The sequence below is a fragment of the Solanum dulcamara genome, chromosome 7, assembly GCF_947179165.1.
Source record: "Solanum dulcamara chromosome 7, daSolDulc1.2, whole genome shotgun sequence".
NCBI classification, from domain to species: domain Eukaryota; kingdom Viridiplantae; phylum Streptophyta; class Magnoliopsida; order Solanales; family Solanaceae; genus Solanum; species Solanum dulcamara.
In genome coordinates, this window is record NC_077243.1 from 76812037 (window position 1) to 76884125 (window position 72089).

Genomic DNA, 72089 nt, shown 5'->3' on the forward strand with positions numbered 1-72089 from the left:
ACAAATGATGAAAAATATTGAAATGGGAAGAAAGGGGCATTTTCTGCCCAAAAAGTTACTGTTCACGCGTGTTACTGTTCGCGCGTTTTTGTACAAATTTTTTGAAAATCACCCTCAAGGTCATTACAGGAAGCATCCGACTTTAATAGTTTCATCCCTACCTACGTTGGCGGCGTAGTTCCTGGAGTTCGAGTACTGACTATACTCTCGCCTGCCTCGGTGCTCAATACTCCTCCCATGACTCTATGCTCATAAGACTCCCTCCAATCATCTCAAACAAGGCCTCACGGCTAGCTTCATGTGGGACATTGCCAACTCATCAACTCTATCCTCATTTCAACTCAATTAAGTCATAATGGCAAGTTCCATTTAGGACCTCGTCCACTCGTCAATTCTATCCTCCAATCAACTCAATCAAGCCTCATTTAGATAAGCATTTATGACATCTCCTCAAGACTCATCACAACTCTATGACTTTAGCTTAACAATTCAAGTAGAATAACACATTTAAGGAAATTGACTTATGCAACATAATTACATGGTTAAAGAGATCAACAAAACATATATTAAGTCCTCTCCATCAACTCACACTAATATGAAGGTTTTAGGAACTTCTTAGCTCAAAAACATCAACACACATAGCATCAAATAAATAGGGGACAAAACTCATTCAAACATAAACCATACCAAGAAACTCCATTTTTCATGGACATCTAACCTCAACGCAAGAGTAGGGCACATGGGTGAACTCAACCCATGTTTTGGATAGCCTTACATACCTTAGTGAAGACTTGAAGAAAACCTTGTTGTTGGGCCTTCAATGGGAACTTGGAGTCTTGAAGATCTTGGAACTCTTCTTGTTGGAAATGGAGAAGAAGAAGAAGAAGAGAGAGAGAGAGAGAGACTCCTAGGGCTTTTCTAGAGAAAGAGTGGGGCTGCAAATTGTGATCCCAAAATGCCCAAGGATGATAAATATATAACTTGGGTAAGTTCCCAAATTTCCCCTTCTTAAAAGTTCTGAAAATAGGCTAAAATGCTCCTGGCGCGATAGTGGCGCATCGCGCCAGTGCAGCGCCAGGACAATTACGCCTAAAAACCTGCACAATTTTTAGTGGCGCACCGCGCTAGAGACAAAACTACTGAGGCATGTTTCTGGCGCGATAGTGGCGCGTCGCACCCTTACAGCGCCAAGGCCAGTTTTTCTGGGATCTGGAAATTTAGCCTGAAAAACCCTGCACAACTTTTAGTGGTGCGTCGCGCCAAGGACCAAAATACTGAGGCATGTTTCTGGCGCGATAGTGGCATGTCGTGCCCTTACAGCGCCAAGGCCATTTCCCCAGCAGTTGCAACCCAGGCCAAAAATGAAATTCCTGCCGTGCTAGTTCGTCTTAGGATCGTCATATCTTTTGATTCCAAACTCCAAAATGTACATTCTTGGTGGCGTTGGAAAGAAGACTCGGCGACCTTTAATTCAATAGGTCGTGGGCCACCCAGATCATCATATTTCAAAAGATAGGGTCGTTAGAAGTCAACCCCTTATGCGAACTCCTCCTCAAACTTAGCCACGACGAATCTTTTGAATTTAATTTGGTCCTAGGGGTCCTTCATGACCCCACATCACCTCTAAAGCTGCTCAATTTCTCAAAACTCATCTTAACTCACGCAAATGCTCCACAATACTCGAGTTCGACCCTATCCGAATACAAAAAGGGTCTGAATCTTAGGGAAAGTTTTTGAAGGGTGTTACATAAACTGAAGGCACCAATATCTAAATGGAATTTTTCTATATACAGGCGGGCGTTTCATAGTTTACTTTCATAAGTTCGGATTATATGTCTTATACTCAATCGATTAAATCTACTAAGTACATTTGGATTGTACTCACTTCTACTTTTGTGTCTCTTTGATGCAGATTCTAATCGAGATGTTCCCCATAGCGGCTGATTAGTTCTAACAAACCGTGTCTATTCAAAAACGTGGTGAGATCCTGCTTTTCGGATCGTCATTGAACTATCTCTCTCTCTATTTCAGTTTCAAAGACTTGTGATGTACTTCAACTTCTAAGTTGTAATAGATAATCTTCATGCTTATGATACCAGATTTTGGGAACTTCTTTATTTTATCTCGTGTTTCTTTCGTTTTTGGCCTAACTACATTCTAGGAGTGCTATAGTTGAGATATTTTTTTGGTTAAAAAGTTAGACTTACACATGAGGTTAAGTTTGGAGTGTGTATTATCATGACATCAATTTTTAGATTGTCACAAAGTGATTGTCACGAAAGCCATAGCCCTTTAGCTGCTTAGAATCATATATATTAGTTACGCACTGTGATGCATATACTTGTATATTAATTGATGAATAAAGGAATTACGTGAATAATGAGACTGATGAAGGATACAATTTACGTACGATCATCGACTTTAATCACGCCACTAATAATTTGATGAATGCATTTCACAATGATACTAGAATGTTGCATTTCTTCCATATGAATACAGTAACAGTATATAGGTCTAGATGTCATAAAAGGTGATTGGCTCTTTTATATTTACACAAACCACATCCACTTCTTTTTCTATGTAAGTAAATAGAACTTTATGATTCAAATGGTTCGATTTTTATTTTTACCCTCGATGAATTATAATTATTTTATTTATATTATATAAATAAATATGATAATATTACTGGTCCCCTCCCGTACTAGTACATTCATATTTTCTTTCTTTGATATTTCAATAAGTATATTTAACTTCAAATTAATATAAATATGCAATTGGTCTTTATAATTACATTGGAAATATGTTGTAGTCTGATTATTTTTAGAATTATGTTGCTCTCAAATATGAATTATAAGAACACATATTTACATAAATCATACGGAATTAAACAAGTAATAATTCATTTAATTTATGGCATTCACAAGCACACATTTTAATTGAAGATTAAATACGTATAATTCGATATTAAACACAACAAAATCAGAAAGTACAGGGCAAGCACGTGCACCACTGTTCAGATTGTAGAAAACTTATTAAATTCATAACTAATTATAATAATGAATATTAATAAAGGGGTCCCCTCAAATTTAATTAACAACTTTTTGCCTACTTAATTAATTCAATATAACGTATTTTCTGTATAGTCTCATATATATATTTGGTACCAAGGAAAATAATTTCGAAAAAAGAAGTTATTTTTCTGTTTTGGGATCAGAATATATTTTCCAAAAAAGTAATTTCTCCACAGGGGGAAGAAATTTTGATGGCGGTGGTAGCCGTGGCGGAGCCGGTCCTTTTGACTAGGGAGTTCAAAATCTGAAGAAGCAGACACATAAACTAATTGAAGAGGTTTTAATATCTACTATATATACATAAAAAATTATTTTAACGATGTATAAATAATATAATTTTTTGCAGAAGGGGGTTCGGATGAACCCACTAACCGCAAGGTGATTCCGCCACTACGTAGTAGAGGGCGGATCAAAGAGAAGGATTGACAGACTTTTAATCTTATAAGTTTCTAAAAAAAGGAATGCGCATGACATCTTAATTAAGCAATATTTATCAAGTTTATAAAATCAATGAATAATTTATCATGATGTGTTATTTTACCTCTGATATTAAATACTCTTCATTTTTCAATATTTAAGTGACTTGTGTTTAATAAAGGTGATCATGGTAAAATTATCCCTATCATTTACTACTTTTTAATCCCCATGCCAAGTAAATAGTGGACAACTATTGATGGACAGAAAGAGAATTTTCTTATCATAATATTTTATAAGTTATGTTTAAACATCATTTCAGTTTCTAAGAATTAACTAGACATAAGTTCTATTGCTAAAGTGTAAAAATTAAAAACCGATTTTTTTTTTAAAAAAGAAGATTATATTATCAACCAAGTAAAATGGTTGTCCACTTAAAATGGTGGATAGTCCATTTACTTTTTAAGTGGGTAAAATGCCCACTAATATTTTCCTCCACTTGTAAATATGGCTATAAATATAGCCTTAAACTTCAATGTAAAAACACACAAACACATAAAAGAAAGAATTACTATTACTCTCTCTATATTACTACTCTCTCTATTAATACTTTCTATATACATATTCTCTTGTTCTTCTTCCTTTATAAAATTGTCAAGTTAGTTAATTCATAACACGTTATCAGCACGAAGCTCTAATTTTTCAAAAAATTAACTTCTATATCAGGTATATCTACTAAAGAAATTTAATTTTTAAGTTATCTTTGTTACTTTCAAATTAATTTTCATCATGTCAAACTTGTCAAAATTGGAATTTGTGGCACTTGATATTTCTGGTAAAAATTATTTGTCATGGGTACTTGATGCTGAAATTCACCTTACCGCTAAGGGTCTTGGTGATGCTATAATTGAAGGAAATACAGCATCAAGTCAGGATAAAGCAAAGGCTATGATTTTCCTTCGTCATCATCTAGATGAAAGCCTAAAAATGGAATACTTGACAGTGAAAGATCCACTTGAATTGTGGAAAGACTTAAAAGGGAGGTATGACCACCTCAGGGCAACGGTATTGCCAAGGGCTCGTTATGAGTGGATGCACTTACGGTTTCAAGATTTTAAAACCGTAATTGAGTATAATTCTGCTGTATTTAGAATAACTTCCCAATTAAAATTATGTGGGGAAAATATAAATGATGAGGACATGTTAGAAAAGACACTAACTACTTTTCATGCCTCTAATGTAATATTACAGCAGCAATACCGTGAAAAGGGTTTTAAAAAATACTCTGAATTGATATCATGCCTTCTGGTGGCTGAACAACATAATGCCCTTTTAATGAAAAATCATGAAGCCCGTCCCACTGGAACTGCTCCGTTACCGGAGGCAAATATGGTAAAAGCACATGGCCAGTCTGAAAGAAGACATAATAAATATCAAGGTCATAATAATGTGCGTGGGCGTGGCAATGGCAGAGGACGATATAATAATCGTCGTGGTGGTGGTCAACATAAAAGGGAGAACAATATCAGTTCTCAAAATGGCCCTTCAAAAAGTAACTGTCATCGTTGTGGCATGAAAGACTACTGGAAAAATGAATGTCGGACGCCTGAGCATTTTGTAAGACTTTATCAAAATTCTTTTAAAAGAAAGGCAAATAGAGGTGGTGCCTCTTCTTCTAATGCTCGGATAGAGTCACACTTGGCGTTCGAAAATAATATTGAGGCAGGGCCTTTGAATAATGATAATATTAAAGCAAATATAGCCTTAAGGGATGATGATTTTAATGACCTCAATGATATTACTCATTTGGAGGTTGAAGATTTTTTTAAGGATCTTAATTGATGTTTAATTTCATGTTTTTCAATATGTTATCATGTACTTCGAATTATTGTGTTTTTACGTTTATGTATTTGAAGAAAAAAAATAATAATCAAGGTTACATTTTTATGATAATTGTATATTATTTATTACATTGTGCTATTTTACAATGTTGTAATTAATTACTATTAGTGTGCTATTATTTAATCTTAATATCATATTGTTACTAAAAATAATATTCGCCTTATTTAATGTCATTATAATAACTATTTATTCTTGTTAATGTTTTAGACATTAATAATATATAATGATTGTATTATTTTTGTCAATAAACAAATTATCTATATATGATGAATAATATTATATTAATGTTTTATAATATTTTATATTTGTTTTTAATACTTGTGTATAATATTTATTTAAGGTTAATAAGTATATAATTCCATAAACTAAATTATTGTAACATTCATCATAATTGAATCATATAATTTTTAAAATTCTAAATTACCATAATTTAACTTTTAAAAAAAAGGACTTATGTTTTTCTAGCAAAATTGTTACTTATTTTATTTCTTACAATGCATTTTTATTTTATGAAGATAAATAAATTTATCAGTCTTCAATTGGATTCAAGATGAATAATGGAGATATGTGCATTTTGGATAGTGCCACAACTCATACGATATTAAAAGAAAAGAAATATTTTTGTTATTTGATTATGAAAAAGGACTATGTCAGTACAATATCTGGTAGTACAAAATTAATTGAAGGCTCTGAAAAAGCAACCTTATTACTACCTGGAGGAACGATATTGGTAATTGATAATGCATTATATTGTAGTAAGTCTCAAAGAAACTTGTTAAGTTTCAAGGTTATTCGCCAAAATGGCTATCATATTGAGACTGCAAATGAAGGAAAGGTTGAATACCTTTATATTACTACAATAAATATGGAGAAGAAAATTGTGCACGAAAAATTACTTGCACTTTCTTCTGGGTTGTACCATACAAATATTGGTACTGTTGAATCACATGCCATTGTAAACAAAAGGTTTATTGATTCTGATGATTTTATCATTTGGCATGACCGGTTGGGCCATCCCGGTTATAATATGATGCGCAGAATTATTGAGAATTCACATGGGCACACTTTGAAGAATCAGAAAATTCTTCAATCTAAGGAATTCTATTGTGTTGCTTGTTCCCAAGGAAAACTGATTATCAAACCATCAGCAACTAAGGCTGGGATTGAATCCCCTGCATTTCTGGAACGTATACAGGGTGATATATGTGGGCCAATTCACCCTTCATGTGGACCATTTAAATATTATATGGTCTTGATAGATGCATCTACAAGATGGTCACATGTATGCTTATTATCAACTCGCAACATGGCTTTTGCGAGATTGTTAGCTCAAATTATAAGGTTAAGAGCACAATTTCCAGATTATGCAATAAAGACAATTCGTCTTGATAATGCTGGTGAGTTCACATCTCAATCATTTAATGATTATTGTATGTCGATTGGAATAAAAGTTGAGCATCCGGTCGCTCATGTACATACACAAAATGGTCTAGCGGAATCATTGATTAAACGTCTCCAATGGATAGCTAGACCATTGCTAATGAGGAAAAAACTTCCTATTTCAGTATGGGGGCATGCTATTTTGCATGCAGCAGCACTTGTGCGCGTAAGGCCAACAAATTATCATGAATTTTCCCCATTACAGTTGGCGTTTGGAAGGGAGCCAAATATATCCCATCTTAGAATATTTGGGTGTGCGGTATATGTCCCAATTGCTCCACCGCATCGCACAAAGATGGGTCCCCAAAGAAGGTTGGGAATATATGTTGGGTATGAATCTCCTTCTATTATAAAATATCTGGAACCTATGACTGGAGATTTATTTACGGCAAGATTTGCTGATTGTCATTTTGATGAATCAGTATACCCAACATTAGGGGGAGAACATAAGCAGATGAAAAATGAGATAGATTGGAATTCATTGTCACTATCTCATTTAGATCCTCGAACAAATCAATGTGAGCAAGAAGTTCAAAAGATGATTTATTTGCAGAATATTGCAAATCAACTGCCGGATGCATTTACTAACCTTCCACGGGTTACTAAATCGCATATCCCAGCTGCTAATGCTCAAGTTCGAGTTGATGTCCCGGTAGGATAACTTATTCAGGCAAATGAATCTAGACCACGCTTAAAACGTGGAAGACCATTTGGTTCCAAAGATAAAAATCCTCGAAAAAGGAAAGGAATGAATGATCAAGATGATCATAATTTGGAGGCGAGTGCTCAAGAAGAGCCCAGAGACACAACAAATGGTGATACCACCGAGGAGGTCCAAGTACCTGAAAATAATGAGAATGAAGAAATCTCAATAAGTTATGTCTCGACAGGAAAACGGTGGAACCGAAATAATATTGTGGTCGATAATATTTTTGCTTATAATGTTGCCATTGAAATAATGCAACAAGATAAGGATCTTGAACCAAAATCTGTCGATGAATGCAGACAGAGAAATGATTGGCCAAGATGGAAGGATGCAATTCAAGCAGAGTTAACTTCACTTGAAAAACGTGAAGTTTTCGGATCAATAGTTCGAACACCTGAAGGTGTCAAGCCAGTAGGGCACAAATGGGTTTTTGTGCGTAAACGAAATGAAAAGGGTGAAGTCGTAAGATATAAAGCACGACTTGTAGCCCAAGGTTTTTCGCAAAGACCTGGCATTGACTATATGGAAACATATTCCCCTGTGGTGGATGCAATTACTTTCAGGTATCTAATGAATTTGGCAGTTCATGAAAAGCTTGAAATGCAGTTAATGGACGTGGTCACTGCCTATTTATATGGCTCATTGGACCACGACATTTTTATGAAAATTCCCGAAGGGTTCAAAGTGCCTGAAGCATACAAGGATTCTCGAGAAAATTGCTCAATAAAACTTCAAAAATCCTTGTACGGGTTGAAACAATCAGGGCGAATGTGGTATAATCGTCTTAGCGAATATTTGCTAAAAGAAGGATATAAAAATGATCCAATTTGCCCTTGTGTCTTTATGAGAAGGTCTGGATCTGAATTTGTCATAATAGCAGTATATGTTGATGATTTAAATATTATTGGAACTCCAGAAGAACTTTCAAAGGCAGTAAAATGCCTGAAAAAGGAGTTTGAAATGAAAGATCTTGGAAAGACAATTTTGTCTTGATCTACAAATTGAACATTTTACAAATGGGATATTTGTCCATCAGTCAACATATACTGAAAATATTTTAAAGAGATTTTATATGGATAAAGCACACCCATTGAGTACTCCAATGGTTGTGAGATCTCTTGATATTAATACAGATCCGTTTCGGCCTTATGAAAATGATGAAGAACTTATTGGTGCTGAAATACCATACCTTAGTGCAATTGGTGCATTAATGTATCTTGCCAACAATTCTAGACCAGATATAGCTTTCTCAGTAAACTTGTTAGCAAGATTTAGTTCTTCACCAACACGCAGACACTGGAATGGAATTAAGCATATATTCAGATACCTTCGAGGTACCATTGATATGGGATTGTTTTACTCAAATGATTCCACGTCACAATTAATTGGTTATGCAGATGCGGGATATTTATCTGATCCCCATAAAGGTCGATCGCAAACAGGCTATTTATTTACATGTGGTGGTACAGCTATATCATGGCGTTCAACAAAGCAAACTATGGTTGCCACTTCCTCAAATCATGCAGAGATAATAGCCATTCATGAAGCAAGTCGAGAATGTGTTTGGTTAAGATCAATAACTGAACACATTCAAGAAACATGTGGTCTTTCTTTGACAAAAGACGCTCCAACAATATTGTATGAAGACAATGTTGCATGTATAGCTCAACTGAAGGGAGGATACATCAAAGGAGACAGAACAAAACATATTTCACCAAAATTCTTTTTCACTCATGATCTTCAAAAGAAGGGTGAAATAGATGTCCAACAAATTCGTTCAAGTGACAATTTGGCGGATATGTTCACCAAAGCATTGCCAACATCAACCTTTGAGAAAATGAGATACAAAATTGGAATGCGTCGTCTTTGAGATATTAAGTGATATTTTCATCAGGGGGAGCAAAATACGCGCTGTACTCTTTTTTCCTTAGTCAAGGTTTTGTCCCACTGGGTTTTCCTGATAAGGTTTTTAATGAGGCAGCACTCAAGGTGTATTATCAGATATGTGTACTCTTTTTCCTTCATTAGGCTTTTTCCCACTGGGTTTTTCCTAATAAGGTTTTAACGAGGCACATTTCTCGTGGACATCCAAGGGGGAGTATTATCAACCAAGTAAAATGGTTGTCCACTTAAAATGGTGGATAGTCCATTTACTTTTTAAGTGGGTAAAATGCCCACTAATATTTTCCTCCACTTGTAAATATGGCTATAAATATAGCCTTAAACTTCAATGTAAAAACACACAAACACATAAAAGAAAGAATTACTATTACTCTCTCTATATTACTACTCTCTCTATTAATACTTTCTATATACATATTCTCTTGTTCTTCTTCCTTTATAAAATTGTCAAGTTAGTTAATTCATAACAGATTAACCTATTTAAAGGATAAAACATGCAATTTTACGTTCTATTAGATTAAACCAAAAAATATGTGTCATGATTGCGAACTGTGACTGGAAACTTTTCTTACCTATGACAAAATATCTTTTCCTCCCCATTTCATAACATTGTTCTAACCACCACTTAGCTTAGGCTTATGAATATTTAATACTAAAATATTCATGAAAATATTATTTAATTTGGTAACATTACTATCAATCTTTACTTGTTAATATATCACTTCAAAAAAAATATTACTCCTCAACTTGACACTAGAAAGCATTTTTCCTCTTTTTAGACCAGAAGGATTGATTGGGATGATAAGTATTTTTCTTTTTTTAAATCAGAAGAATTGGTTGGGATGATAAGCACACTTCATCTTTAATTTTTAAACTGTGGATTCGAATTATGAAGAAAATAAAAAAAAGGTGAGAGCTTTTTAGGGAGGGATGTTTTAAAAAATATATTTTTGTAATACTCAATGAAAGCTTATATTGTTATATGATTATTAACTTCCTAAAAATTGAATTAATTAAAGAAAGCTGTGTAGGTCCAGCAGTAACAGCTAGAATAAATTGACCAACTGAATTTTTTATATAAAATAAAAAATAATAATAAAAACAATCTGAAATACTAAATTTTCGCTATATGCGGGTGGGGTTCTGAGAAAAGGTTAGACTATAAAAATTTATTGTACATACGCAACCTTATTTTATATTTTTCCACACCTCAAACTTATTGCGTAGACCCCTTCAACTGAACATAATTTTATTAGTTACGTCAAGACCCCTTGAACTGAACTTTCTATACATAGGAAATATGTAAATTATGTGATCCAATATTGTAGTCCTTTTCATTCTTTTATATTTTAAACGCGTTAATTAATGGTGGTCATTTCTATTTTAAGGTTGGGGACTTTCTAACTTGGCTAGAGAAATTAAGTATATAAATAAATAAATTTTCGAATTGAAGGACAGTTAGTTTTAGGTATTAAATGTACCATATGATATCAATATTTAGGACCAAATTAAATGCTTGAGAAGGTTAGGTAGCTTTAATTTTCACCGTCAAGATCGATTTGATTGGATGAATACGATTCATCCATCTTTAATTATTAAGGGTCTCGAAAATAATTTTGAGAATGGGGAAATTTTGAGTAACAAATATTTTCTTCTTATATCAGTCTTACATGATGTAAAACTAATCAAATCAAGCCAGATTCATCCATCTTTAACTAGGTGCCTCGTGTATGAATCTTGAGAATAATTTTTATTTTTTTGCTAGGGAGTATTTTTTTTAAAAATCAGTCTTACATGATGTAAAACTAAATTAGTCAAGAAAGTGAATATCGAATGCCAATAATTATACTGAAAGATTAAAAAAAAAAACTTTAAGTTTCTAGTTCTAATTGTCATTTAAATTGTGAAAACTTTAGTTGCATACATTCCAACATATTAATATCTTAGCTAAGACAGAGAAGTAGAACCACCTAATGTTATAAAATTATTGGAATTATTTAAAAGAGGTACCCCCCTCAACTTATTAAAAGAGCCATTTTTTTCAAACAAAAATAAAAGCAATCACCTTGAAATGGGGCCATAAAAATAAATAATATTAATATGTATATCTACTTAATTTTTAAATTTTTTATTATTATTATTATCATCATCATTATTATTATTATATAGGAGGATCAATCATTTCGCTTATGCAAGCTTGCTTACAAATTCAAAGTTTTGAGTAAAGGAGGTATGCTGGAGATATCGAAACTTTACTGGATTTAAGATGAGACTCTACAAGACGAATATAATTCATGTTCTTTAAATTCTAGATACATTTGAGTTAAAGAAAGCTACTTCACGCTAAATCCTAATTCACACACATAAAACTAGATCCAAATATATCCTGTGTTCGAGTAATACACTAGCTACTAAAGATCCTCAAATTATAAAGAAAATTTAATAGAAAAAAAATCTAGGCAATACATAAAATTGTACTCACAATAAGTAAAATTCCTACTTCTTTGGCAATTTACTGAATTAAGTTTAAACTATATACTCAAATTACATGTAAATCAGACCACTAAACTCAAAATAAAGCTACATACTTTGAACATTTTGATCTCATATGTTTTCTGCCAATTTGCTTAAAGTTATTGCATAGTTATATCAGTGATACCATTCTTAAAAAATTAAAACATGAGGCTCAATAATGGTATGATAAATTTGAGTATTTTGTAGTTGTTTAAATCTGAATTCAACCTAAGGTTCAGAACCAAAAAAAAAATGTTTTTTATTTTTAATCTTAACATATAAAATATTTTTTTTATATATATAAATTATTCGACTCGGCTCGACTGATCTCAGTATTCTTTTTATATTCTTATTGAGTAAGAAAAGCATATCCTAATTTTTGGTACAATTATACATTGATATCTATGATTTTCCTTTTAAACAAATACCTAATAATCAGTTTGCTAGGTTTCATATGGTCGGTATTCAAAATTATTTTGATACCTTTATTTTAGATCATAATTTTTTTTTTAAAATAATCTTTTTAAATTTTGTATTCAAATCAAATAGTATTTTACATAAATTTAATACAAAAAAGTATTAGAGTATATATATATAAAGAGGGGTAGGTCTGGTATCCCAATTTGCACAATCAATTTAATAGGTTTCATAGTTGAAATAAATTACCTTTCTAGCTAGACATATATTTCATTAATACATTGAATATCTACTTAGACACTATGCATGCTTATTATCAAAAGTTTTATTTAATAGAGTATAATTCTATCAGATATTGTTTCAGTCGTGTTCGTACATATTTGGACACTAATTAATTACTATTGGATTTATTGGAAAAGCTTACCAAAATTTGTTTTTTTTTCTTTTCATAATAACTTTAAGCTGTAAAATTAAATAAGAGTTGTTTATTAAATCTTTTCTGGACTACTGGCTAAGGTAATAAAATTAGAATAAGTGGAAATGAATTTATTGAAATACTAATTATTAACACTATGCTTTTCAAGCATATAAACTAATTGAACTAAGATTATTCCAACCTTCATAATTTCTCAACAAGATGAAACTTTAATAGACATTATCCCCGAAAACTTATATATATTCATATTTGCGCGTTAATTATTTAAAATCTTCAAATTTCCTAATTGCCTACACAAGATATATAGGAATAGTAACAAATATATTCATCGAACATTACTTGTTTTTTATTTTTCATTATGTGATATTCGTATTAAAACTTAATTAAGTTTGACTTCGTGCATTGCATAATTTATTTATAAAGGCGAGATCTTCAACAAAATTTATTTTCATTTTCAAAGGGTCAAATTCAAAATCTCAGATTAAATATGAAGGAATCCAACGTATAATTAGACATAATGTATCAAGAGAAACCTATAGTGTAAATATATACAAATTATGTTGGGTTTTAAAATGTGTGAATGGAAAATGAAGAGTTCTGACTCTTCTGAAAAAGTTGTGGCTTATTCTGAAGAGCTGTGACTTTTTTGAAAGGTTGTGATTTTCGCGAAGGGTTGTGACTTTTTCAAAGAGTTTTGACCTTTTCGAAAAGGCACAATAAGCACATGTTCACACTACCTTTTGTTGTGTATAAATAAAGGATTTTGCTCTCATTTTTCAACAATGAATTTTCTGAACTTCTTCTTATTCTGCACAAAAAAATTCTAGTGTACTTTACTGTTGTTGAGTGGTCCGCTGACACCGTGATTTTAGGTACCGATACACCAATGAGTAAGATTGTTCTATCATGGGAGGATATATTTCATTGACGTCGGGTACTTGAGAGAAATAATTTCCTCAAAACGCATTGTGCATTAATTAGGCTCGATTTTCTTCTTTTCAATATTATTTTTGTTTTTTCTTACAAATTTTGTTTTCATTACTAATTTTAATTTCTGATTTTGGAAATTTGGTAGAAACTTTGTTATTTATTATTTCTGCAAAAGCTTTTGTTCTATAATTTTTTTTATATATTCTAGAAAAGTATTTTATTCTACAAAAGTTTTTATAATACAATTTATTTTTTTATTATAAGTGATTTTCTAATACTGATTGGACAATAAGTCATACATAAACTAGCTCCCCACCGACCCCACTAGCGTACAAGTGATAGAAAAAAGAATAGAGAAATATAAAGGCTTGGATCCAGCATGATTTGAGCTGTATAATATACATATTTTCTCCTGATATAGGACTACAGGAATTACAGAAGCCATAAGTTGTTTCAGTCGAGATTTGAGAATAGAAATTTAAATAAGATTACCTTAAAGTAAGATTTTTCGATACAAATTTTAATTAACTAAATTTATAATAAATATCAAATATTGAATGGAAAATACAAAATATAAATTGTTTAACTATTTTGAATTCGAGTTTTGAGAATGTACGTAGAAGCATTTTACCCAAGTGCCAAAGTGGGATTTTTTTATTGCGAATCCGAATTAGATCGACTCTAAAATGGATATCAGAAATCAGAAAAATAAGTAAGTTGTTTCATCATATCGGGCTCAAGCTCTGAGAATAGAGTTATCATATTCGAATCCTTGCAAACAGGGGCGCCAGAGCCACATACACTTGAGGGGAGTGGACCGACATCGCTTCGTTTGAATATTATTCTATGTAGCTAGATAAAAATAATTTTTATGTATATAATATATAACATATTGACACTCATTGACTTCTTCGCGATTGAAACTTCTTTATATTTTGATACACTTTAGTCGAAATTTTGGCTCCGCCATGATTTGCGAATATCTAACACCGGGATGGAGAAAACAAAAAATAAATAAATTGTTTCATTATTTCCGTACACAAGAAATTTTAAATATACACCAACATGAATTGTGGTGAGATCACTATATAAATACTAAAGAATTTTGTGCAAATTATTTAGCAGCAATAATAAATATGAGTATTTATAATTCGTACCCTATATAAATGCCGTTAAATGCTTTAGCGATTCTGAATACAATGATATTAGCTCAATTGCCAATAAATATTTTTGCGGCAATACTAAAAGGAAAATCTATTTCCACTAATTAAATATCTCTTGTGTTATAGTGGATGATTGAAATCTCTCTACCCTTAACCAGACATATCGGATTTGAGTCATTTTACAAACATCACCCTGCAATGTACGAATCTAAATTTAGTCAGACCCCAGTACGAATATCGGACAAGAAATTTAAACATACACTTTTCCCCTTTCTCTTTCTCTCTTCAACAATATCATTAACACCATCACCTCTTTTATCTCCCGCCATTAAATGCTATTTGCATCCTCTCTATGCACTCTACATTAACTCCTCTTTATTTCACACACATTTCTTCTTATCTCTCTATTTTCTTCCCATTTTTTTTCTTCCATATTCTCATCTCCCTTTTCATTCTTCTTCCCTTTTCCCTCAAGATAAATTCTTCTTAAAATTCTATTCACACATAAAAAAGAAAACCAAAAAGTTGTTTTGTTTTCTAGTTTTCTACCTACTTTTTTTTTGTTCTTTTAGTTGAAAAGTTAGATCTAAACCCTAAAAGCTTCAAGAGGGTTTTGTGTTCTTATACTTTCATTTCAAGGCTTCAAAGATTGTGAGTTACTATATTATTTTATTTGAGAATTTTTTAAAGTTTTACTTAGTTCAAAAAAATTGCTTTAGCTATGCTTTATAGTTTGTCCATATAATTTTTTCCCTAAATACAAAAATTCATATATTGTCATAAATTAGACTTTTTTTTTGAAAGATGAATTTCTAGTTTGAAAAAAAGATGGTAAGTGATTTTTTTTAAAAAAAAATTAAATGCATATCAATATCCAACTTGATTTTCAACTTTCAAATACACTTGTCAATTTTTATGAGTATATTTTTAAAAAAATCACATTTTTTATTTCCAAACGCCTATTTATTTTTACTAATATATTTTGTTTTTGTAGAATGAGAAATATGTCTGAAGTTGGAGTACTATATAGAAATATTCATAGACGTTATCTGAAGATAATAACATAAGTAAGGGGTGTAGGAAAGACAGTTTTTGGACTTTGGGTTCTCACAGTGTCAACTTTCTTTATTATTATTTTTCCTAAAAAATTCTCATTTTCAGTCCTTTTTTTGGCATATCAAAACAGACATGACACAGGAAAAAGAAATCTTTTTTGTTTGACATCTCAAAAACCAAAAGTCAAATTTTCCCTTTTTTTTTTGGCAAACTATAGCCCCCCCTTCCCACTCCCCATACACAGAAAAAAAAAACTCATAACAAAAAAAGAAGTCTTTCTAGGGTTTTCATGGGGAATTTGGATTTTTTTTTTTAGAAAAGTAAGTCATTTGAACCACCATCACTTGACTAACTCTCCATATTATTCTACGTTTATCATATCTAATATTCAGAGTTTGTTTTGATTTGATACAATTTTTACTAGCATTATTCCTTTCTTCTTTTTTCCATATCTTTTTTGGAATTAAATTCAGAATTTAAATGTTATAAGTTTTGATACGCTAATAAAGAAGAACTTCAACTTCATTTCCTAAGTTTTTGTTTAATTTGTCCTCCTTTATAGTAACTAAAATTTTACAATTTTTTTGTTTTATTTTTGCAGGTTATAACAAATCTATAGTTTAGCCAGAAGGATATTATTATAAATATTTATAAGTGAAAATGTTTCAGCCAAACATGTTTGATCATAGCTACCCTCATCTATTCGACGACATATCCAGAATTTAGACATTGTGAGTTTTGATATGCTACTTTAAGTTACACGTATCATAAAACTCAAAAAAAATAAATCAAGTAGCGTTTGTCAATCTTCATTTCCCAACGTTTTGTTTAATTTATCCACCTTTATATATAGTAATTAACTAATGTACTTAATTACAATTTTTTTTTATGGCAGGTTACAAACTCATAGCTTATCAAGAAAGGATATTTTTTAATATTTATAAGTGAAAAATGTTTCAGCCAAATATGTTTGAGAGCCACCATCATTTACTTGATATGTCACATAAATCACCAGAAAATGATTTGGATTTAATTAGAGATAATGATGAATTTGAGAGCAAATCAATGGCAGATATTATGGAAAATAATCCTTCTGGTGATGATCAAGAAGCTGATCCTAATCAACGTCCAAATAAAAAGAAACGTTATCATCGACATACACAGCTACAAATTCAAGAAATGGAGTCGTAAGTACTCTTTTATATATATCTTAACTTATATACATCGAAAAAAAATTATAGAAAGTTTTTTTTAAAATATTGTTTGGTTATAAATTGAAATGATTTTGTGGTTAGTATTTAAAGATGATTTTTCAAGTTTGAAAATTGATTTTTAGTAAAATTCCCGATTTTCTTTTAGTGAAATACATATTTAAACTTAATTTCTATTTTCAAATACAATTATTATTTTTTGAACTTCAACTTCAAAATCTTTTTTTTTCAAATTTAAACCAAATGTATGTCCAAACGCTACTTGTCTTTTCTATAGATTGTTTGTGGTATTTTTCATATAATCATTCAACTTATCATTAATAAACTGATAGTCTAAAAGTTCTTTATATACTGTTAGAATATTGTCAAAAAAATATGAGAGACTATCCCTTAATTACTTTGGTTGAATATTTACACAAATTCACAAGTTATATTTTTGAATATTTTCAGATTTTTTAAAGAGTGTCCTCATCCAGATGATAAACAAAGAAAAGAGTTGGGAAAAAGATTAGGGTTAGAGCCTTTGCAAGTGAAATTTTGGTTCCAGAACAAGCGTACTCAAATGAAGGTGAGACTATTTTTCCTTTCTAGTCAATTTTTCGAGTTAATTCTCTGAATGATTACCTAAGTTTTGAAATGCCTGGTTTTTACCTTAATGTATTACTAATGTCCTATTTTTCAGATTTATTAGCAGGTTGATTTTTGAACTTGTTGCTTTTTTAAAGAATATTTTGATTTTATTATAGATTTATATTATTGTTTTTATATATTTAACTTATTTTTTATTTTATTTTTTGGTACGAAAATTACACGTATCGAGCTTAAATGGAGAAAATAGGCAATAAGAATTCATATATATATATATATAGTTCACCTCGTTTATCATTGAGGTGCACATTATTGTTGTTGTTGTTTTGTTTACTTTTATGAATGGGTTATTTGTAATTATCGTTTTAGTGAGCTGATAATGTAAAAGATTATCTTACAATATTATTGGTATATTGAACGGAAACTCTTTCAAACCAATTTATATAAAGCATTAAATGCCGTCATAATTGACTTTGGAACATTTCAAGGAACCATTTAAAATTTCTGTTATGATTAATTATGTGGTTTAGAAGGGGACTTGCAATATCATTAATATTTATATTAGGATAGATTATTTGATCACATTTCTTAGAATGCAATTTTTTCTGAGATTCCATGTAATTATTTATATTAGGGTAGACTGTATACAATACATTCTTTAAAATGTAATTATTTATATTAGGGTACATTGTACTATCTTTTTTTTAAAAAACAAACTAATTAAGTGGTTTAAGTAATTTGTATAATATTTGAATTATCATTTGTAGGCTCAACATGAACGCCATGAGAACTCAGAATTGAGAGCTGAAAATGAGAAGCTTCGTGTTGATAATATAAGGTATAAAGAAGCACTTGGGAATGCTACTTGCCCTAATTGTGGTGGGCCTGCTTCCATTGGGGAAATGTCATTTGATGAGCAGCATTTGAGGATTGAGAACGCTCGTCTTAGAGAAGAGGTACCACAATATCACTACTAAAAAAATAACAATAGATAAATTCTCTAGCTAAATAGTAATATTTGTCATTTAATAAGTTAAAACACCCAAAAGAAATATGTACAAACAGAGCTTAGCCCAAATTCTAATAATGTGAGTACGACATATGAATTAGTATGCCGCGAGTTCAGCATTTTAAATTGATAGGTTTAAGCCGTATAATCTTTACCTCAATATTGGAATTTTTGAGAATTTCTTACGTATAATATAATCTTTACCGCAAATATAATCTTAACAAAGTTATCTTCATGTAACCCATAAATAATTAGTTTGAGCTGTAGAATTATTGTTGATGCTTGCGTCAGGTAGGCTGCTAAGAGCCGGAGACAGAATTTAAACTTTATGTATTCTAAATTCTAGGATAATGACATTAAATTTAATTTTTCTATAAATCTAGGGATTTTTTCTTAAAGAAAAATAATAATGTGAGAATTTGAACCAAAAGTTATTGAATTAGATCGACTGAACTACCACGCCAGTTTTTGGCTCCACCCCTAATGTTTTTTTTATACATTAAACCAACAACAACAACAACAACCAGTGAAATTCCACAACATGGGGTCTGGGTTTTTATACATTAAACCATTTTATGTTTTTTTTCAGATTGACAGAATATCAGGAATTGCTGCAAAATATGTTGGGAAGCCCATGCTAACATATCCTAATCTGTCTACTATTGGCCCGACCCGTTCACTCGATCTTGGTGTGGGTAGTTTTGGGCCTCAAACGGGCGTTGTTGGAGAAATGTATAGTGCCGGTGACCTTTTAAGGTCAGTTTCAGGCCCAATAGATGCTGATAAGCCCATGATCATTGAACTTGCCGTTGCGGCTATGGAAGAGCTTATAAGAATGGCCCAAACTGGAGAGCCCTTATGGATTACAGGCCCAGGCCCAGGCCCAGATAATTCGATCGAGACGCTATGTGAAGAGGAATATGTTCGGACTTTTCCTCGAGGAATTGGGCCTAAGCCTATGGGCCTAACAACTGAAGCCTCAAGAGAATCTGCTGTTGTTATTATGAATCACATCAATTTAGTTGAAATCTTGATGGACGTGGTACGACTCTTTTTTTTCCTTTGGAATAAATGCAAGAATAGCCATTTTTAGAGCCTATAATTGAAAAAATAGTCGCATATTCAAAAATCATTGAAAAATATCCCATGCTTAAAAAGGCGGAGAATATTTTTTTTTCCAGCTTTTCTTAATCTTTCACTTGTTAGAAGTTCGAACTTCAGCAATTAATTTTGTCTAGATTTTGTTTCTGCCTTGAAAATGGCTTTTTGAAACTTATATTTTAATTAGAGGTTTAACATCTACTATTTTGGTCTTCAATTATGTTTTTTTAATACTAATTATTGTGTTTTATTATAATATAATATTAAATTCAGAACCAATGGACAAGTGTTTTTGCTGGCCTAGTATCAAGAGCATTAACCTTGGAAGTCCTATCAACTGGGGTAGCTGGAAATTACAATGGAGCTTTACAAGTGGTATGGTTTAACTTCTATATATAAAACAAATTTTACACTATCAGATCATCTAAGAAATGCACTTACCACACATAACTGTTCATAAAAAGTGAAATTGATAACTTGAAAAATAAGGCACATTACCTGCTACAACAGATGTAAAATTTGTAGATGTGTTCTAGACAATATATATTCTAATTAATTGGCGTGTTGTTTTGTTACATTTTATTTTTAGATGACAGCCGAATTCCAGGTTCCTTCCCCTCTCGTTCCAACGCGCGAAAATTATTTTGTGAGATATTGTAAACACCATGCTGATGGAACATGGGCTGTTGTTGATGTCTCCCTGGACAATTTACGTCCTACTTCAGTGTCACGCGGTAGAAGAAGGCCTTCGGGTTGTTTAATTCAAGAATTGCCTAATGGTTACTCCAAGGTACGTAAAGCCACTCTCAATATTAGAAGTTATGAATTTTATGTATATATGTGAAAATTAAAGTATAGATAGAGTTACATATATATTCAACTCAGAACTAAATTTAAAAATTCTGGATCCATTTGTAATCATAGTAAGTGTTGGAATTTAGTTGATTTATTAATTATTACTCGTTTTATCCCTCCAGGTTACGTGGATCGAGCACGTTGAAGTGGATGATAGAGCTGTCCATAACATTTATAGACCTCTTGTCAATTCAGGCCTCGCGTTTGGGGCTAAACGTTGGGTAGCAACATTGGACAGACAATGTGAACGACTAGCAAGTGCAATGGCTAATAACATCCCAACAGGGGATATTGGAGGTAATATAGTATAGTAGTACATAAATTGAGATATAATTAATTTCTTTTTGGTAATAATCGAACTTTTTTTTGTAGTCATAACGAGTCCTGAAGGCCGAAAAAGCATGTTAAAACTTGCTGAGAGGATGGTGATGAGTTTTTGTGCTGGTGTTGGCGCCTCGACGGCTCATACATGGACTACATTATCTGGAAGTGGTGCTGATGATGTTAGAGTTATGACTAGAAAGAGTATTGATGATCCAGGGAGACCTCCTGGTATTGTCCTGAGTGCAGCCACTTCATTTTGGCTTCCAGTTTCTCCAAAAAGAGTTTTCGATTTTCTCAGGGATGAGAACTCTAGAAGTGAGGTATGTAAATCATAATCCATTGCGCTAAAATGTACATCCGTTTGACTTTCAAACCTTTGATCAATAGTTTGGTTCGATCAGTTATTTCTGATACTAACTTTAATAACGATGAAATTGTTATTTTTGTGTTGTTGATTGATCTACCATCCATAAAATGTACGTATGCAGTGGGATATACTTTCAAATGGGGGCCTAGTTCAAGAAATGGCACATATTGCAAATGGTCGTGATCCAGGAAACTGTGTATCTCTTCTTCGTGTTAATGTAACGTCTTCTTCTTGCTTATCTAGATCATTAAACATTAATTCGACACTAATACTAAAAAATGCACGAATTTCTAGCTAGCCAATTTCTGGCTCATTAGAATCTTTTGACAATGGAAATCCCATAATATCTATTTGGAATTCGTGTATTTTTTAGTATTAATGCCATATTTTTGTTGGAAATTCGCCTGTTTTTAGTGGTGTGACATTAGGGGGACCACCTAAAAGATTGTAAATTTTGATGCAGAGTGGAAATTCGAGCCAGAGCAACATGCTAATACTTCAAGAGAGTTTAACTGATTCCACGGGATCTTATGTTATTTACGCTCCAGTTGATATTGTTGCAATGAATGTTGTGTTGAGTGGTGGTGATCCCGACTATGTTGCTCTATTACCATCTGGATTTGCTATACTTCCAGATGGTGGCGGAGGAATTAATGTTGGTTCTGGTGGATCGCTTCTCACTGTTGCATTTCAGATTTTGGTCGATTCTGTCCCTACTGCAAAACTCTCTCTTGGATCTGTTGCAACTGTGAATAGTCTTATCAAATGCACTGTTGAAAGGATCAAAACTGCTGTAGCTTGTGACAATGCTTGATGAAAGATCTAAGGTAAGCTATTAATTCCATATATAGATTTTAATTTATATTCACTAATAGTATAGAAGGGGAGTCTCGGAGCAACAACAATGTTGTCTCCATGTGACCTATAGGTCACAGGTTCTAGCTGTGAAAGCAATTATTAATGTTTGCATTATTAACCTTGAAAATTTGGGATGTTTTGTGCACCGGACTGTCTTTTTTTCAAGTATAATTTAAAAAAAAAATCCATTATTAGTATATTTTATCGTGTTACATTAGGTTGCTTGTTTTATTTTTTGGTATATTATACACACTATGCAACTAGTACTAGTTAACCTTTTGCGTGATATGATAGTGTAAAGTTATACGCCATCATTTAATGTATAAACATCGATAGTATAATAGTTTTTTACGAAGAAAAACTTAGGAGTAATGGTAAAGTTGTATGCGTGTGACATATAGTTCACGAGTTTGAGTCATAAGTCAATGATGATAATGTAAATACTTTATATTGCAGATTGATGTGGAATGGAGGAGTCAAGAACGAACCTCAAAAAAGCAAAAAAATGGAATTTTTGCTAGCATGCAAGTGTAATAGGTTCGGGTATTGACTTCACAAGTTGATGAAACTTTTGAATATGTTAACCAAACAAGTCCTTATTTTACTTGATCATGCTCATGCTCAAAAGTTGGTCAAATTGAAGCTAACTATGTTATTAACAAAATTTTTATCACTTTTACTATGTGTTTTCAATGAGTTATGTATGGAGTTTTGCTTCTGACGGCAACATGCTTGATTTTGCTTAATTGTGGGGTATTTAGTTGAATTTGTAAGCTTAGTTCTTTTCTCTAACAAAATTCACGAGTTCTTTCGTTTCAATTGGATGTTGTGAGTACATTTTCATGTAACTTTCTAGTGTATAAAATTGTTCTAGTTTCTTGTTAAAGATAATTTTAAATGAACTATTATTTTGCCGATAATAATAATTACTATGCTGCAATCCCAAGCTGAAAGAACATCTGAGTAAATAAGAAATTTGGAGAAAATAAAAAAGAATAAGATGAAAATTATTAGGAATAAAAGAATATGCGCGCTTGTTTTTCATTTTGTTTTTTTAAATGAGAAATTAGAGTCGAGCTTATTAAAAGTTATACATAGAAAATTAGCTAAAAGATCAATTATAATGTTTTATTTTGATATGGAAACTTTGCTAACTTTATCATCAACTTTGATTTTTCTACGCTCAATAAGAACCCAGAATGGACGAACTTTTGAGGGTTTCCTCTCCCGTTGGTCGAGCAACTTCGTACATTAAATTGGAAGTGAAATGAAGATAATGCGCTTTACTCTTTCATTTGTAGCTGGATTAGTCCCATAACGAATAGGCTAGCTCTATCTCTCAATTACCTATCCTGTGCTCGGACAAGACTACTTACTCCAGTAGGTTAGTAAGCTGCCTCTTCTGCTTTCAGGCAAGGTGCAAGTTAGGTTGTGGTTGTATTGGTTGCAAGTGGAACGCAGGCGCTTTAGGTGTGTGTTGCAAGTAGGGGGCGGCAAATAAAGAGGTAGCGAGACTGACCGCAATTTTAGGAATAGGGAATGAAGCTGGTCCATCGAATCAGCCCCACAAGCTGTCCCCTCCTGATTCAAATAAACTAGGAACTAAGACTCACGTCTTTGACACATGAAGATGCCCCCTCCTTTTCGGTCCGGTTGCAGTACGGCACCTGAACTCGAAGCTACAATCAAATCAGATCCAATCTGAGCTATCAGCTTTTTGACTCAACTGAATTTTTTTTTCTTTTTTAAGCTAAAAGTTGAAGACTAAGGACGAAATGTTTCATGCATCAAGCTTCTCATTAATTCAATAAGAAAACTTAACTTAGCATTTGCAAAGCGTATGTATGTCCTACCTCTTTTACTAACAAAAAGGAGAAATTATCCAAAAAAAATATATTGATTTGAGTAATTCTCTTTTCATGAATTAGTTTTTGAAGCTGAGCTAAGTCGAAAATTTATTTCCTTACACGATTCAAATTCTGATCAATCACAATTTATGATTTATTGATGTTGGGCTATCATATTAAATTGTCAATGTACCAGATGTCTAAACCTATGTGTGAGGCGGGGTATTAAGTCCCACATCAGTGCGATGAGAAAATTATGGCGTCCTTATATGGAATTTGGATAATTCTCTCTCAAAAATTAATTTTTAGGGTTAAGTTAGATCCAACATCATAACGTACGTCTCCGCTAATACATTCCAATGAGGCACAATTCTTTACGTCCGCAACACAAGAACTACACTATAATTAATGTTATGAATTAATTACCATCAGCAAGAAACTATGACTGACACACCATTATATAGTTATTTAAAAATCTATTTTTGACATAAGACTCGAGTAAAATAAAATAAAAAAATATTTTATACATAGATAATGAAATTAAAAAGTTTGTTACACTCTATAGTGTGTGTGTCATTTAAAAGGTGACTGCAAGTAATCAAGGATGGAATCATATATCCTTGTCCGAACAGAGTAAACTATAGCAACCTTTCATCAAAAAATTATATGATATTAGTAGGTCAATATCTTTTTTGTATGTATGTGTTAAAATTATATACACTATTGATGTAAACAATTTATACCCTTGAAGGGCAGCCTTGGAGTAATTGGTAAAGTTGTTGCCATGTAATTAGGAGGTCACGGGTTCAAGGTTTGGAAACAGTCTCTGGTAGAAATGCAAGGTAAGGTTGCGTACAATAGACCCTTGTGGTCGATCCTTCCCCGGAACCTGTGCAGGGCTGTCCAAGTAAACCTGTTATGTTAGGTAGTCTTTTTTCAAAGTACATATCTCATATTTTAAAATAGTCTAAATATCTATAAATATTCTTTAAATAATCTGATAGTGTAAAAAATTACATTTACATAAGTGGATATATAGTTACTTAAATCCAATACATGTAGGTATTATTGAGCTTAATTGCAAAATTTGCCAATTGTAAAGGTAAGATATTACTTGAATATTTGATACTCCCTTTGGCCTTTTTTAAATCAGTTAAAAAAGATTGTCATATTTTTTTATTTAATAAATACTTATGACATCATCAATATTTAGCTATGTTAGATTTCATTTATTTGACAAAAAAATCAAAAAGGTATATTTTTTTTAAGGATAGTTTTGAAGCATGGTAAAGTTTTTCTATATTTTTTAAAATTTCATATCCAATCATATCACATAAACTGAGACCGAGAAAATAGTAGTTGATAAAACACTAAAACATTCCTTCTAGGGATGTTTTAAACTAAGATCGAAAAAATAGTAGTTGATAAAGTGAGACCGAGGAAATAGTAGTTGATAAAACACTAAAACATCCCTTCTAGGCTTCTAAAATAACTACTTAATTTGTCATTGGTATATTTTGACTTTTGATAATGAAAACCTAATTAAATTGCTAATTTGTTACAGACAAACCCTAAACAACACGTAAAAGAAGTGTGCATTAGTCAACTAAAGTTGGTTAGGGCTTGAAATCCTTAAACTTGATCACAACTAATTTATATTATTTGATTAAGTATAAAAGTGAGATTAAAGAAAAGTCAATTACCATAATTAATTGAGTGATAATATAAACATTATACTTAAAGGTGTTAAAATATATTCACACCAAACCGATGAAGGTAAGGCATGTGTCTTTCATAGACACATTTTTTTCTATTTTCGTCGGTCGAAAATGATATATTTAAGCTATTTGTGTAACGATAGCAATATGTGAATCATCTTTTTAATGAGAAGTATATCAGCTCTAATATCACAAAGTTGATGGGCATATTAAGCACTCATCCCATGTAATAATAATAACAATTATGTAAAGGGTAAAACTTACTTGTGCCTTATATTTAAAAAAATCAATAAATGCAAAATATGTCTTTGATACATACATTTATCACTTAATCATAATTCATTATTATATGAATTTTTAACCATAATTTATTTACGGAAAATTACAGTAGATGGTCATTCGGTCATTTTAATTACCAAAAAATGATCATTCGGTGTATATTCATATATATTCAGTGTATATTCATGTATACTTAGTGTATATTTCAATGTAAAGAAGGTATCATAATGTATATTCAGTGTATAACTCATGTATATAAGTAATCTATATTGTATAGTTATGTATACTTTTTATGACTTTTGGCAAGCTATATTGTATAATCATTGTATATTTCCTCTGATTTTTGGCTATTTATGTAAATAAAATATGGGTATATTTATTGTAAACTAATTAGTTTATTGTATATATTTGAAATTGATGGATTTTCACTTTGATTTCTAATTACTAAAGTTAAATTGTTTTTTTGTGTGTAAAAATTCAACTAGCGGGTACGTATTTAAACACATCATAAATTCGTGGAAAATTGATATTATAACTCTGAGTGAGAGTAAGTTTTTCTGATTTGTTTGTCTTGTGATGACCAAGCATTACATTAACTCCAAACCTAACAAGAATTTAATTTAAAGAGGATACTTACAAACAAAGACAATGTCAGGATTTCAATTTAATGGATTTATAATTATTGAATGATGATTTCAGGTGTTAAAATTGAGTTTTAGATTTAATATTTGTTCATACTTGAATAAAATTTTATTACATTTTTTGTGAGTATTCAAGAAGATTTTACTCGATTTAATAAAAACTTAACATCTCAATAAAGTCAATGATAGTTCAAATTTAGCGCAACGCAATAATTTGTCAATCCGTCATGATATGATAGAACCTTTTTTGTACTAATATCGTACATGAAAGTCTAGCTTCAAATTCGACTTCTAACTTCCTCGTATTAGAGTTTTCGTTAGAAGGTCTCGATTGTCTTGTGAGTGTTTCATATACTGTAATTGTAATTTTCTTACATTATTTAAACAAAAATTATTGAATTTAATTGAATTTGTATTCAGATGTCTAATTCCGCCCCACCAATATAAGTAGGTACTCGTCATAAGTTTTCTAAATGACGTGAACAACCATGATGGGTCAATAAATATTTGTGCTAAAATCATAATTTATAGCACTTCTTGATGATACTATATAGACTATATTTTAAACCAATAACTGGGGACAGTCGAATTTATTATTAGTGACATATAATAAATAATAAACATGTACTTTTATGAAGCAGCTAACTGTTATACACTATTGAAGAATGAATATGGACATACAAAGTTAATATTGTATTTAAAATATATGGTTGTGTTAACCAGCTGCAATTTAATTTGAGGAAAATATGACCTGACAAGAATTTTAGAGTTGTTCCGAGGCGAATTCAAAATATGAAGTGAAGAGAATCAAATAATTCAAATATGAAAGTCTAGAAATGCTTGAAGTCTTAATGATAAATTTTACTGATCCCTCAGACATACTAGAAAATGTTTTCTTTGAGTGTAATGAATTTCTTGAAATAATACTCTGTTGATTCCTCAAATGGCAATTTACAAGGGAATTATGAATATCAATTAGTGGTGTTCGAAGATGGGATTTATTTATCTATTGATGCAGGATTACTAGATGAATTGAAGAGGGCAAGATGGATAAGAAGGGTGCTTAGTTTCATCTCTATGGTTCCCCGATTCAGTTCGTTGAGAAGTCTATAGTTTCTAAAGTGTTTACAATTTAAAAAATTGTGGAGAAAGCGATACAAAATGAATGGAAAAACTTTATATCTTCTGTTATGCGATATATTAAAAAAATATGTAATGGCTAATTGGGTCGTGGATATAAACTTGTGAAGACATTTGAAGTATATTTTTATGTCTAGATTATGTTGTGTTTTTACATATTCCTAGAAGCTTTAATTTTATTGTTTATAACTTAGCTAAATTTTCAATTTTTCTGTTGCAAGAAGGGTTTTCTTAGAAAAGAACATTTCCAAATTGAATTGTAAGTGATGATGTACGCTTTTTTTAACTGCATATAATTAAGACTGAAAATAACAGAAATTTTGTGAAAGACCCCCAACAAATGAGTAGAAGGAATAGATGAAATTGTTTGTAACAGTTATTTTAAGGGAGAATTTCATAAATATATAATAAAGTAGTTTTATTTGAATTAAATATAGCCAAGTTTTTATTAATAGAAAAAAATAGCCCAAAATTAATGATAAAGCAACAAAAAATATTTTCAATAAAATGATCATATGTATATGTAATGTATCGATGTGTATATAATGAATCAATATTGTATAAATAATGTATACTCGTGTATAGATGATGTATAACCATATATCGAGATGTATATATGTTTATATACATTGTTAATACAATAAAGTATCAACAAAGTATACATTTATATACATTGTTGATTCAATAAAGTATACATTGCAAATCAATTTTTTAAAACAAAATGATCACATATATATATATAATGTATAGATATGTATATATAATGAATCAATACTGTATAAATAGTGTATACTCATGTATAGATGATGTATAACTATATATCTAGATGTATATATGCTTATATACACTGTTGATACAATAAAGTATCAACAAAGTATACATCTATATACATTGTTGATTCAATAAAGTATACATTGCAAAACGATTTTTAAAACAAATTCTTAATCAACTCAAATCTCCTCTAAACAATCCCAAAATTTAGATATGAACTTCTCTCAATGTTCGAGTCTTTTGATATATTATTCACTTGAAACAATTCACATTTGCAGCACGTCAATTTATAAAGTAGAACTTTGAACGTGGAAGAACGACGACGACGAAAACAACTAAGAAATAAGGAAGAAGAAAAAGAAAAAAGAGGAGGAAGTCATTAATGGCCGGAAGACCAAAGAAGGAAAAAGAAAGCACAAATTGCACTTCACTTACAATTGAAAAGTGTCGAATGACTATTTTTGATAATAAATAATAATTAGGCTTCTTTGAAAAAGAATTTTTGAACAAAAGGTCAATTTACTTAATTATCCCAATTCTAATTCAACTACGGCTAATGTTAGGTAATGCTTGAAAAGCGTTGGAAAAAGAATATGTGGTAATGATATCTCAAGCGTATGGCCTTTGTCCAACACTTTTTGGTTACAGTAATTAGGTCTTAGGCAACTGATCTTGAGCGTATTTATACGGTTAAAAGTCAAGTGAAACTCATGTTTTAGCTATATTCGAGAACAAATTCTATCATATTGATAGTCGTTTGTCTCATGTTTATGCATTTTGACTAACCAATGTAATTAGATATTTGTAGATTGAAAATCGCATGAAATGTGCACAAAATGATAAGAATTGAGATGGAGGTGAAGCGGAAATGCGGAACAACTGATGCAAGCCTCGAATGAGTAAGAGAAGGAGTTAGTGAGAAAAGAACTTAGTATTGACTTCTTATCGCGGAGCTGGGAATTAAATTTTTAATATGGGGAAGTCATGAGAAAATAGGCAGGTCTGTATTGACTCTGTGTCGCAAACTTGTGTGTCAGAATTTTATCGCATTTTTCCAAGCTTATAAATAGACTCATTTTTATTATTCTGAATGACTTTTTTTATATTTTCGAAAGCACAAGTCTTGGATGAGGTTCTTCTTCAAATATTAGGGTTTCTTTCTACTCTTTTCATCTTTTGAATTTTTATATGATTATTAAACATTCAAACGTTGCGAATCGGATTTTGAGTAGCTAAACCCCTTTGTTCTGGGACTGTAGCTATGAATGATTGTTGAACATCGATTTTATAGATGAAGTTGGTTATCGTATAAATTATTCTTGTTTTCTTAAATTAATATTTTGATACATGGCCGACATTGAAATAAATATATTGTTTACTTTTGAATTCGAGAGAGGAATAGAAAAGGGTATAACAAGGAGCGTGATCTTTTCTTGCATATCGCTTGAATTGATTTGTATTTAGGATAGAGATATACCTAAGTGTCGTTCTTGGTTACGAAACATGATGAAAATTAAATGCTCAACAGTTGATTCTATCTATCCCAGCTCAACGATGTAATTAGATGATCAATTGGGGTAGGTGATTAGAGGTCGAGAGATCATGATCATAATATCAATCCTGTAAATCAGTAATTTGATAACCTTCTGAAATCTATGAAAGAGATATGAGACATGAATTCTTAATACGCTAGCTCTAGTATTGTCCTAATTATTATGAACCAACCAATTCGAAGTAGAACGTTCTGAATTAGTTTAGTTCTTAAATTTTTGCATTCGTAGTTTATAATAAAAAAAATCAAATTCTTGAATTACACTTGCATTAACTTTTGGATTTAGTGAAAGTGAATACACATTAATCATAAGTCCTTGGGTTCAATAATCCGACTCTTTTAGAGCTATTATATTACTTGCGCGACCACATACACTTGCAAGTGCAATTGAGAGCAACAAGTTTTTGGCGTCGTTGATAGGGACTTTAAAATTAGTATATATTCAATTTTGCCAGTTTCTATTGATTGTGCAAGTGTTGACAACTTGATCTTAGCAGTTATTCTTTGCAAGTAACTTTGAACTCTACACTGAAGAGAGACGAAAATTTGTAAAGCAGTTAGCTGAACCTGAACGATTCTTGCATTACCGAAGGAGGCAAGCGACTCTGTAACATCTTGTCCAACAGATAGAACTGAAGCAAGAGGCACCTATAGCCCCGTTTCAATAGGTAGATCGAGAGCAACAAAAACCTGTAGCAATGGCAGCTAGGACAGTATGTGATGTGGCAGTCTCATTCGCAATCAATGTTACTTTCAACATTTGAAAGCCACCACCTAGAGGTAGATTCGAACTCAAATAGAATATGGTGCAATTGATTCACACCACGTACAAGTTTGAAGCGATTCACGTTTGAGGCACGTCAATTTTTAAAGTCGAGCTTTGAACATGAAAGGAGGAGGACGAGGAGGGCGAAAACAATGAAGAAATAAGGAAAAGAAGAAAAAGCCATTAATGGCTGAAAGAAGACCAAAAAAGGCAAAAGAAAGCGCGAATTACACTTCACTTACAATTGAAAAGTGCCGAATGATCATTTTTAATAATTAATAATAATTAAGCTATTTTGAGAGAGAATTTATGAACAAAAGGTCATTTTACTTAATAATCCCAATTCTAGTTCAGCTACGGCTAATGTTAGGTAATGCTTGAAAAGCATTGGGAAAAAGAATATGAGGTAATGATATCTCAAGCATAGGCAACTCTTGAAAATAGTTTAATATCACTCAATCAGCTCATATATGCCCCTAACATCATTATGGATCATGCAGGATAGTAGTTATATAGGAATTAGTAGGTTTATAGAAACAAGTAGGCAAACGGAAGGGCAAATTTGAGCTACCTTTTTTTAGCGATAAGGACATATTTGAACCAATAGCATATTTGAACCGATAGTATTCGTATGATTAAAGATAGTATCATCATACCTTTTTCCAAGATTGACGTAGTAGGGTCATTATTGACCTACACGGATTTTCAAACTGCCAAGAATCCACCAATTATTTTACTTGGTAAAATTTGAATAATGACCTAATGCAAAGATAATAATATGTTTTAAGGTAATAAACAAACTTACTTGATGCAATAATGCATCTTCTGTTAAAAAATAGGAGTAACTCAAATGTCAAAGAAAGCAGTTGCAAACATGACTATATATTGAAGGTTTCAAGAACTCATCTCATGAAAGTGACTCAGAACCTAAACCATGACAACAACAAAAAAGGAGTTGAAGAAAAGAAAAATCATACTTGACATATAGTAACAATAATAAATCAAGAAGTGGGGTCTGGAAAGGGTAGGATGTACAAACGGTACCTTTACCTTCGGGTAGAGAGACTGTTTTCGATAAACCCTCGGCGGAAAAAGGAAAATGGTGCTACTACCAGTCTTACAATCTAACATGTAAGAAGTCCAAAAACATACATGGTTCATCTACACTGATATAATCACTAGCACTCCAATTAAAGATAGAATAATATGTTATGAACTTGCAAAACAAAACAACAATCGTATTTACAAACATACCACATATTGATATAGTTAGCTAACTTCCAGCAGCGGGCAGTGCTGCCATGAAAGAATTGTATGAGGATTCCAGATCAAAGTGGAGTTGGCGAGCCTGCTGTTCTGTCAACTCATCTGCAGCCCCCATCTTTGACAGCCTTGAAAGCCATTCTCTCATCTTTGTCTTCCCTTCAAAATCCACAGGCAGAATCGATAGTTTATTGAGGGAAGATGACAGATCTGATAACAGGGGATGGACCTGGTCAACGGCAATCATGTTCAACTTCAACGAGTCCATTGCAGTGATGAAATGCTGCACACACTCGGCCACAACAGCTGCTGAACTCACAGTTGACATTGCAGCAGAAGCTCGGTGTTCTACAGTAGCTGGAACTCCAGAAGTCACAAGCCGATTTAGGGCAGCAGAGCAATCCATTTTGTACGTGTCATGAAATCGCTCAATGTTAGGTACAGTATCCCTCAATGTAGAAGATAGGGTCTTGAACTGAGCAATGAGTTTCTGGCACTCACTCTCATATTCAGCAGCTGAAATGATGTCACGAACATAAGCCTTCTCTAGCTTCTCTGTTGCTTTGATAATAGCAAAGAGTTCAGCTAAGTTGTCATACATTTCCCTTTCACGCTTGTCATTCCATAGTTTAACCTCCATTTGAGTTTTCAAGTATAATTGCAACAGGAAACCTTTTACAACAGGGTTGGAGAAGAGAATGGGACACGCGCAAAGATGCTAATCTTTGTCACTGCAAAACATCACCCTAAGATTACACTGCTGCTATGACTAACAAATCCTAGAACCATAAAGACCAGATACGTAGAAGAGTTTAATTTTATGCTTATGGGACTGCATGCATACAACCGGTGAAGACACATCTTTAATATTCATTTAACATTCCACTATGATTGAGAAAAAGTAACAGTTATATTCAATCAGAACGTATTGTAGACAATAAGACCTTGCACCCATGCCCCACAAGTACTCTATATACTCTCCAATTTTTTCTAGTTGTGAGAACTTTCTCAGCTTTGATGAAAAATGCAAAGAGCATCTGTTCAGAAACTAATATTTGAATATATTAATCAGTACATATTTTTTCAATCAAAAATTCCTTCTCAATTTTAATTATAACAACAATTAGGACCATGACCCTGCAAATCAGAAAATAAACAACTTTAAATGCTGCAGTCGTATCTTTTATAAACTAATGCAAAATAGGAGGAGAAGTGCAACAATGAAGCAATGGGAGACAGGGGAGGGAGGGAGACGGAAAAACCCAACTGCCAAGGCCAAGGACCTACTTTTATGAAGTCTATCAAATTTCAAGAAAGCATAATGTGAGTAAACGAGATGAAAGAGCGTAGACACACAGATACATAGAACTATCATGATCAGATGAACAAAATCAACCCACTTAAACCTTAATCCATTTACTTGGTTTTGCCAATGTAAGTCTGTTCTCCATTTAGCTCAAACTGTCCTCCTTTCTCCATTTTCTCCAAGAGTATAGTAAAGCACTGGAACAATCTCAATCAATTTTCACATGAATGAGCAAATAAGAGACACTACATTAGCCAATTTTTGGTGTTTCCTCATTTCTTATTTCACTATATTCTCCTGTACCCATATCCATCTTAGATATTTCAATTTTAGAGTAAGTTTATTTCTCAAGCTTGTTGCATCGGGTCTTCTTAATCTTCTTTCTCAAGAGAAGGTCTAAATACATGAAATACGAGACTTCACGCAAGTGTACACAATAGAACTCCAAGCTTTTAGTAGCAAAGTAGAAGGAAATAAGAGAAAGGCAATGGCCACTAGTATATCATCCCTAGACACACTGTGATTGAAACTAAAAACAAATACAACACACTAACTTCAGCAAAGTGGAGGAAACTCAACGAACTCCTATTAACATATATACATACACTTAGTCAACAGCTATTGCTATCTTCATCCACTAATTTAAAATCTTGGATCCGACTCTAAATATGAATATACAATATAGATGCAAACATCAGTGCATTGATGAACTTGATAAAAAGACAGAAACCAAAATCCCGAAACACTCATTAGTGAGAAATGTATGAAACCAGATCCCAAATCCGACTAGAATTAGGAATATATAATATAGATGAGTACATCAGTGCATTGATGAACTCGACAAAAAAACAGAGATCAAAATTCCAAAACACCCATTAGTGAGAAATGTATGAAACCAGATCCCAAATCCGGCTAGAATTAGGAATATATAATATAGATGAGAACATCAGTGCATTGATGAACTCAACAAAAAAACAGAGATCAAATTCCAAAATACCCATTAGTGAGAAATGTATGAAATCAAATCTTGAATCCCACTCTAAATATGAATATACACAATGTATATGCAAATATCAATGCATTGATGAACTTGATAGAAACACAAATCAATATCTAAAAACACTCATTAGAAAGAAATGTATAAAATCAAATCTTGAATCTAACTCTAAATATGAATATATATACATAATAGATGCAAACATCAGTGCATTATTGAACTTGATAAAAACACAAAGATCAAAATCCCGAAACACCCATGACCAAGAAATGTATATCAATGCATTGATGAACTTGATAGAAACACAAATCAATATCTAAAAAAACCCATTAGAAAGAAATGTATAAAATCAAATCTTGAATCTGACTCTAAATATGAATATATACATAATAGATGCAAACATCAGTGCATTGTTGAACTTGATAAAAACACAAAGATCAAAATCCCAAAACACCCATGAGCACGAAATGTATGAAATCAACCACACACACAAAAAAAAGAACATAAATCTATTGATAAGGAAATATACCATCTGCCTAAGTCAACCCGGAATGGACTTTCAGTCTAACTCAACCACAGAAATTAGCTCAAAAGGTGATGATTGCTAAGACCATATAAGGAGACCAGGAAATCCTACTCTCACCCAATAGCGAAAAAATGTATGAAATCAACCCCCCACCTCTCTCCCACCCCCAAAAAGAACACAAACCTATTGATAAGGAAATAGACCTTCGGTCTAATTCAACCCCAAAAACTAGTTAGCTGAATGGACATCTAGAGCATAAAGAATATAAGATACCATGATAAAGCAATGAACTTTCAACCTAACTCAACCCAAAAACTAGCTCAAAAAGGAGGAAATCGTACCCCCACCAGATGTGGACTCAACAAATGGCGAGTTGCAAAATAGGAAAAAACAACCCCAAAATAACAAAAACCAAGTAGATTTAGATAAACCCAAATCGAAAATTAGCAAGAGGAGTAACAAGAAAAAAGGATTACAAGCTTAAATCAAAAGAACCCAGCTGAAATTTACCTCAAAGATCATTAACATGGCATGATAGAGTTGCAAAACAGAAAGAAAAAAAACAACCCCTAAATAACAAAAACCAAGTAGACTCAGAAAAACCCAATTCGAGAATAAGCAAGACAAGTAACAAGAATACGAATCACAAGCTTAAATTGAAAGAACCCAGATGAAATTTACCTCAAATATCTATATAATGGCATGATAGAGTTGCAAAATAGAAAAAAAAAGAATTCGCATAGAATTTAAAAACAACCCCACGATAACAAAAACCATGGAGATTCAGAAAAACCCAAATCGAGAATAAACAAGACAAGTAACAAGAAAAAGGATTTAGAAGCTTAAATTGAAAGAACCCAAATGAAATTTACCTCAAAGATCAGTAACATGGCGAGCACCAGAACCAAAACGAAATCTTGGGCAGGTGAAAAATGATTAGGCAAAGGGGAAACTCTCTGTGTGTGTGAAAAAGCGAGAGATAAAGACGTATGTACAGAGCAAAGAGAGAAGGTATGGAAGACGCGGCTTTGAATAATGGGGAAGTGTGTTGCAGGCATACAAAAATATGAAACAAAGATTTGTTCCTTTTTTTTCCTTTTTAGAAATAAGTTATTAAGGTATTAATTTTCATATTAACTTATACAAAATTCGGTAGAAAAATAAGAAAAGTCATTTATGTATAAAATTAGTAGGATATTTTATTGATTATAGAAATCCGCATAACTAATATAAATAATAAAGAAATTTATGTATTATTTTATGCATGATAAAAGATGAAATAACTAATCTTTACATAATTAATACACGTATAAAATCATGAATAGTTTTGCATAACTAATATCTGCATAAAATAATGCATAGATTCCTACATAATTAATCTCTACATTACTAATATATGCATATCTCTAAGAGCTAAATTTTTTGATTTTTTTATTTTTGGTGCCGCACCCATATCTACACGATATGAGTGTGGAATTTGTATCGGACCTGATCAATCAATTTTGATTAAAAAAATTAATACATATACAATAATTTCTGAAGCCAAAACAAAAACTTTGGTAAAATCATAATTTAGACATATGCTTTTTATTATGTCTTAAAAGATATTTGAATTTAAAAGTTGACAACTAAAAAGTATTATAAAGATATTTACATGAAATCATCATCATTGAATTTGTAATGAACTTAAAGAAATTTATTATGACATTTATATTATTTGCAATAGACATGTTACAACAAAAAACAATTAAAAAATTGTATATATTTAATTAATAATAGTGACATAAATTCATAGGCAATTTGTGTGAATAATTACAATGAAGAATGTGGTATAGACATAACATTGGAGTTATCAAAAAACATTATAGATAATATTTTAAATCGTATGATCATAAAAGAAATAGCAAGAATGAGCGTATTGTCACAAAAATAGAATCATATCTAGTCTACACATTCAATTATTGTGATCATCAGTTTCTCATGAAACTGAATTATCATAATCTATTATCAGTCTCAATTATAAATGACTCCAAATACATTGTCAATCAAATTCACTTACAACACAATGGCCATGTGTTGGTTCAGACGATTGGACATACATTAATGATTATTATACGTTTTCAATAAAAAGGCTAAAGAACTCAAAGAAAATATTAAAAACGTATCATAGCCAATAATAAATGTCTAAATCATCTAAATCTACTTGACATGCCAAGAATATTGCAAGAGAATTTTGTTGACAATATTTTTGAACTCAAAAGTGACTAAGAATGATAATAGATTTTGATATCTTATTTCCTCATGGTATTGTCAATCAAATATAATTTTATTTATGTAACAAAACACTCACCTTTCTATTTCTCTGATGGTTATGCAGTTTAAAATATTATCCATAACATTTTTGAAAAAAATATAAATAAATATATTTTTTAATTAATTTTTTTAACTCAAAAGTTATTGAAAAATAGTAGAATAATTGAATGAAAATCTTAAGATTTACATAAATGAGACAACCAAGGATAAATCATAAATACATGATATATTCAAATTAAACCTTTGATGCAAAGTTACTTTCTAGCCTTAAATATTTTAAATATTCTCTCATTTTTTTATTTAATAAACGACATTTAGAATACGCAACTAATAGAAAAGCTAAGCTGCAAAGTACATGCAATGTGATTTAAAGAGAGACAAATCCTCACACCTATTCAAACTCTTTTCCAAGAAAAGCATGAAACAATTATTTGGGAATCTAATTTTAGAAATAAATGGATTTTTCATACTAATCGAGTTTTTCTCCTTCTTAAAATTTTAAAAATATTTTCTGGCGATTCAAATTTTTTAATATTATTTATTTTATAAAGATTGCGTACACTCTACACTCTACCACCATTCACTATTATAAATTACCTTAGCCATCATAAAAACTAAATGTGTCAATTACTATCAATATCATTATTACCCACCATCACTAATTCCGCTTTCAAATACTTCTATCATCCACTACCAACAACACCTTTATTGTCACAATAATTTTTAAAATCAAAACAAAAGTTAAAGCTAAATCAACATAAAGGTAACTTTGGCTCTAAACTTGATAACCAATGACCTTATAACTTCTTTCACACCACATATAAATTAAAAACAAACATTAATGAGATAATCAAGGAGAGTTCTATATAAAATTCTATACATCTTATAACTAGTGTTACACATAACATTCTAGATTTGCGGGAAAAAAACTATTCAAAAAGAGAAAAAAATAAAAAAACAAGTAGTTATAAATTGCAAAAATTCTATAAAACAAAATTGAAACAACAAAAATCTAACATCTCTCGTCATTTCAATACAGAAAAGGATAGATAAAAGTCTTTCCTCTTACTAGTTATTCATGGATTTTAGAACGAAAGGTTTAAACACGAGAAATGGTATTTGAAACTTGATTTTAGTAGGAAAATGGATTAATTTCCTTGAATTAACTTAAATTTCAGTAATTAATTAATTTTCTCAATTACTTGAATGTATTCATTTTGTTGAACGAATAAATTCTACAACTCATTTAATGTGGTTGACTTCAAAATTTTAAAAATTCTTTAAAAAGTCCTTTCATAATACTAGTCTTTAAAGCATTGAAATTGAAAGAAATCCCTCAGGCATTTAAAAAGAATTAAATCATGAAGGAGAACTTACAAATTACATGATATCGTGAATCAGAAGCAAAAAACCGAATGAACTACGGCTGGAATGAATAGCCGATGACAACTCCCTGAATCATAGTCTAAATTCTAATTGTTTATTATAAAGAGTTTAAGAAAATATGGCAGAAAGTATATTTTGATTGTACATTACAAATGTATACTTATATAGAAAATATTCGTGTTATCTTTAACAACCCTAATGGGCCTTAAAGCACCCTTTATGGGTGGACGCAAGTTTTCTATCGTAAGTGTTTGTAACGGCCCAACTCGCTAGTGATATTGTTCGTTCTAGACCTAGATCCGCACGACTTTAAAACGTGTCACTAGTTTGTAAGAGTTATTTACTTATATAGCTAACATCTCATGTATTCTGTCGATGTAGGACTTTTCATCCTAAGTAGTGGTGTCATATACATCTCCTTTTATTAACTTGGCGTTTTCGCTGAGTTTTGCCCCATTGCATGAGATTTTTTAGACTCAGCACTAAGGTTTGTTTCGCCTTACCAGAATTTACCTAAACTCAGTTGAACTCTGACCCACATCGACAAGGTTGACACATGAGTGGCTTTGTAATCATCTGTAACGGCCCAACCTGCTAGTGATATTGTTCGTTATGGACTTAGACCCGCAAAACTTTAAAATGTGTCACTAGTTTGTAAGGTCTGCTTACTTATATACCCAATATATCTCTCGTGTTTCGTCGATGTGGAACTTCTTATTCTAAGTTGGGGTGTCACAGTGTCATCAATGGAAAAAAAATTGTAACTTTATAATTATCTGAAATTTCAATAATGACAAGAAAAAAGGGTTGAAATTCCTTTACTTTTATTTATTAGTTAAATTTTTTCCTTTGTTATACAATCAGACTAATTATACCCCTATTGTTACTAAGCTTAACAAATTTTCTTTAATCGTTTGATTTCAGTTTTCATTAATTTCTTTAGGCTTACTCTATTTCTCAGGCATTTTTTCTTGCACAAAAGGTTAACTTTTTTTTTTGCAAAACATATCTAATATTTAAAAGCTTCAAAATCAACTTTAAACTGTGAAACTGAAGTTGAAAATCATTTTTCAAAACAAATACGACTAAATTCAAGATACTCTAATTCTTTAGTTTTTTAATGATAAAATACGACTAAATTCACATCACCTATATTATATTTACATGAAGAGATAATTAAATCATGTATTATGAATATTTAATACATATCCTAGAATATTATAGTGTATATATATATTTGTCTGTACCCGTTACAACTAGTATTAGAGCCTAACGACAGACGACAGAATGATGAACGCAGGCATGTGCGAGCCGCAGGCGCATGGCACCAGGCGGGCATGGGCGAGACAGGTGCAGGCATGCGCGAGGCGCAGACGCATGGCACCAGGCAGGCATGCGCGAGACAGGCGCATAGCACCGGGCGGGCATGCATGCAGGCAAGGGGTTGACATTGGCAGACATGCGTGTTGGCATGGGCGTGCTGAGGCCAAGGCTGACGGACGATGGCAAGGTGTTGGCATGATGATGGCAAGGTGGTGGCATGGTAGCGCGGGCAAGGCGTTGGCAAGGCGTGAGCATAGTGTTGGCATGACAGTGCGGGCAAGGCACTGGCATGGCGCAGGCAAGGTATGGGCGAGGCGCTGGCAAGGCAGTATTGGCAAGGCGTGAGCATGGTGTTGGCATGACAGTGCGGGCAAGGCACTGGCATGGCGCAGGCAAGGTATGGACGAGGCGCTGGCAAGGCAGTATTGGCAAGGCGCGCAGGCGAGGCACGCGCGATGGTTGACCAGCGTGCCAGGCACATGCGGCGGTTGGCAGTTATCTGATGACCACGTCCCATGATCTCCGAAAATTAAGGACACACTGCAGGGCTGTTCTCCCATGATCTCCCATGTAATGCATGCACTGCCATGCACGTCCCTCCCCCTAAGGCTGCTGCTACGTTCTCTATAAATAGTAGGCAGAATTGGTTAAGTGTTGGCTAGCAAGAGAGTTCAATTGTTAGCAAAGTTTTGTAGACTTAGCCATAATTCCGAGTGTATTCCTTTGTACAATCTAAGTGAGATATTAATAAAGGTTGGGCCAATTTGCCTCTATATTTGTGTGCTTGCTTCCGTGTGCGTGTGTTTGATATTATATTGTTTAAGTGTCAAATATTTGTGTGTGAAAGTAGGCTGAAGTTAGCTGAGAGTCGACTGCCTAGCGGTGGTATTTTGAGGCAAATTTTGAGGTAAAAAATAAACCCCGTCGACTGCCTATGCCTCGCGCATACCTGCGCCTCATACCATGCGCCTGCCTCGCATATGCCTGCTTGGTACCATGTGTCTATCTCGCGCATGCCCTTGCTTGTTGCCATGCTGCTTGCCTTCCTCCAAGCGCCTTGGCCTTAGTCAAGCTGCTTGCCATCACCCAAGCATGCCTTGACTTGTTGCATGCCATGCTATCGACATGCCATTCGCACATTGCTTCTGTCAGCCGCATAGAGAAATGCACAAGCCCTTCGCCCTGCCTTCACCCCATACACCTAAGTCCAAGCTTAGGGGTCTAACAAGCCACCCCCACCAGTTGAACTCGACGTCCTCGGCGAGACTGTTTTGAGGTAGTCCTCTAATTGCTTGTCGAACTGCCAAAGTGACTTTGTTTTCTCCCAAGTAGCATCAGCTTCTTGCTTACCCTTCCATAGAATTAGGAACTCTGTCCGCCTGTTCTTCTTGATGCCAAGTACCCGATGATCCAGTATCTTCTCAATCTCGGCATCAAACTATGTGCGCACCATCGTCGACGCCCTTTTTGATTGACTCTTTTCTGAATCCTCAGCATCCTCATAGAACGGCTTCAGGAAACTCACATGGAAAATTGGGTGCAGCTTCAACCTATAAGCGACTTCGCCAACCTTCTGGACCACTTCAAACGGCCCATCATACTTTGGAATCAAACCCTGGTGTCTAAACTTACTTGTAATTTGCTTCCAGATTTGAGGAGTAAGTTTCAGCAACACCTTGTCACCAACGTTGAACTCCAGCGACCTGCTCCGCTGGTCAGCATACTTCTTCATGCGTTTCTTGGCTTTACGCAAGCTGTCTTGCGCCTCAGAAAGTATCTCTTGCTTGTCCCTGGCAAAACGGTAAGCAGCTGGGCACTTACCTTGCGCCTTCTGCTTAGCGGCGTCATAGGCTGTCTGCCTAGGACCAACTCGAATGGACTCATTTTTGTAGCTGACGATTTGTGCAAATTATAGCAAAATTGTGCCGTGTCTAGTAGATCAACCCAATTTCGCTGACTTGCCGTCACGAAGTGCCTCAAGTACTCCTCCAAAAAATGGTTAATTTTTTCCGTCTACCCATCAGTTTGAGGGTGGTTCGCAGTAGAGAACTTCAGATCAGTCCCCATCATATTGAATAATACCATCCAAAACCGACCTGTGAACCTTGTGTCCCTATCCTTGATGATGTCCGTCGGCACACCAAAGAACTTAACAACATTTTTGTAGAACAATTCAGCAGCAACATCTGACGAGCACACTACCGGGGCAGCTACAAAAACAACATACTTTGAAAATTGATCACCACAACCATGACCGACGCCATACCGTTTACCTTTCGGAATCCGCCAATAAAGTCCATAGAAACTGACAACCATAGCCTTTCAGGAATGGGAAGAGGTTGCATCAACCCTGCCTCCTTTGTGCGTTCAGTCTTGTCTAGTTGACACACTAGACAAGTTTTCACATAAGCTTCCACGTCTTCTTCCATCTTCGGCCAGAAGTATCCCCTTGACAGTAATGTTAGCATCCGTTCAACACTCGGATGTCCAGCCCATGTGGTGTCATGCGCTTCTTTCAGTAGGTCTTTGCGCAATCCACCGCCTTGAGGTACCACGATTCTCCCCTCTTTGAAATGGAGCAGATCGTCCTTGATCCAATACCTCCTTACTGTCTCTTCTTCCACTTGATTCATCAACTTTACATATGATGCGAGTGACATCCACAAGGGCCTTGAAGCTGTATGGTTCATGCATCGACAGTTCTGAGAAGACTTTCCTGTTCAGCTGTACGTTCTCCATCATCAGCCCGTGCATGAAATTTCCATAATTTACCTAGAATTGGAGGAACATGAGAAAATTATTTAGTAGATGTGGTCGAGGTGTTTTTTGTTAACTTATAGGAAGATGTGCTAATATTATCATTTAGTAACATCAGATATGATTAGTTGACAGGTAGAGCGATGCTAATGGCCAAATTCATGTCAATACTTTTGACAAACATGTTAAAGTAGCTTACTTCAGCTAAAAGTACCCTGTTGAATAATCTCCTAATTAGTTTTCTGTATATTTTCTGATTGAACTCACGCGAAAGAGAGGAAAGCAGAAAAAGAGAGAGAGTTTCATAGACAAGTGAGGCTTGCTCAAGCAGTTGAGCACCTCCACCATCAACCGGTAGGTTGAAGGTTCGAGTTACGTTGGAGGATAAGTGGGAACACTATTGACCCTCGGAGGGAGAGGGGGAGTTTCATATACTTTTGGTACTGATAAATCTAGGAAATAAAAAGGAGTACAACAGGAAATGGAAGAATGATGAAAAGAATATACAAATGGTCATAAGGCCGAAAATTCTAGTAAGAACCACAAAATTACTAGAATCCAGCAACATTATTGTTGACCTATTTAAGATGCTTGAGACTGCTCAAAATCTCTTTCCAAAAGAGAGAGGTATGATTCTTCGCATGGAAGGTTCAAGAACTAAGGCTAGTGGCTCAAAAGATACCCCTAAAAGAGCCAATGGCTAATAGAAGAGAAAAACTAGAATAAGCCAGTGACTAGAACAATTTATCCCAATTTTTTTGGTAATTAGTCGAATCCTTTTTTTTTAGATTTCGATTCGATATTTTCAAAGTTTGGGTTCTATAATTCGGTAATAGGTAATTCAAAGTATATACCAAATACCGAACTTTTAAACTTTGGTTCGGTAATTCGGTAATTCGGTAATCGGTATATTAAAATTCGGTTCGATACGGTATTCGATAATCCCATATTGAAGTCGAAGTCCACACGAAATATGATAGTACATCATATTCACATTAGCAACAATAAAAGATGTGAAGATTTCATTTAAAAGCATGAGAAAAATGTAGAAAATATTCTGAAAAACTCAGACTAAGAATATTTCATTTACCTGTTTAACAATGAAGACTAAAACAAATACCATGAACCTTGATTAGAATTTAGAATACAAAGTCCCTAAGTCCAATAACTATTCTCAAGCCTTGGATTGCAATGTACATCGCTTTAAGTGTACTGAAAAATGTGTTATAATGGAAATAACCATGATAAAAATATCAAAATGAGGTCCTCCATGAAAGAATATCAACCTGAAAGAATAAAACAAGTTTGGAGATAAAGCAAATCGTGGTGCTCCTTCAAACTATAGAGTTGTGGTTTTGGTTCTTCTTCATATATTTTATGTCTAAAACTAAATCCATATATTTTATGTATTTTTTGACATGTTCATGGAGGTATTTTCATATATTGACTTTACACTTTCTACAGATCGAAGCTATTTAACTAGCAAGTGAATTTTGTGATTATCCTTTCTTTTTTGAAAGAAAAATCAGATGTTAGTATCTAATAGAAACTTTAGGACACTATTATATTAAGCATTCCAGGATTGAATAAGAATTACAATAGGTTAATTGCTCGGCACAAATAGCATTATTCTGCTGAGATACTATCCAAAGAGGAGAAGAGAAGAAAGAAGACTGGAAGAGGAAGAGGAAGAGAAGAAGCAAAGAGAACTTACCTGCGGCGTGAAGCGGTGAAGGTGAAGGCGGCGTGAAGCGGTGAAGTTGAACTCAGAACTGAAGTCAGAAGTATTGAGGTGATGACTGATGAGGCTTAAGTGTTACTATGTTAGGGTTAGATTAGGGTAAATGACAATTAGGCTGGACTTAAATTATAACAATGGGCCTATAGCCCTTTATGTTTAAAAGGAGTCTTTTAGTTTTAGGAGGCCCAACATATTTAATTTTGGTATTCGGTAAATACCGAATACCGAATGATATAATTATAAATACCGAATACCAAAATCAAAATATCGAAATGTTAAATTTCGGTACCGAGTACCGAATCGAAATATCGAATACCGAAATATCGAAATAGCCAGTTCGGTTCGGTAATTCGGTTTTCAATATTTTATGCCCACCCCTATGAATAACGCTGATACATCGCGATTGATACATAAATCATTTTAATGATACATCGCTAGTTGATACAAATCAAACATTGTAATATCAATAAAACTTATTAATAAGCTTATAACACCTAATATATCATTAAAACAACAAAAATAGCAGTAAAACTTATGTTTTACTGATACATTGTGTGTTTAGTTTCTATCAACTAGCGATGTATCTTGAAAAGGACTTATGTATTAAATCGCGATGTATCAGCATCATTCGTATGTATCAGAAGAGGGATTTTTGAAATTTTACAAATGGTAGGGAATAATTAAAAATATAAGAATATAAGGTGTGTAATTTGATGATTTTTTAAATAATATATCTAAGTCTATTCACTTCAAAATAATTTTAGATATGCGGCATGTGAAATTAGGGTTTAACTTCAGATAAAATGTTTGTAGTTTCATATGGTTAAAGTTAATACACATAGTCGACTATATGTAGTTAAATTCAAATATTATTTTTTCATGAACTATCGTCGTTTTCGCTTGAAGTTCATTTCTTTTTACATGAATTTCAGTTATATGTAATTTCCAACACTATATGTTTGAGCTTGTTCCGAAATGGGATAAACGTGCCAAAATGTTTAAAAGGTGGTATAGGTTTAATAACGGTGTTCAAATAGAGTACCTCGTGCAACTTTTACCGGTGATCATATTATTCAATAATCTCCTAATTAGTTTTCTGTATATTTTCTGATTGAACTCACACAAAAGAGAGGGAAGCAGAAAAAGAGAGAGATTTTCATAGACAAGTGAGGCTTGCTCAAGCGGTTGAGCACCTCCACCATCAACCGGTAGGTTGAAGGTTTGAGTTACGTTGGAGGATAAGTGGGAACACTATTGACCCTCGGAGGGAGAGGGGGAGTTTCATATACTTTTTGTACTGATAAATCTAGGAAATAAAAAGGAGTACAACAGGAAATGGAAGAATGATGAAAAAAATATACAAATGGTCATAAGGCCGAAAATTCTAGTAAGCACCACAAAATTTCTAGAAATCCAGCAACATTATTGTTGAGCTATTTAAGATGCTTGAGACTGCTCAAAATCTCTTTCCAAAAGAGAAAGGTATGATTCTTCGCATGGAAGGTTCAAGAACTAAGGCTAGTGGCTCAAAAGATACCCTTAAAAGAGCCAATGGCTGATAGAGGAGAAAAACTAGAATAACAACAGGAAAGCTATAGAAACATTGCAGGAATGCTCCATGACATGAAGATACTTAACGAAGTAAAAAAGACAAGTCTAGAGAATAATTGTGAGACCAACAACGTTGTATGAGAGTGAGTGTTTGGCATCTGACACCCAACATATCTTCAAGATGAGTGTCACAGAAATGTATATGCTAAGATTCGAATATGAGCATAAAATATTGGAAAAGAACATATATTATTTCAAAAGAGGATGTAGAAGAATATATAGAGAATAGAAAAAGAGAAAGTCATCTAAGATGGCTTTTTCATTTCCTTGTAAACCTCAAATGCAATTACTATGAAATGAGGTAAACTTACAGGGAGAGAGGTTGTCTCAACCTAAAATCTCTGAGAAATCAATGTGAGCTTTATTAAGAACAGTACACACAAAAGAAGCAAAGGATCCATATAGACATTAAGCTTAGATATTGTTGTTGCACTTACATTAGGTCCATTTTTGTGCACGAATCTTGTAGTTGGCTAAAGACTTGTGCTTTAACATAGGGATAAGTGTGAGATATACAAAAAAAAAACTCTTAGTTTTAAAATACCCCTAATCTGCTTTAAAAGATAAATAATTTGGTATCTGAATTAGATTTGAATATGATGAAATGGATATACAACTTCACCAACCATTTTGGTATTGAAGGATTGATCAATCAATCGGATGATATGACAGTGATATGCACTGATCATTATTATTGCTTCTTTTGCTCCATCCTTACCCCTAGATGCTGCTTAAAATTATCTCACTAAAAAAAAGCTATTTACTAAGGGCAAAATTGTCATAAAAACGGATATGGGATGGTACCTACCTCCTAACGTCAAAAAATTTCGTTCCAAAGATAAGATCGAAGATATCGGCGATACAACACAAAGCAAGTTGTAACATCGAAAAATTCCACCCACCGCTCCTCCAATCTGCAAAATCAGCCTGCAATCACTGTTGCACTATCGGAGGAGCAACTAGCATGGGCTCATCAAATAATCTCTTTGGAGAATTCTGGCATGATTTGTGTAAAACCAAAAATTGGTGATGATTCCTCAATACATGAACTACATCATACTCAAATTTCAGCTCATTATACCCACACAGCTGAGAGAAATCCACAGGCGACGCAAGAGGGAGCTGCGCGACTGTCGTCTGAAACTCGATCGAAAAATCGAGCATCCTCCGGCGACCTTCGAGTGGCTCCCACCACTGGGGTTTCTTCCCCACCTAATAGCGACCCTCCTCACAAAAATTCAGCCCAAATGGCCGGAAGAATAGTGGAGGAGCAAGTCGCCGGCGAAGTCGCCGGAGATCCGACATCATTTTCAGGTGAACAACAATGCCAACCTGGGCGCTTCAACGTCATGAACAACCCCCACCAGGTGCGAGGCTTCAAATTTTCACCAAATAATTCGAATATCCAAAATACAGCTACTGGAGCTCAAGCCGAAGAACAATTAATTCAGGCTTCCAATTTGGATAATTCAATAAGTTTTGGATTAGTTGGTGTGGAAAAGATGATTACGCAGCTCCCAATTCTCAGAGAAGGCCTTGAATTATCTCCTCTTAGCTCATATATGGAAAACAGACAAGTTTACTGTTCCAGTGGTCGCGCCGGAGCTCCGGCGAGCCAACTATCACAACACCAATGTCAAAATATTCCTAAGAGTGTTGCGGAGCTTCCCAGCCAAGGTAGGTACCTTGAAGCATCACCAATAAGTTCAAATTCAAAAAATCGTCAAGGCACCTGTGTAGGTGATGTGCACAGTTACACTGCTTTTCAAGCTGAGGGGTCTACATTGGTTCATAACCAATATCAGCAACATGGTCAATTCAATCAACAAAATAATGATATGAACATAATTGATAATGCAAAGTTGATGAACCATTGCTCCAAGAGTGATAAAAATGCCTTAGGAATTGCACAGCAATGTAACAGTAATGATCCTGCAGAACTCCAAGGTAAGTTTTCTGAATTTTTTAACCAATCTTCATTACCACATGTTAACTATGTTAACAATAATGTCCAAATACATGTTAAGCCTGCTGAACCATATCTTGTGAATCCTACTTGCAAGAATGTGCAAACTAGTACTGTCCGTGCCATAAGCTCTAAGGTTTTGAACTTAGATATGAACAACAATAGTATGCTGAAATCCATTGGAACTCACAAAGGAAATAACATTCCCAAGACTGATTCCAACCTTATAGCAGCTCCTAAAAAGAACACTCCAATCCAGCACAATTTTCCTAAAATTTCTAGTAACTTTGATAAGCCAAATCCAAACCACCAAACAACAAATTTAGTGTCCAACCAATCCCAACCAAATGAACACAAATTAGTTTCCAACCATCAACAAATAGGTGTTCACACCAACCAGCAACCTCAGAAAAACCAATTTCCCAACAAGAGGGACCAGGTCCCTCAACCAGCACCCTACACAGTAGTTCAAACATTTGCCTCTAAGCTTAGAATCAACCAAGCTAGAACTGAGGTCCCTTTTATGCTATCAACTCCAACTTACACCACCAGACAGCGCTTACCTGCAGTCATCTTTGAAGAAGAAGACTTCATGGTTATGCTGGCTGCTAGATGCAAGTATACCTTGGTGGGAAAATTTAGCACTACCATGCCAAAAATTGAGTTGCTGAGGAAAAGTTTCATTACACAAACTCAATTATCAGGAGGAGTCAAGATAGCACACTTCAATGCTAGACATATCTACATTGATCTTGACAATGAGATGGACTACATTATAGTGTGGACCAAGCAAAGGATGAACATAGAAGGTCAGTTGATGAGAATACAAACCTGGACACCTACCTTCAAGCCTGAGGAAGAGACCCCAGTAGTGCCAATTTGTATTGCCCTACCTGAATTGCCCTGGCACTGCTGACTGCTTTGCTAGCTTCCATTGGTAAAGTCTTATACCTAGATACTGCCTCTATCCAAAAGACAAGAGGGAGTATAGCTAAGGTAAGAATACAAGTTGATCTCACAGAGGAAAGACCACCACATGTTTGGATGGGCTATGATAGAAAAGACACTACTAGAGGAAGATGGCAAGCCATCCACTATAAGAATGTCCCTGAGTCCTGCATGTACTGCAAGCATCAGGGCCATTTGATGCATGCTTGTACTGTCCACAAGAAAGATGAAGAGCAAAAAAGAAGAAAAAAACTAGAAGCTGCCAGGAAAAACAAAACAAAGGATGGCATGGAGACCAGGGACCAACAGAAAACACAGATTACTGATGTACAACTGAAGAACAATATCTATACATCCAGTAACCAAGCACAACCACAGCCTATTAGTACTAACAAGAATGAAGAAATGTGGCAAACTCAGAACAAGAAACATAACCAGGGGCCAGGCAAATTTCAGCAGACCAATGGATCTAAACCTACAGCACCAAGAGGAAAAGCGAGAAATGAACAACCACAGCTCAACCAGATACTACCAGGTATGTTTGCTAACTCTACTTTTAAGTCAAATAATTATGCTGATCTTATTACACAAGATCAGCCCACTGACCAAGTTGCAGAAAAACAAAATACCAAAGTACAAGCTCCCATTAGGAAGCAACCAACAATACAGGACAACACCATTTGTTTTGGACCAGGTATGGATTCCAGGCTCCCCAAGTCCCATTCCCCTCATAACCAATGCACAGGTCTAAGGACAGCTGATGGATGTGATTTTAGCAAAGAATCAAGAACCCCAGGTATTGACTCAATGCTCCCACTCCCCAGGCAACCCTCTTATTATAACACTGCTGCTGCTGGTTTAGAAGTTGATGGAGGTTTGGAAGGAAGTGCAATGGAGAACCACACTAATCTGCAGGAAAGGGCAACCAAAGAGGGTGGGAATTTGTCTCATGTTTTGCATGAGAACCCAAGCACTGACCCTAGGTGTGACCCTAGAGCTCCTGCTACCTCGGTACATCACTACCAGTACAACATTAATCTACTTACAAATGCACAGACAAATGAGCTGACAGCAGGAAAGAATGACACTATTAGTGATGCCATTCACTTGCCAACAATCAAAGGCTCTATGGCCAAAGATATGGGGGCAGTAGCTAGCACAAGTGCCACAGGTTCTAATGCAAAAAAGAATAAACTAAGCAAAAAGAGAAGGGATGCTATTAAAAAAAGAATTGATGAAAAGAATTCTGCTGTTAAGGAACTATATATAGTAATAGATAGGGTGACAGAACAACACTCTCACCTGGGATGCCAACAATTTGTGTTGGAGGATGGCCAAGTGGGGATGGATATTACTCCCTTGCAAGCTCAGTATAACAACCACACAACACCTCAACAGCCAGCAAACAGAACTGCAGAGCAAATCACACATTCTCACCCCATATGCACTCTCAATACTAACATACAGGTCCCTCCTAACCTGGATGAATATGCTGTTATTGAATCAGAAGATGAGTGTGATAATGATGACCAATCTTTGAAGGATCCAAATGAGGATGATATTGCCAGTGAACAGCTGATCAGAGCCTCTAGTCCAACCTATACAAAGGAATATGAAGATGAGATTCAACAAATATCTAACTCCCAAGGTTTGTCCCCTAGAGGAGCCCACAAATCCAGGTTCAATATTAGACCTACCAGTCCTACTATTTCTGCTCCTACAAGCAGACCACACACTAGGCTTTTTACTTCCAAAATCTCTCAATGATTAGTACACTCAGCTGGAATGTGAGGTGTATTAATACCCAAGGAGCCATGGAAAGAATCAAGCATCTAAAGAACATGCACCAGATCTCTCTTATTGCTTTATTGGAGCCCTTTTCTGATAATTCTCAACTGCAGCATTTTAGAAATCAGCTTAATATGGACTATGCTATCCATAATCCAAATGGTAAGATTTGGATTTTCTGGACCAAAGATGTTGATTGCAGGATTTTGGAGAATGATGAGCAATTGATCACTTGTGAGATCAATCATGTCATGATCCCAAATCAGTTTATTACCACCTTTGTCTATGCAAAATGTAAAGATCACCTCAGAAAACCCCTTTGGGATAGTTTACTGCAGCAATCAACCACCTCCCTTCCATGGTGCACTATAGGTGACTTCAATATTATTACTGACCCCGAAGAAAAACTTGGGGGGGTCATCTATAATATGAGAAAGAGCCTTGAGTTCATCAGCATTATTGAGGCTTCAGGCCTCCAAGATCTTGGCTTCACTGGACAGAAATACACCTGGTCTAACCAGAGGGGCATTATGTTCAGAGTTTGGAAAAGGCTAGGTAGGGGGATGGTTAATGATAAGTGGCTGGAAACCATGCCCCATACTAGCATCACTCATCTGCCCTCTGTGGGATCAGATCACTGTCCTCTGCTCTTAGAAATGGTTGATCAGCAACACAACCCCATCAAGTACTTCAAATTCTTGAATTGCTGGCCAGACCAACCCTCCTTTATGGACACTGTCAAGGATTGTTGGAGCAGATCAGTAGCAGGCATTCCAATGTGGAGCTTTCACCAAAAAATGAAGAGACTTGCTTCTACTCTTAGCATTTGGTCCAGAAATTAGTTTGGAGACATTTATGCTAGAGTTAAAGAATATGAGGAGGAAGTTAGACAAGCTGAGGAGAACCTGATTAATATGAACTCCAATGAAAACAGGTCCAAGCTTCATGCCATCAATGCTGAATACATCAGATACCTGAGAATGGAAGATGTCATTCTCAGGCAGAAAACTCAGCTACATTGGTTCAAAGAAGGAGATGTGAACTCTAACTATTTTCATGCCTTGATCAGAGGTAGGAGAAGGAAGCGTTATATTCACAGAATCCAAAATGAGGAAGGTTCTTGGGTGCAAGGTGATGCTGAAATAGCTGAAGCAGCTTGTAAACATTTCCAAGAAATATTCACTGGAGAGGAGAAGTATATTCAGTAGCAGGATCTTCAGTGCATCCCTTCAATGGTTACTGACAAGCACAATGAAGATCTCCAAGCCATGCCTACTATGGATGAATTAAGAAATGTTGTTTTTACAATGAATCCTAATTCAGCAGCGGGTCCAGATGGAATGAATGGAAATTTTTTTCAGGTGTGTTGGGATATCATCAAAGAAGATCTTCTTAGTGTGGTCATTTCCTTTTTCTGTGGACAAACCATGCCTAAGTGCTTCACCCATACTTGCTTGGTTCTACTCCCAAAGGTGAACCATCCTACCAAACTTTCAGAATTCAGACCAATAAGTCTCAGTAACTTCACCAACAAATTCATTTCCAAACTCCTTTGTCTAAGACTGGCTCCAATTCTTCCTAACCTCATCTCCCTTAACCAGTCTGGCTTTGTCAAAAATAGAAGCATCTCTGAGAATATTATGCTTGCACAGGAAATCATCCACCAGATAAAAAAACCAAATGTAGGGGGCAATGTTGTGATCAAACTTGACATGGCCAAAGCCTATGATAGAGTCTCTTGGTCCTACACTTGTCTGGTGTTGAGAAGAATGGGATTTGGTGAGCAATTCATTGACATGACTTGGAGGATTATGGCAGATAATTGGTACTCTGTCATAGTTAATGGTTCAAGGCATGGTTTCTTCCATTCAGCAAGGGGTCTCAAGCAAGGTGACCCCCTTTCCCCTGCCTTATTCATCCTTGGAGCTGAGGTGCTCTCCAGACTCATGAACAAACTACACCATCATCCTAATTTTCATGGCTTCTATATGGCAAAGCATGGACCTCAGATCAACCATCTAAGCTTTGCAGATGATATCATCATCTTTTCTTCTGAAAGAAAGCAGACCTTGACACTCATCATGGAGACTCTAGATGCTTATGAAAGGGTCTCTGGACAGTTGATCAACAAGCATAAGAGTCACTTCATGATCCCCTCCAATGCATTCAAGTCTACTATTGTGAGAATCAAGAGAATCACAGGTTTCAACCAAAAAGATAGCCCCATAACTTACTTGGGGTGTCCTATCTATATTGGCAGACAAAGAGTTATATACTATTCTGATCTTATTGCAAAGGTTGTTAACAGGATCACTGGATGGCATGCAAAAATCCTTAGCTATGGGGGAAGAGCTGTACTAGTCAAGCATATTATCCAAGCCATGCCAATACACTTGCTATCAGCTAGTACTCCACCTTCAACCACCATCAAGCAGATACAAAGCATAACTGCCAATTTTTTCTGGGGATGGAAAAATGACAAGAGGAAGTATCACTGGTCCTCATGGAAGAATCTGAGCTTTCCATATGATGGAGGCGGCATAGGAGTAAGGCAAATTGCAGATGTGGCCAAGTCCTTTTAATACAAAAAATGGTGGATACTTAGAACCAAGAACACCCTGTGGGGAGATTTCATTAAAGCCAAATACTGCCAGAGGGCCAATATTATCACCAAGAAATGGGATACAGGTCAATCCTTGACCTGGAAGCATATGATGAACAATAAGCACAAAATTGAGCCCCATATTCAGTGGCAAATTCATTCTGGTTCTTGTCTTTTTTGGTGGGATAACTGGCTTGGAGTTGGCCCCTTAGCACACTTCACAACTTAGAGTTGCAGATTCAACAACACTAAAGTTTCAGCTTTTATAACTAATGGGCAATGGAATGTTGATCTGATCATCCAAAAAAAAAAACCTCAGTTTGTACCAACCATCTTAGCAACTCATATTAACTACCAACCCCTCAAACAGGATCACCCTTGCTGGATTCCAAATAGCACTGGGGAGTTTAGTTTCTCTTCTGCCTGGGAGCTTATCAGAGAAAAAAGGACCAAAACTATGTCAAATTCATGTACTTGGCACAAACTTATCCCTTTCAAATGCTCATTCCTGGTTTGGAGAATCCTTAGAGGGAAATTACCCACTAATGAAAAGCTTACCAGCTTTGGACAAGCTCCTTCACAGTGCTATTGTTGCTATAGACCTGGACAGGATACCATTGATCACATCTTTGTTGCAGGAGCTTTTTCTCTGTCCATTTGGAGGTTGTTTGCTGACTCCTTGGGCATTAATAATGAGTATACACCTCTTAGAAACTTGTTAATGAGATGGTGGACTTTAAAGCACAAGAATGAGGCTCACAAACTCATTTTGCATGCAACTCCTATCTTCATCTGCTGGAACCTTTGGAAGAATAGATGTGTTTCCAAGTATGGTGGGAAGCAATCTAATCTTGCTAGAGTCAAGTTTTCTATATTCAAAGACACCTCTAACCTGCTCAACACTGCATTCCCTTATATTGATTGGCCAACTAACTGGAGGGACCTGGTCCTTCTAATTGAAAAATGTTACCATGATACCAAAATTACTCGTGTCTGCTGGACCAAGCCAACTGTCCATATGGTGAAACTGAACACTGATGGCAGTGACCTTAACAACCCTGGCAACATTGGTGGAGGAGGAATCCTTAGAAATGCACATAGTGAACTCATTTTTGCTTATGCAGTCCTTTTTGGTGCAGGAACTAACAACCAAGCAGAGATTAAGGCTGCAATCTTTGGTCTCTCTTGGTGTCTTCAACTTGGTTATACACAGGTAGTACTGGAGGTTGATTCACAGCTTCTACTCAGGTGGCTGCAGCATGAAGCAAAGCCCCCTTGGTCCATCAAAGAGCTGCTGGACAAGCTCAACAACATCATCAACCAATTCCAAGTTTTCAGCTGCAGTCATACCTTTAGAGAAGCCAACTCCACAGCTGATAGTTTGTCCAAACATAGTCACAAATGTACTTCTCCAGAACTCTACTTCACCAAACAAGATCTTTCCAAAGAAGCTAGAGCTCACATGGAATTAGACATGCTGGAAATGGCTAATTTCAGAAGAAGGCACAAGAGGATCAAGAAGCCACCATGACATCTCCATATGCATACCATCCTTGGTGTTCTAACTTGCTCTTCAATTTAAATGTACCTATTTCATAGTTATAGTTACTTTGAAGATGTCATAGTTAGGACATTTGTAAAGGGGAGAGTCTCCCTTGCTTATTGTTTTCTTAGACTTACCAAATTAGGACTAGAGTCAAGGTCTAGAGTGGGCTTTTCTTATTTGTTCCTGTGTGCAGGTGCAATGCAGACCTGCAACAATGGATCCAATACTTGGATTTCCCTTCTTTTGGTTTCCTTTGTGCAGGTACAATAAAGGGCTGCCACATCAGTTCCAATGTTGGACTTGCCTTGGAGTTTCAGCAGCCATCCAGGAATAACAAACCACAACAACATCTATCAATAACAGCAGCACTCAACAACATACAATACTCTGCAGAGAGGAAGAACATGCACACTGCAACTGTTTCTTTCTTCCAATGCTTCTACTGTGCAGGTACAAAGGCAGAGCTACAATACCTTGTTTTGTTTACTCCCTTTTGTGCAGATACATCACAAAGCTGCAGACACCAACCACAACATCTTCAACACCCAACACTCCACAAGAACTTGCAGAGCTACAGCAGTGATCTGCAGGCCAGCAATCCCTTCTTTTTTACCCTTCTTCTGCAGAGCTGCAACAGCCTATCCTCAATTCAAGCTGTAGCACTCTTGGAGGTCCTCTTCCTGTTTGCTTATTTGTGCAGGTACTCTACATAGCTGAAGCATCCAAGAACAAGATCCCCAGCATCCATCTACCTACAAAAATTGCAGAGCTGCAGCAACATAGCAGAACTGCAACACACCATCCAACACTTACAGTTCCTTCCTTTTGCTTCTTTATGCAAGATTCTGCAGAATTGCAGCAGCAACAACATTTCAGGAAAGTCTCCAAATACAAACACTCAGCTCTACACAGTTGTAGCTTCCAATAGCAAGCTGGAGTATCCAACCTGCTGCAATCACCAGGAACATCACACAACAACTAGTTCTTATTTGTTATGTTTGATATGGAGTATCCGTCAACAAGATACAACGTCTAAAACTCCAACAACAAACAAAAGGGACTACAAAGTTCTACAACTTGGACAAACTCGTTACGACAAGCCTAAGAAGGACAAAGATGATAAGACCGATCTCGATCCATGGAAATTGGAAGTTTCGTATACTTGTTCTACTTCAATTAGCTATGTTTTGAATGTAGCTTATTTGAATAGGACTAGTGTAGGTTTCTTTCTTATTTTTACATGGAAGGGGAGAGTCTCCCTCATTTACGTTTTTCTTAGTCGCATTGTATCGAGAGGAGTCCTCTCATAGGTTTATCGCTTTTTCTATCTAGCATCGGGGATGAGTTAGCCGACCTTAGTAGGTTAGCCGACTTATGAACCATCTTAAGTTCGGAGCTAAGGTTTATGCCCCCCTCCTTGTATTTTTTACTTTTTATGTATGATAAGGCTTGGGGTGCTGCTCAACCCCTGACTGTGCACGAGAGGTGGGAGCCTCGTGTAGGGTCTGTTCCAGCAAAAAAAAAATTATCAAGATGTTTGACATGAGAAATTCTATCTTTATTATTTAGCTCTCAATACTTTTATTTGCTTCGATATTTTCATCGTAGCTTTTTACTCTTGTGTTTCTCAAACATGTTTGAAAAATATTTTCCTTGAGCCAAGGGTATATCAGTAGCAATCTTTCAGCCCTTTTAACCCTCCCCGTACCTCACTTGTGAGATCACGTTGAGTGTGTTGTTGTAAACACATGAACAAACCTAGGGTTCCCAAAGCTTTAGGAGCTCTTTTTTGTTCAAATCAAATGTATCTTTTTCATTAGTTGTACATCTATGGATGTACTTACACACACTATATACTTAATTGGTCATCTACATTTTCCAAGACTACTCGTCTGATATGATAAAGGTTCAAGATGCTGCAACAACCATGATTAAACATGCATCAAGTGTTAGGGAAATGTTAAGCAAAGGCATTACACAATCATTAAAGACACAAAATTTGACAAAAAAAGGGGGGGCGGCAGGGGCAACCCACAAAGCAAAAATTGAGACGGAGTACAAGATGGTGCATACCCCATGTTGTCGAGTTCCGGCATTAATGCGTTGAATCCCGAGGGAACGCATATCCCTCTTCTTGTTGCTGCGGTCTCTATAGGAGTACTGAAGTGCCTTCTCAGCTCTTTCCCTTGCTATTCATATGCAGTTTTTGTCTCTTCCTCGAAACCCTTTAGCTAGCTTAAACACTTCCTTCTTGTTCATCTTATACCGCCTTCTTCTCTGCTTCTCACTACAGATTCTGAAATACAGATATCAACATTGAATACTCAAAATACATACAAAACTAATCACAATAGTAGACAAGAAACTTACCATTGTTGCCGGAAACTTCTAATGAGTAGGGGGTAGGGGGTGGGGATTGGTGGAGGCTAGGGCAACCGAGGAAGGTACTGGAATGAAAAGAAAGGGATATTTGTAAACCTAAATTTAGGGGTTCTAGCGTTTTTATTGGATCAGCTCATATGGGCTTAACTTATTTTGGGCCGAAATACATATAGGTTGGGCTCCGCTTCACTCATAAACCCCAAGGGCTTGGATACCCAATTTCGGGACAAACATTTAAGTGATACTTGCCTTGTGTAATAATATCTGGGATGATTATTTAAATCCCATAGTGAAAAGGTCAATTACAATTTATCCCGATTTTTTTGGTAATCAGTCGAATTCCTTTTTTTTCCAGATTTCTGATACATATGAATAACGTTGATATATCGCGATTGATACATAAGTTCTTTTCATGATACATCGCTTGTTGATGCAAATCAAACATTGTGATATCAATAAACTTATGAATAAGCTTCTAACACCTAATATATCATGAACACAACAAAAATAGCAGTAAAACTTATATTTTACTGATACATTATGTGTTTGATTTCTATCAACTAGTGATGTATCATGAAAAAGGATTTATGTATCAAATCGCGATGTATCAGCATCATTCATATGTATCAGAAAAAGGATTTTTGAAATTTTACAAATGGTAGGGAATAATTAAAAATATAGGAATATAAGGTGTGTAATTTGATAATTTTTTTATAATATATCTAAGTCTATTCACTTCAAAATAATTTTAGATATGCGACATGTGAAATTAGGGATTAACGTCAGATGAAATGTTTGTAGTTTCATATGGTTAAAGCTAATACACATAGTCGACTATATGTAGTTAAATTCAAACATTTTTTTCATGAACTATCGTCGTTTTCGCTTGAAGCTCATTTCTTTTTACATGAATTTTAGTTGTATGTAATTTCCAACACTATATATATGTTTGAGCTTGTTCCGAAATGGGATAAACGTGCCAAAATGTTTAAAAGGTGTTATAGGTTTAATAACGGTGTTCAAATAGAGTACCTCGTGCAACTTTTACCGATGATCATATTATTCAAAAATGTTTACCCGATATGCATGTCTTAAATCAATAATTACAAAATGCATACTTTTTTTATATAAATAAATTGATTGGACACAATTAATCATATAAATTTTATTTTCGTTTATCTCTTAATTACGTCCAAAAAAAATGACATAACATGGTACTTAGGTTCATTCAAATAGTAAACTAGGTCTTAGTTGGGGAAGCAAATTCATCTAAATAGCAATTTTCTTAATGCCAAAGTTGGAATGACCCATGGAATTTTGATTATAATGAAGAAGTACAATTACATCTTCAATACATAAGGAAAATCAAGAATTAATTGTATTTATATGTTGTAATTACGTTCAAAAATGATCTTTCGAATTAATTTTTTGTAATTACACGATGTAATCAAATTAAAAAGGTGTCTCTTGATTTTTTATTTTTTTTTATAGGTCTTTAACAATTGCCACATGAACAAAAAAAATTGATGGTTGCCTGAGATGATTTTTCCATGTACCACATTCAATCATATGTTAAGAAGGAGGACAAGATGGTGCATACCCCATGTTGTCGAGTTCCAGCATTAATGCGTTGAATCCAGAGGGAACGCATATCCCTCTTCTTGTTGCGGCAGTCTCTATAGGAGTACTGAAGTGCCTTTCAACTCTTTCCCTTGCTATTCTTATGCAGTTTTTGGCTCTTCCTCGAAACCCTTTAGCTAGCTTAAACACTTCCTTCTTGTTCATCTTATACCGCCTTCTTCTCTGCTTCTCACTACAGATTCTGAAAGTTTTTCGCTTTGGAGGTTTTAGGGGTTCTTGAGAATGTTGTGGAAGAAAATAAAATCACAGTTATAAAAATGATCTTTCACCTTCATATTTTCAAGTATTTGTGACTCCACACACCAAACGTTTTGTACTTTGTACTTTCTTAAGAAGATGATATTTGTAATAAAGGTACCTTATGTTTGGGTAAGTGTAGAATAGTCCCTCAAGTATTTAACAAACTTCAGTGGAAAAAAAATGAATGTGAAATCACATTTAGGCGTGGTGCTTTTTTCAGTAATTTTGATTTGTTTATTTATTTGATTTAGTTCTAAGGTTTAGTGCAATTTTTGATTTGGTAGTTTCTAAGATTTTAGAGGATTATATTGGTTATTATCTTTCTTCTTGTAACAGCTTTTATATTCGTGTGAATAGTTTTTTTAATGTTGCACTATTAATGTTTTTCTTCAATATTTATAAAAAAAATATTGTTGTTGTTTTCAAAATGTACAAGTAGCATATAATATTTTGTGAGAATTTCAAAAATATACCATAAGCATGTGTGAAATAAGTTTACACGTATTGTCTAATGATGTGAAATTTAATCATACATGTAATATTGATGCAAAGTCGAATTATAAGCATAGTATGAGGGTAAATTTGGTACACTTTATTTTAATTGAGGACAAACTTCATAACTTCATTTCAGGTATGCCGACTTGGGCCCAAAATGAACTAAGGAGGCAGTATGTGAATGACCTCCCTAGTGCGATTGCAGCGGCTGACTCTTTGGTGGACTTTTTCTCTTTGCGGGTTCCTTATGAAACTCCAACTTCTTCTAAGTCAAAGAAGAAGGCTGAAAAGAAGAAGGAGTGGAAGAAGGATGAGAGGAAGGAGGCGCTGATAAGGGCAAGGCGGTGGCAGATGTTGGTGGTTCGAGGAACAAGTCGGCAAGCGACAAGGGATGCTGGACGTGTGGAGGAAATCACATGGCCAGAAACTGCCCAAATCGCGAACGTGTGAATGCCATGATTGCGGGTGGAACAAATGCGAATGAGGAAGGCGGTGTGGTGGCTGCCTTGGCAAACCCACTTGGTTTGCTCTTGAATAACCATATTTCATTAGTAAACGCAGTGGGGGAGTCGTCCAACAACCCTCATTCTTCGTTGCTGCACATTGAGATGAAGGTGAATGATTAAGTGTTGGTGGCCATGGTTGATACAGGGGCCACACACATATTTGTGGATGTCAAACTTGCGGCGAAATTCGGGCTAAGGTTGACCAAGAGCCTGAATTACATGAAGACCGTTAATCAGGTTGCCCAACTTATTGAAGGGATGGCTTATGACGTGAAGATAAGTGTTGGACCTTAGGCAGGAAAGCACAACCTGATGGTGATTCCACTCTGGGATTTCGACATGATCCTTGGGATTGATTTCTTGCGCAGGAACTGCTTTGTTCCAATGCCTCACTTGGATGGTGTGATGGTGATGCAAGAACGAATGGCTGGCTTTATAAAGGTTCTTCATCCGTATGGTGAAGCGGAGAAAATACAAAAGTACAAGAGCCCCATAATTTCTGCCATATCGGTAGAAAGAGGACTGAAGAAGGGAGAAGATACCTTCCTTGCTGCCTTGGTGAAGGTAAAACCTGATGTGCGAGTTGATGTGCCTAAGCGTGTGGCACATGTTTTGGAGGAGTTCAAAGATGTCTTTGCTGAAAATAATTATAATATAGTTATGTCATCATACTTAGATTAAAACATTTTTATAAAGCAACTTTCTTCAATAGAAATTCTCTATTCCTTAATTGTGTTTTTCTTTTTTGGTAAGTAGAGATTTTAGTTATTAGCAAGTGAAAAAGGACCCCAATTATGTTTCAACTATCTAAAAGAACAAATAGACATATTTACTAATGCTTAAAGGGAAAAAATTCAGCTTCATCATATAATTTGTGTCTTAGATATAAGCTGTTTTTGCGTTTTTCATTTGAACTATCAGTTTGATCAAGTGTTGAACAAATTTGGCCTTGTTATGATAGCAACTAAGACCATCCAACAATATTTTTCACCAGTACTATGGTCTGGACAATATGTCGCTCACTACAATAAAAATAATTTTTAGCGGCAATAAATATGCAAATTAACAAAGAGTGTTAAAGTTTTTATCGGTATAAGTTAATTGTTATTGGATCCAATGTCTCTATAGGCTTTAAGGACATTTACAAAGAGTGTTAATTACCTCTAAAAAATATATTTAACGATAATTAAGCTATTATCATTAATTAATTACCGTTAAAAATCATTTTTGGTATAGTAACTGCATTAGACCTCATCATTCCATGCCATATTGGTTCTCCCGATGCCTTGCCAATGTAGGATTGACATAGATACACCAAGCTGGGGAAAAAGGCATGTGGGCACCATTTGTTGTTGTACACAAGTTTATTTTCTGTATTTTCACACATGTAATTTGCAATTTCATGTTTCTATATTTACTATATGGCATTCACCGGCCCACCCAATATATATATATATATATATATATATATATATATATATATATATATATAAAGGACAGTTTATGCAGTAATTGCTTATATTATGTACTGGGTTTAGGAAATTGCTGAATTAAAATGATCTATTATATATAGGACTGTCAAAATGAGCTCAAATATAGGTAATTCGTCCAGTCCACCTATTAATTTATGGATTGGATTCAAAATAATTTAAATTGAGTCAATCTCAACCCATTCAAGTCATAGCCCATTTTAAATGATCTTCAGTTGAACCCAGTTTAATCATCTCAATCCATTTTAAGACTTTTTTTGTATTGGTGCAACGTATGTTTCTATATTAAATGTATGAATTATTATTTATTTCATATCTTCTAGTATTTTGTCTATCTAGTTTTTCATTTGTAAATAAAAATTTTGCTTTTCTGGGATCAAATAATCAAAAGAAACTAAACTCTATTTTGTTTCCATAAAAATGCATGTTGAATGAGTCATCTTAAATAAATATTTATTTGAATGCTATAATATTTGGTTGCTTTCCTCTTCAAAATCAAGAACTAATTTTTTTATTTTTTCTTGAGTTGAAATTCAAATTATTGTTACAAAAGATCAATAACCATATATATTAAATGAGTCAAATTGGGCGGGCCATGACCCAACTCAATTTTTAACCCATTTGAGTCCATTCCACCCCAAAATAAATTTGGGCAGATCACGACCCAACTCAATTTCTACTTCAGCCCATTTTAATCTCTTCAAGTTCAGCTCAACCGCCCATTTGATGCCCCTAATTGTACATAGTTGTACTTTGCATTTCTGCAAGAGTCTATTGCACGGCTTGAACCAGTGACATTACCTCCGTAACAAAACAATTTTCACATAATGAATATAAGACATAGTGGTACTAAAATCATTACCTCCGTAATTTGCGTGCATAATTCTACCACTATATCTAAAGATACTTTTTGAAATATGAATCTTTCCTCATTAAAATATTTGAGATGTCTTTGAGAGCGTTACTGACAATAAAAGAAAGCTTTATCAAATTAAACATAAAAAATCAAGAAGGAGAGGCATAAAAAAGAATAAATATACCCTTTTTTAAAAAGTTACCAAATTCATTCATTCGAATCTCAACCTAAAACTTTTATCAAAAGAAAGCACAATAAATATAAATCCATTCAATTCATAAATGTATAACAAAGAGGAAAAAGTATTACCCCCAAATCATTATTGGTGCCCTTGACTTAGTAGCTCGAGGATTTTGTTTGGAAGAATAGAATCGAGAAGAAATTAAAAAAAACTAAGTTACAAAACTGCGATAATAGACAGTTCAACATGCGTGTCAACAAGATTGAACTTAGCTCCCATTGCCGAAAGTGTTGTCATGATCTGTTTCCGTCGTTATGGATAAATCAATGGAGGAGAAACTTGGACCAGAAAACTTATGAGTAGTGACTTGGAAATTTTGAGTGCTTAGTCCATCCTTTCGGACTTAGACTCTCATTTTAGACTATTTAAGTTATGGTTGCGGGGTTGCATCCCCTTTTCTTTAGATTTGTTGATATTAGAGTTTTGGTACAACGACTTTCAGATTCTAGGGTTGGATTTCCACATTGTTTATGTCCTTTTTTGTTAACTTACTGAGTTTATGGAAACTCAGCGCTTAAACTAATATTTAATTTGTTTCCACATCTTTAAATGCATGTTTTGTTATTATTAGCTTAGTTGGGTCGTAGTAATGATTCTCCCACTCGAATGTTAGAGTGAGTATCAATCACGACAGGTCAGGATCGTGACAAGTGTAAGGTATTGGGATCCAATAAATGTGATGACCCAACCCATCGGACCGTGCGAGCACCTACTCTAACACCTAGATAGGAGAACCCTTACAGAAATAACATGCGTAAGTTTAACAATTGCCAAATACCAACCTAAAAAGTCAGGAATACACCATAATTGAAAATTTAAAACTCTAAGTTTTATTACTAGAAACATACTAACACCCCTAAGGATACTAGTCTAAACAGGTATAAGAGCTTCTAAAGATACAGAGTATAAATAAAGTAATGACACAGCTCCCACCATAAGGAAGGAAGAGTAGAAGCTGTTAGAGAATCATCTTCGTCTTCACCTAAGAAACATCATTGACCCTGTAACCAGACTATGCCAAGTGGCATAGCAAGAGTAGTATCAGTACAAACAACACGTATGGGTAGGCATCATCGGTCAACCCGATACCCACCGCATAATATAAATAAATCAATGAGAAGAAAACATGCTCTTAAGAAATACACCGCCAAACCTTTATGCACAACTCTTACTATTCTCGATAACCTCATTAAATTCGTTCAAGCCTAACTCTCATCCCTTCTAGTTGGTCCGCTGCCAACTCTAATACAAATCAAGGCCTAACCCTTCTATCACATAAAGGAGTTTCCAAACTACGGGCCATTACTAACTCTGTTTAACAAGTCTATTACCTTCAGCTTTCACACCAACACCTGGCCCTAGAATAATTAACATTTTACTTGGAAGAAGTAAACATTTAAGTGAACTAAGACTTACCTCATAACCCTACTGGACCGCTGTGGCGGGACCTCTCCCGCTTTGGCAGCCTTGCCACATATACCAACAGGACACCATCAATATCTGACTCTAAGTCACTCATCTTATTAAATCACACATCAACTCCTCTCCGCTTGTTTACCACAGCCTCACACCTATGATACGGATGCATTTAGCAACCATAACATAATCTGAACACACATATAAATATAGAAGCACATTATCAATTTACCATTTTAAGAGCAATATACAGTTTCACTGTGTAAATCTCAATTACAACTGTTAACATGGTAACACTTGGAGCTTTGGTCCTTTCATATCAATTATTACACAGAATGGACATGCTCAATTATCGTCAAGTCAGTTTCTCTATCTTCACACATATAGTCAAGATCAATTTACAGATGATAGCCACAAATATTCTCTCATGGAACCCATACCCAAACTATTAATGTGTCGGCGTGACACCCGATCTAATATTTAGTATGTGTTGGAATGTGACACCCGATCCAATACATGTGTCAGAATGCGATATCCGATCTAATATATGTGTCGAAACGTGACAACCGATCCAATATATGTATCGAAATGCGACACCTGATCCAATAGCATAATTATAATGCATAATAACAGTCCACAATGAATAGTTCACATACTTGTACAATCAAGTAATCGGGCTCATTGCATGTAATTGTTCAGTAATAGTCATTTCATTCGTTTTATTTCATCTTATTGCATGAATGCGCATTACTCAACCATTTCACATGGAACCGTCACTACGAACACACACACACACACACACATATATATATATATATATATATATATATATATATATATATATATATATATCCTATATTTATATGGATCAATAGCCCCATACTGGACCCCCCTTGATTATCACAAGTCTCAGAATTTCACTCTAATCCCACAATTTCCTTACACATTAACTTTACAAGGACCATCAACCATATCAACAAGAATTATTAAGGTTAACAATCAAGAACTAGACTATCATCACTAATCACATCATAATCATAATTCATATAGTACATTCCTACCATAAACAACAATAACGACACATTCAGCCATCCAGACTCCATACCCGAAGGCCTAAACATGAAATCTCCCGTCAATCTACGATACATTATGCAATGGGAACAGATGTATAACTACTCAATTGAGAAACCTATCCTACCTGGACGCCAAGCAACTGCTACAGAAGTCTAATTGTGAACCTTGACTCCTTTAGTGAAACTTAGCTTGTTCTTGGTCAAAAATAATAGCATAATACAAAATCAATCACAAATTGCCTATATACTTCGAGATTATATGCAAATCCCAAATTCCAGGTCAGTCCCATGATTTTTCCACCCAAACTATGGTTTTTTTATCATTAGTTTCAAGCCAAACCCTCCCTCAATGACCACCCACCATCAATTGCGGGATCTAGGAATCGAATTACAAGTTTAGGGAGTAAATTACTTACCTTTAGCACAAATTGGAGTGGAAACTAGTAGAAAATCGTCATAGGTCGCTTTTGGTCTTTTAAGAATAAAGTGAGAATTAAATAAACCATCCTAGGGTTTTTCCCGACTTTAAATTCCATTTGTCCTGCCATAGTGGGACCATCTCGCTCTGGCGGCGGCCTAAATCCCTCCACAGCGGCTTTAGCACAAATAGTGCTTAGTAAAAAAGGGCATAACTTTTTATTCTGAACTCTAAATGAGGCAAATTTGGTAGCGTTGGAAAGAAGACTCATAGACCTTTAATTTGATAGGTCATGGACCACCTAATTCATTATAGGCTAAGAGGTATGGTCGATTGAAGTTTACCCTAGTTTGAACTCAAGTCCTAAACTAAATCAGAAAGACACTTTCAACTCAACTTTGAGATAAGAGCGTAGTACGACCTTAATTCACAACTAATGCACTCGCATATCAAGAAATTAATCCTAGTCTTATGATGAAGAGATTCGCATACCTTTACCGCAGATATTTTTAATAACGTCGGGCTAGATCGTTACAATAAATCAAAGGCATGATGCATGACTTTTTTAGATGTCAGGAGATGTGAATTTGATCATGTGAAAATCATTACCCAATAACATAGGAGTGTTAATAGGTTTACTTGAAGGTAGGGAGGATGTTTGCTTCATTTCCCATAGACGTTGGACTTACACTCTAGTAGTAAAGAGGCTCTTGATTGAAAGATGCCAAGGAATGTCCAGTTCCATGCTGAAATTCAAACCCTTGAAAAGATAAAGTTATCCTAATCTCATTAGACTGATCGACTATTCTGCAAGTGAGACATATATGTTCCTCATATACAATTATCTCCCAGGAGGTAACTTGGAGGAATTCATACAAGAGAGAGTCAATAGGGTCTTGACTTTAAAGTTCAATAGAGTAGAACTTTAAGTCAAGGGCTCTATTAGCTTTGTCGTGTATAGAATCCTCCACGTTACCTTCTGGAAGATAATTGTATATTAGGAGCATGTCTGTCCTCATATACAATTATCTCATAGGAGGTAACTTGGAGGAATTTGTACAGGACAGAGTCAATAGAGCCTTTGACTTTAAAGTTCAATAGTGTAGAACTGTCAAACGCTTTATTAGCTCGGTCCTGTATGAAATCCTCCAAGTTATCTTCTGAGATATAATTGTACATGAGGAACATGTCTGTCTCGCTTGCAAAATTGTCAATTAGTAATCAAACAAATTGTAGCTAAAGAACTTAAGTATATTTCAAGTCTTTGGTATTTTTGAAAGTGCCTCTTTAAATTAGATGATGGCAAGCCCATCTACACAAAAAGTGAGACAATTTAATAACAAAATTATAAATTATTACACAAAGATAATTACAATTAAATTAATTTAAATAATATTTGTTAGTCTTATATTTTGATATATAGATTACCAGGTTTAACAATAACAATATATATATGTAATTTCACAAATCGGGTCTGAAAAAGGATAAATGCAACACTGGACTTTCAAGGGGTCACCCATTCATAGATAACTCTTGAGTTTTCTGGATTCGAAGGGACCCCAGATTAATCACCTAATCTAAATAAAATTGCCCACTCCTATTAATCATATTAGAAAAATCAAAATTGGTAACTCTAATTTTAATGATGAAAATGTTGAGAAAAAAGGTATTTCATTTGCCTCTAATGTTTTGTTGTACTAACTCAATGACAGAGGATATGGAACACATTTCGAGAGGTAAGTTGTTGGATAATATATACCAAGAAATACAAAAATTTATGAAGAAGAATACGAAGATGAATGTTTGACAATATGAACAAAGAACACAAAATTGAGGTTTAAAACACGTGCGAAACATTTTTCTAAAAAATAATATTTGCTTCATTTCCTCTGCATGATTGCTATGATATTGTACATAAATAGTTTTAATGAATTTGATAAGCCTATATTTTGCACTAAATAAATAGTGAAAAAATTCTATTAAAAAGCAAGAACTTGACTTGATCTTTTTGGAGCAGAAATCTAAAGAATGATGTAACGAATGATATTCTATAAGAGTTAGTTAGAAATCATTTGAAAGTAGGTCTCCAATGGTGCAAAGGGAAGGGACATAAAAGAAAAAGTCATGATACATAAATAAATACTCTTAAATTTGATTTCAGCTGACAAGTAAACACTTCAAGTAGGGTTGGCAAAATCAAACTCAACCCAAACCATTTAAGTTTGGGTTGGTTATTGACCCACCCATTCATTAGCTCAATCTATTTCAACCCAACCCATTAAAAATTGGGTTGATATGTAACCCAGATTGGCTAATGAGAAATCTTGTTAAAATATTTTTAAAAAACTTTTTTTTTTCAATTTGATATGTTATATATAGCCATAATAAAGAAAAAATAATTTTATTAGGTACTAAAATAGTTTAAAAGAACAAATAAAATAATTAAGCTTAGTAAAAATTGAATTGGATTGAGTCTTGACCCGCTATATAACCCATTACCTAACCCATTTTGACCCAACCCATTTTGAAAAATTAATTTGGGTTGGGTATTAACCCATTATGATCCGTCCAAATTTGACTCAACCCGCCCAATTGTCACCCAACTTCAAGTATGAGAGTGCACATCTAAGATACCTCAACTTAGTCTAAACTGACAACTAAACACTCCAACTAGTCTCAACGGTGTCTCGTGGACACTTGAGGGCTGACGTGACACTTAAATTTTGAAGGTGTCTATATGATCATTTTGTATGTTGGATTGTTCAACAAAAATAACGAGAATAAGTTAAGATGTTTAGATACGAATAATCAAAATTAGAGTGCTTACTTGTCAGCTGAAACCAAATTTAAGTATCTGTTGCGGATGCTTTAGCAAATAAAGGAGCAGATGATATAATACATTTATCTCTTGATATGTACTTCTTCCGTCCTAGTTTTTGTCAGATGTTTGATTGGGCACGTAGTTTAAGAAAAAAAAGAGAATTTTTAAAAATTGTAGTTTAAAATAAGTTATAGATATTTTTGTGGTTATAAATCATTTCATTAAGGGTAAAATGAGAAGTTTATGAAGTTACATTTTTACTAAATATGGAAAGATGTCATTTTTTTTTTGAACTATCTAAAAACGAAAAAGTGTCATACACATTGGACACAGAAAGAGCGTATTATATAAGGTTGAGGTAGTTTATTTCTTCGTCAAAGTGACTTGAATCACTAACATTATCATATGATCATACTATATAGTGGAGGGTGATGGATGGTGAAAAAAGGGAGAAATATTAGGTAGAAAGCAGTGCGGGATGTATGGTAAGGTGAATGTTACAAACTTATAATAGTGCCATGAACCAAGTCTGATATTTAAGTAACAAAGGTTAGAGATGTAAGTTTATTATTTCTCAGGTTTCGGAGTTGAAAACAATAAATTTTCTAGTTGTTTGTATCTAAAGTCGGATTATTATCAACATATATATATTATGATAGTCATTGATCTCATATTTATAAGAATTATCATTTTATCATACTATATAGTAGGAACATTGTAAATCAAAAGTTGAATTACAAAGTTACCCTCAAAAAGTTTGAGTTGACAGTTTTGCCCTTCAACAAACACTACTACTATATAATTATTAGATTCAAGAATAAAGAAAAGTCCCTTTAATATTGAAATTTTCTAAGATATATGGTAAAACATAAAATATTACGTTATGTATCTCAATATATAATATTGTACAATATTATATCTGTGGAAATTCATATTGATTGGTTAGATTACATATAAATTCTCTTGACATAATTTTTTTTGCATCATACCAAACACATTCTTTATGTATAATATGTGTATATACGTATATAATAAGTGTATAATATCTATCTATCGGTTAAAAAAAGTAAATAGTGAATACAACAGTAATCCCTTTTATATTACATAACAACCAATAAAAACTTACAACAAACGATAATCCTACACTATATTTTTTTCATAAATTGTATTCAGTATAATCAACGCCAATTATAAATTTATTATATGTTCTATTGTCACGACACAATCCATCGAGCCATGCCGGCACCTACTCTAACACTTAAGTAGGAGAACTCTCAATCCCCTAAACGAAAATAACATGCGAAAGTTTAACAAAATACAAATAATGGTCCAAAGGACTTATGAAGTCGCTATATACTAAATTAAAAACTCCAAGATTTATTACAAGGAATAATTTAACATGCCAAGGATAGTAGTCTAAACAAGTACAAGAACTTCTAAAGATGCAATATACAATAAAATAATGACACGGCTCTCACCATTAGGAAGGAAGAGAAGAAGCTTTGGAGAATCATCCTCCTATTCAACTAAGAAACATCACTGACCCTGCTACCACACTATGCCAAGTGACATAGCAAGAGTAGTATCAGTACGAACAACACGTGCGGGTAGGCATCATCGGTCAACCCGATACCCATTGCATAATATAAAGAAATCAACAAGAAGAAGGCATGCTCTGAAGAAAACACACTCGCCAAACCTTTATGTACAAACTCTTATCATTCCCATTAACATCATTAAAGTCGTTCAAGTCTAACTCCCATCCCTTCTAGTTGGTCCGCTGTCAGCTCTAAATCATATCAAGGCCTAGCCCTTTTATCACATAGATGAGTTTCTGAACTATGGGCTTACTAACTTTGTCTAACTAGTCTACTTTCTTTAAGCTTTCACACCAACAATTGGCCCTAGAATAATTAACATCTCACTTGCAGAAAGACAACATTAAGGTGGACTAAGGCTCTTCTACTAAATATACTGGCCCACTATGGCGGGACCTAACTCGCTCTAGCTGCCTCGCCACAACGGAATTCTTCCCACTAGGGCGGCCCGCCTGGAGACAGAATCTCTGAATTCTCTCCCAATCCCTCTTTTTTACATGTAACAACAGGACACCATTAATATCTGACTCTAACTCCCTGATCTTACTAAATCACACATCAAATGCTCTCCACTTGTTTACTCACGGCCTCATATCTACGATATAGACGCATCTAGCCACCATAACATATTTCGAACATGCATATATAAAAGCATATTATCAATTTACCATTTCTAGAGCAATATACAGTTTCACAGTGTAAATCTCAAATACAATAGTCACCATGGTAACATTTGGACCTTCGGTTCTTTCATATCAATTATTACATATGATGGGCATGCTCAATTATAATCGGGTCAATTTTTTTTATTATCACCCATATAGTAAAGATCAACTCACAGATGATAGCCACACAATGATTCTCTCATGGAACTTATACCCTAATTATATATATATTGGAACGTGACACCCGATTCAATATATGTATCGAAATGTGGCACCCGATCCTATATATGTGTCGGAATGTGACACCAGATCTAATATATGTGTCGAAACATGACATCCGATCCAATATCACAATCACAAACACAATCACAGTCTACAACAAATAGTTCACATACTTGCACAATCAATTAACATGTTAATTGCATGCAATTGTTCCCAAATAGTCATTTCATTAGTTTCATTCTATCTTTTTCTTCATTAACAATATTTCATCAACTCTTCTTTCTTCAAGGCATTTTTTTTATAGAGGAAGTTCAAGATTATGTATTTAACAGTCTTGAGATTGTAGACCAATCAGGACAACATATGAATCACCCAACCACAATAATTAAATACATGGTAAACATCACAGCATTACTCAATCACTATTAAGAGTTTCTCTATGATATAGACTAAATCATAACCTACAGCTACATGTAATCAAATTGGTTCATGGCATAAGATTCATCAATACTAAGTCTTTCACATTCACCCTTTATTTCATGATACGTATTACTTAAGTAATTCACATGGAATAATCAGCATAAACACACACAGTTATTGTATAAGCCTATCCTTATATGCATTAATAGCCCATAATCCACAAGTCTCAGGATTCCGTTATAACCCAGCTATTGTATACACTTAATCTCGCAAGAGTCATTGACCTTCTAGACAGTTTCACCAAGGTTAACATTCAAAGATTGGACCTTTATCACTAATCACATAATAATCATGAACCACAACATATATTTTCACTCTAAACAACAATTGACAATCATTTAACCATCCAGAGTTTGTGCCTGAAGGCCTAGGGATGAAATCTCCCGTCAATTTACATTATATTAAGCGATGGGAACGAATTAATAAGTACTCAATTTAGAAAATCTAGCCTACCTGGGCGCCAAGCAATTGTAGAAGGATTATAGCACGACCCT

General features: G+C 34.3%; 2 protein-coding genes and 1 pseudogene across 2 annotated transcripts; 1 reads left to right on the forward strand and 2 right to left on the reverse strand.

Annotated features, from left to right (window-relative positions):
• The first annotated feature begins 15372 nt into the window (after positions 1–15372).
• On the forward strand, positions 15373–23083 carry LOC129896409 (homeobox-leucine zipper protein MERISTEM L1-like). The gene is made up of 13 exons (XM_055972296.1): positions 15373–15546; positions 16553–16682; positions 16847–17138; positions 17613–17730; positions 18518–18706; positions 19349–19801; positions 20134–20235; positions 20450–20650; positions 20838–21012; positions 21088–21359; positions 21528–21623; positions 21870–22233; positions 22721–23083. The coding sequence occupies exons 3-12, from the start codon at positions 16903–16905 to the stop codon at positions 22218–22220; spliced, it is 2193 nt and encodes a 730-aa protein (XP_055828271.1). The 5' UTR covers positions 15373–15546; positions 16553–16682; positions 16847–16902; the 3' UTR covers positions 22221–22233; positions 22721–23083.
• An 8850-nt stretch (positions 23084–31933) lies between these two features.
• Positions 31934–36136, reverse strand: LOC129896041 (vacuolar protein sorting-associated protein 28 homolog 2-like). The gene is made up of 2 exons (XM_055971858.1): positions 35943–36136; positions 31934–32972 (listed from the first exon to the last, which is right to left on the reverse strand). Exon 2 carries the CDS (start codon positions 32879–32881, stop codon positions 32252–32254), a length of 630 nt encoding a protein of 209 aa, XP_055827833.1. The 5' UTR covers positions 32882–32972; positions 35943–36136; the 3' UTR covers positions 31934–32251.
• Positions 36137–42594: 6458 nt separating this feature from the next.
• Positions 42595–57728, reverse strand: LOC129894892 (uncharacterized; annotated as a pseudogene).
• Positions 57729–72089: the final 14361 nt, after the last annotated feature.

Coding starts and splice junctions, on each gene's coding strand:
- LOC129896041 (XM_055971858.1), bottom strand. CDS start 32,881: ATGGAGGTTAAACTATGGAATGACAAGCGTGAAAGGGAAATGTATGAC.
- LOC129896409 (XM_055972296.1), top strand. CDS start 16,903: ATGTTTCAGCCAAATATGTTTGAGAGCCACCATCATTTACTTGATATG. Junction 17,139..17,612: donor CAAATTCAAGAAATGGAGTC/GTAAGTACTCTT, acceptor GAATATTTTCAG/ATTTTTTAAAGAGTGTCCTC. Junction 17,731..18,517: donor ACAAGCGTACTCAAATGAAG/GTGAGACTATTT, acceptor TATCATTTGTAG/GCTCAACATGAACGCCATGA.